This window comes from Pteropus medius, unplaced genomic scaffold, assembly GCF_902729225.1.
Source record: "Pteropus medius unplaced genomic scaffold, Ma_sr-lr_union100, whole genome shotgun sequence".
In the NCBI taxonomy this organism is placed as follows: domain Eukaryota; kingdom Metazoa; phylum Chordata; class Mammalia; order Chiroptera; family Pteropodidae; genus Pteropus; species Pteropus medius.
Window position 1 is genome coordinate 15353805 of NW_024349804.1, and position 67222 is coordinate 15421026.

The 67222-nt window shown below is 51.7% G+C and overlaps 2 protein-coding genes, 3 non-coding genes and 2 pseudogenes across 11 annotated transcripts; 5 read left to right on the plus strand and 2 right to left on the minus strand.

The window, feature by feature from the left end:
- Positions 1-172: 172 nt before the first annotated feature.
- TMEM271 (transmembrane protein 271) lies at positions 173-1734 on the plus strand. 2 transcript variants are annotated; one of them, XM_039838374.1, is made up of 2 exons: positions 173-1208; positions 1494-1734. In XM_039838374.1, exons 1-2 carry the CDS (start codon positions 196-198, stop codon positions 1642-1644), a joined length of 1164 nt encoding a protein of 387 aa, XP_039694308.1. In that variant the 5' UTR covers positions 173-195; the 3' UTR covers positions 1645-1734. The 2 variants fall into 2 exon arrangements, with proteins under 2 accessions (XP_039694308.1, XP_039694309.1); XM_039838375.1 differs by having other exon boundaries at positions 173-1613.
- A 10203-nt stretch (positions 1735-11937) lies between these two features.
- On the minus strand, positions 11938-37886 carry PIGG (phosphatidylinositol glycan anchor biosynthesis class G (EMM blood group)). Of its 6 annotated transcripts, none has more exons than XM_039838393.1 (13): positions 37507-37886; positions 36451-36656; positions 30811-31020; positions 29367-29555; positions 28343-28484; positions 24429-24641; positions 20614-20831; positions 20008-20289; positions 18821-19278; positions 17790-17981; positions 14623-14932; positions 13394-13557; positions 11938-12365 (listed from the first exon to the last, which is right to left on the minus strand). In XM_039838393.1, the coding sequence occupies exons 1-13, from the start codon at positions 37658-37660 to the stop codon at positions 12149-12151; spliced, it is 2955 nt and encodes a 984-aa protein (XP_039694327.1). In that variant the 5' UTR covers positions 37661-37886; the 3' UTR covers positions 11938-12148. The 6 variants fall into 6 exon arrangements, with proteins under 6 accessions (XP_039694327.1, XP_039694328.1, XP_039694330.1 ...); XM_039838394.1 differs by having other exon boundaries at positions 11938-12362; positions 37507-37660; XM_039838396.1 differs by lacking the exon at positions 37507-37886 and adding an exon at positions 37271-37405.
- A 4073-nt stretch (positions 37887-41959) lies between these two features.
- Positions 41960-42077, minus strand: LOC120583025 (uncharacterized; annotated as a pseudogene).
- Positions 42078-43492: 1415 nt separating this feature from the next.
- On the plus strand, positions 43493-43601 carry LOC120582970 (uncharacterized; annotated as a pseudogene).
- A 1668-nt stretch (positions 43602-45269) lies between these two features.
- Positions 45270-45388, plus strand: LOC120583026 (5S ribosomal RNA). Its single transcript, XR_005647704.1, has one exon. It is a non-coding gene; the product is annotated as a 5S ribosomal RNA (ribosomal RNA).
- Positions 45389-46090: 702 nt separating this feature from the next.
- LOC120583014 (5S ribosomal RNA) lies at positions 46091-46209 on the plus strand. The gene has a single exon (XR_005647703.1). It is a non-coding gene; the product is annotated as a 5S ribosomal RNA (ribosomal RNA).
- A 1595-nt stretch (positions 46210-47804) lies between these two features.
- LOC120582950 (5S ribosomal RNA) lies at positions 47805-47923 on the plus strand. Its single transcript, XR_005647691.1, has one exon. It is a non-coding gene; the product is annotated as a 5S ribosomal RNA (ribosomal RNA).
- Positions 47924-67222: the final 19299 nt, after the last annotated feature.

The following is a 67222-nucleotide window of genomic DNA, read 5'->3' on the forward strand; positions in this document are numbered from 1 at the left end:
GAGGGGCGCCGCGGGCTGGGGAGGGGGCGCGCGCCCTGCGGTCCTCCGCGCCGCATCGGTTCCCGGCGCGGGGCCGCGGCGGCGGGAGGTGGAGGATGCGGGCTCCGGCGGCGGCGCGGGCCCGGGAGGACGCGGGAGGATGAAGAGGAGGCGCAGGCGGCGGGGGCGGCGGGCGGGCCGGCTCGGGCGCGGACGATGAAGTGGAGCGTCCGCGGGGCCTGCGCCGCGCTCTCCTCCTGCCTCCTGCTCGCCTGCGCGCTCAGCGCCGCCGCCGTCGGCCTCAAGTGCTTCTCGCTGGGCTCGGAGCTGCGCGGGGAGCCGTTCCAGCTGGGGGCGGCCGCCGGCGCCTTCTACTCGGGGCTGCTGCTGGCCGCCGGCCTGTCGCTGCTCGGCGCCGCCCTCCTGTGCTGCGGGCCCCGGGACGTGCCCCTCGCGGGGCCGGGGCCGGGCCCGGGGCTCGGCGTCCCCGCTGCCCCGGCAGGTGCTCCAGAGGCCGCGCCGGGCGAGCCGGGGGCAGCGGCCGGGCCGCCGGGGCCGGCGACCAGCCAGAACCTGCTGCTGCTCGGCGTCCTCGTCTTCATGCTCGGAGTGCTGAGCGCCTTCGCGGGCGCCGTGATCGACGGCGACACCGTGTCCCTGGTGGAGCGCAAGTACTCCCACTACTGCCTGCCCCCGCGCGCGCCGGCCGCCGCCCCCGGCCCCGCCGCCCTCGGCCCGGCCCCCGGCGCGCCGCGCGCCCGCAGCGGCCTGGACAGCGCCACGTCCGCCAAGTGCCGCCAGCTGAAGGACTACCAGCGCGGCCTGGTGCTGTCCACCGTCTTCAACTCGCTCGAGTGCCTCCTGGGCCTGCTCAGCCTCCTGCTGGTCAAGAACTACCGGGCGTCGCAGGCCCGGCGCGGCCGGCGCGGCCGGCGGAGGGGCGGCCGGGCCCTGGCGCGGCCCCGCGGCGGCCCGGGGCTCCGCGCGCAGCCGCTCGCCTCCCGGGCGCGGCGGGGCCGGCGGGGCCGGCGGGGCCGGCGGCTGCAGCCGCGCCCGAGCGAGGCTTCCATCCTGTGCCCGGAGGACTCGGACTGCGCGGCCCCGGGGGACTGCGCGGGCTTCGCGGCGCAGCACGCCGTCTCCTTCATCAACGTGGGCGCCCTCCGCGCGCTGGACGAGGCGGGCGTGGAGGTGTGCTGCGGGGGGCACCCGTCCGTGGAGCTGCCGGGGTACGTGCCCTCGGACCCCGCCCTCAACGCCCCCTACCCCTACTGCTGCCGGCCGCCCTGCGAGGCGCCGCGGCCCTGGGAGCCCAGCCGGGCCTGCTGAGCGCGGGCCCCGCCGCGACGCCGGCCCTCCGGCATCACCACTTCTGTGTCTGGGGAGGTTTCTCTTCTTTTCTGTGTCTGTTCGTATCCGGATTCCATTTTAAAGTTTACAATAAATGTTTCGGGGTTCGCTCGCCCCGCCGCACTTCTCCTTGGCAAGTCCGTCCCCTGGGGCCATGCCCGCAGGTCCCGGCGAGCGGTCCCCCGGCGAGGGCGACTCTGCGGGAAGAACCCGAGGACTCAGCGGCTGGACCTGAGGATGACAGGAGCGAGAAGCACCCGCCAGAACACTTTGTACACGGATGTGCCTGCTTTTGTTGGTACTTTCTTACTGTAAAGCTCTCCATGAACAGTGAAATGTTTGGTACACTTATTGCAATTTAAAATTGGTGAGTTACTTTATTAAATTAATTGCTATGTTACCGGAGATATTCATCACGTTAAAGAGTGTCTGCACAGGAATCGGTGTGGGGGGAACTGGTCGAATTTGGTCAGACAGACGGTGAGTCCCAGCAGTCGCAAGCCCCCTGCCGGAGGCAAACCCGGCCTCTCTTTGGAGCAAACTTTGTGCGCCAGGCCGGAACGTTTCTGGTTTTGGAAACTGGTGACCGGCTTTCTACGTCAAAGCTGAGCTTATTTTTGGTTAACACATATGAACAATCCAATCCTACTTTGGAAAATCACAGTCATGGTTTTTCTGGCGAAGATTCTTTTCCTGTCGATTAATTCATTAATCTGCTGATTTTGAATATCAGAGCATTTTATTTAAAATATACCCCTTAATTGATGTGTAGATCATACTTTTGAGTCATTAGGATACATGTGTGTGCACATTTACACACACACTATCACATGCATTCCGAATGATGGCGAAAAGGATGGCAGAGTGTTTCCATTCAGTCAGGTGGGCTGGCTGGGAGCCAGGCGGGCTCAGGGGCTGGAGCAAGGTGTGCTCCCTTTCCCCGGTGCTGCGTCAGGCGGGTGTGCCACCGATTCTGAACTTGCTCAGAGGTGGGGACGCACCCAGTGCTCTGCCAGGAGCAAGCACGGCACAATCTTAGGTGAGAAGAGCTAAGAGATGTTGGTGGCGTTCGGGGTCCGCTTCTTACTGTATAAAGTGCCCAGGTTCAGGGGCGTAAGAAGAGTTTCCAGGCGCAGGCTCTGGGCGAGGCCTCCCTGTAGCTCCCAGGTGCCTGAAGCCAGAGTGCCCCTACGCACGGGTGACCAAGGCCCCTGTTCCCGCCGGAACCTGGCCGCGCTGCCCGGCTGCAGCAGAGGCCGCTAGAGAGAGGAGTGGAGACCTGTCACCATTCGGGGTTGGGCCGTGAAGGTGCGAACCCGCCTCCCCTGTGCTCAGATCTTATCAAAGGGCAACGAGCCAGTGTCCTCTCCACGTGCTGATGCTGCCTGAGGAAAGAGGGCCATTTGTGGCCAGTTGACCAGGTTCCCATCCACAGGCCGCTTCAGATGCTCGTCCATGTCAGGGAGGGCGTGGCCCAGCCAGTCCCGCTGCTGGTCCCTGCGGTCTGGCCCTCTCCTGCCTCACGCCGCCAAGCTGCTGGCCTCCAACCTAAAGCAGGAAACGGAAGCGGCAGGAGAAGAGATTTTAAAGTACTTTTCCTCTTCTACGTAAGTCAAATCAGCACAGCATCGCCAGGCACGTCCTGCTTCCTGAGCAGGGCTGCTCCCTGTTCTTGGAGCAGAGACGTCTTAGAGCTGCACCGTGGGGGTGGCTGAGGACACAGGTGGGCTCCTGGGTGGAGCAGTCATGGGGCTGCATGACAGACAGCAGACCCCCTCTGTGCCCCTCTGGTCACATGCCGTGTCTCGTGTCACACGATGTGTACAGCTCAAACGTTACATGCCTCGTGAACCGGTTTGCGATCAAGTCAGTGGCGTCTCAAGTTTTAGGTTTCCTCACGGCGGGGCAGAAGGCAGAAGCAGATAGGGCTTCTGGGGCACACAGACAGCTGTGTTCCCCTAGCCAGCTTCTATGTGACCCAACACTAGGTGACATTTTTTAAGGTGCGCGTGTTTCTAACTTTACAAATACTCTTAATCCCACTTTATAGAGGCTGATGTAATGATGCGGGATCCCAGGGTTTTCTTTTGGAAGGTTAACTACAGGAAAATGTCTCAAATACCCTTGAGCTGAAACTGTTCCAAAGATCAGCACCCAGGGAAACGAGGAATCACCACGCTACCAAGCTTGCTTCCAGTTGGGGCCAACGTCCTGGTGATCGCCCCCAATTCTTCGAAGGTTACCTTAGTCACGGCAGCACTTTTTATTCACATTCATTTCAATTTTTGGAAGTTTAAGCTCGTTCAGAATTCTTTATGCTCCTTGGAAAATAATGCCAGCTCTTGGACCTTTCTCAAAATGGGTCTTTTCTGCTTCTCCAGATAATAAACTTTTGGCCTGGCGGAGACCAGATCAAAAGTTCATTATTATGATGAAATACCAAAATTAAACACATTTTAGCGTTTTTACACGGCTTAGTGCTGAGTCTGTAGGTTATTATTTTAAACAGAAAGGTTGTTTACTTTTAAGGGACTAATTAATTAAGATGACACATGATATAGTTGTCAAACAAGCTGTGCTTCGTTAAGAGAGAGAAACAGATGTTCCCAGGGTCTCTTGTGTCTGGATTTACCTGCTATCCCTTAGACAGAGGCGATGCTCTGCCCTTGGCAACAACACTCTGAATAACACAACTGAATTTTTGAATGAAATTCAAGTAAACAAGCATTTAAGAAATCCGATGGCGTTTGTGGTGAAGATCAAGTTGCCGGTGATTAAAGTTTTTACTCCTGGCTGGTGTCATGACACAGTACAGGCAGAATCCTCAAATATGCACACATGAGTCCACCGGTGCACACATACAAGCGCACACATGCACACGGGAGTGCACATAAACAAAAGTACACGTGTGTGCACACATGCACGTTTGCATAGTACACACACACGTGTGCATACACGACCTCTCGGGTGTTGTCCGAGGGCCAAGCTAGCAGCCTTGCCCAGGGACTCCGGGACTCCAGGCGGAAGCTGTGGACAGGTGCAGCCCATCCCTGTGCCTGAGCCTTGTAGGGAGTCCCCGGGTGGGTCTGTGTGCTCAGACATTGTGCTTGCTTGGTGCCAACCCCTTCGGTCACCGTTGGGTCACCTTTGGGTCGAGCTCCCCATCTGAATGAAGGCGGCACACATGCCACACTGTCCTGCCATGCCCTCAAGGTTATTGCTCCAAAGCACTGTTTTTTCACCAAGACGTGAAAGAAAATAAATGATAGAGACCTTAAGAAAAATGAATTCTGGCATATAAATGAGAGTAAACTTTATATATCCGTGTACCTATTTTGTACATGACAAGGAGTCAGAAGCCTAATATCACTTGGTTTACTTTCCAGATGATTAATTTGCTACTTTTCAGCACAGTAATTGACAGGAACAAAATATCAACAAAATGGGAAAAAATTTCAACCTAGGAAAATAGTACACGTACATGGTTATGTCCCCCGTGTGAATTCTCCTACGGATCTCCCGGGGTGGCAGGAGAAAGACTGGCAGCTCCGGTCACGGAGCCGTGTTCGTAGCAGCCCCCTACCACCTCGTGTTTAAGGGGATCTACTTACACACCTGCACCCCATCCAGGGGCGCCCTGATCTTTATTTTGCCTTTTTATCTTCCACTGATCCTCAACAGGATGTCAGTAAAAATCCTGTCACTTTAGGATCAATAAAATCTGTGTTAAAGTACAATGCTCTCCACCAAAGGACCCCTGCACCCCGTCTCTGTGCGGCTGCTGTCCTCGTCCTGCAGACTGTGTGGCCCTGTGTGGCCGGATCTTCCGTGACATGCCGAGGGCAGGAGGGCCAAGCTTGCGAGTGGGAGGCCAGGGGTGCACTGCCACTGCCCGGTTCTGCGCACGGCACCCGGAGGGGCGCGCCAGCCAGCCTGCCTGCCTGTCACCCGGGCTCCAGGCTGGGCCTTGTGCACCTGCCATGCTCCTTACACCCGAACCGCCGGCCTGGCCCCTCTCTTCATCACCACTCCTGATTCGACATTTTCCTACTTAAACTTTTAAGAACTGCTTTTTTCCCGAAGGAGCGTAAAACCTCACGAACCTGGCCCAGCCTGAGCCTTTAGCCTTCTCTGTGGGTCCCCAGGGCCCGGGGAGAAATCGCTCAGGCGCTCCCATCTGCCGCGTCCGGTGAATAAACATGTGTTCGAGGCTGGTGTGCCCTGGACAAATATTGGGGACCCGTGTTTTCAGTGGGGAGCAAAACCCGGCTGCGGTATTAGTTAGAGGAGGGAGGAGGGACACCAGGATGTGTCTCTGAAGCGATGAGATGAGATGGGGCAGGAAGTGTGGGTGGGACTTCCCCAGGGGTCTGTGCCATCTCAGGAGCCTGGGCGACCTCAAGCCCCGGACACTTTAGGAGCTCGTATCAGTTTCCCGTGGCTGCTGTCTTAAAGAACCGACAATTGGGTTGCTTAAAGTTTAAAAGCAAATATTTTTTCTCTCTGTCTGGAGGTTAGAAGTCTGAGATGAAGGTTCGGCAGGTTGGTTCCTTCTGGGATCCGGGGGAGAATCCATTCCCCGCTGTGTCCTGGCTTCTGGCAGCTGCTGGCGATCCCTGGCGACCCTTGGCTTTCAGATCGGTCATTCCGATCTTTGCCCCCACCTCACACGGCCTTGTCCTATGACTCCGTGTGTCCTTCTCTGTCACTTGTGAGGATACTCTCCCTGAATGCAGGTCCACCTCTAATCCAGTATGATCTGCAAAGACCCTATTTCCAAATGAGGCCATGGTCTGGGTGGAAGGGATGTGGGGCGCGCTACTGAACCCAGTACAGAGCTTTGTCGAGGTTCGTGGCTCCCCCTTCCTTCCTGCGTCAGGCTGGCTGCAGAGGACCTCAGAGGACCGGCGCCGCTTACCTGGGCCACGGTCATGTGGGAACGAAGCCACTGGCGTCTTCATCAGACTACGGGTGCTCACGGCCCTGAGTGGGTCTGTCAGATGAATATTCTTTAAAAAAGCTCAAACATTAAAATTAACTGCCCGAGGAGAAAAGCTTATGAAAATAAGTTACGTCTTGCAAATATTTTCAAGTAACAGTCACAATAACTGAATTAGTTTACAAATTCATACTGGCACGTGCGGCTTCCCTCTCCATGGCAGGTTGGGGCAGAAGTGGCCTCAGTGCTCAGGGAAGGGGGGCTCCTAGTCCAGCTGGGAGAGGGCACGCGAAGGGCGGAAGGGCCACGAGTCACGGCCCCCAGGCTGCGACAAGGGCCCTGCGTCCGACCAGGGGTCCTGGCGGAGGCCCAGCACAGCCTGCAGGACCTGGAGTGGGCGGTGGTCCCGCTCGCTGTGTTTTCTCTTGCGCCTCCTGGCCGGGGGTCATGCAGTTCCCGCCCCCGTGTCCTGACCCAGCTGATACGTTGCCTTTTTGAGAGCCTCCCTCAAGTTCAGCTGCAGGACAGTGTCTGCCCTGCCGCCCCGGCTGCAGGGCTCTCCAGGCCCGTCCAGTGGGCCTGCCCGTGGGTGTCCCTCCTGCCCGCAAGCAGAAGTCAGTCTCTCTTTCCCTGAGATACGCGACTTGAGGTGGCCCGCGCTGCAGCTCTCCCGCTGCGCAGAGCCCCGTGCGCCCTGAGCTCTCCCCCTCACTGTCTGTCCCCAGCCACATGTGCACGAGCTGCTGCAGGCCGCGTCATCGCCTGCTCATGGTCGCCAGCCCCTGGGACACCCGGCAAGCACGCCAGACCTCTAGGCATCAGCTGGTCGCTGGCTGACTTGTCCTGAGGGCTGTGTCCCAGCAGGCCAGGGTCACCACCTGCCTCTATCCCCAAGACAGTCACTGTGCTCAGGACGGGCCTGCGTGAGAGCGGGGCCTGAGCGGTGTCCTGCTGGACCCTGTCTCTTCCAGCCACAAGGCAGGACCAGGCACGGGGGCGGGGCGCACAGTGTGACAATCTCCCTCTCCCTCGGGGACAGACGACTGCATGCTCACTGCCACCCTCCGGGTCCCTCAGGCCCCAGAACTCGGCCCTTCCCCCAGACTGGACATCGCCCCTTCCCGGCTGAGGGGCTCCACGGCCCGAACCCCCACGGCGGGTCTCGGATCCGCCTCTGTGCCCCTCCCTCTGTTCACTCACGGGCGGGGGGGCCCGAGGCCGGCGTCCGGGGGCGGGGGTGGGGGGGGCATGCACCTAAGGGACTGTGCGGCCTCGAGCTCGGCGCTGGCCGGACGCGGGGGTCCCGGGGCCGCCCCCCATCTCGCGCCCCGCTCAGGTGAGACTCACCGAAAATCCCGACAGCTCGCGACGTGCCCCGCGCTCGGCTGGCTGTTTGATCTCTCCGTCCGTCCAGCGCCCCCAGCTGCTAGCGGGGCGTCCCGAGGCGTCGCTGCTCCCGCCGAGAGGGCGCTGGCCGTGCTTCTGGCGGGGCCGCTTCGCGCGCTTCTAAGCCACGTTGAACCTTCAGCAACACCTTTCTTGCAGCCAACACTGTGTTTTGGGGTTCGTTCGTGGTGCGCCTGCGCCTCCGGGGTCCAGATTCTAAGTGAGGTGCTGCGCCCGCCGCGCTCCCTGCCAGGCACCCCGATTTCTAGGAGTCCAGGGCACATACACCTCATCCCAGAGTGTGGTTGTTTTTCACTTGTTTGCGGTCATTTGTCAAAAAGTAAATCACATTTATTAATCTTTTCCTTTATGGCGTGTCTTCCTGTTTCTTGCTTAAGAAAGCCTCCCTGCCCTAGTGATTTAGTTTCCCTTTTCTTGTAAAAGTCTTACAGTTTTGCTTTTATAGCTAGGTCTTTAATCCACCTGGAAATTTATCTTTGTTTACACCATGAGGTGAGATCTTGTTTTTATCCTTCATTGTTATATATATTTGTGTCTATTGTGTGTGCATCTCTATTATTTGTCTGTCTATGATCTATCTATCATCTATCTTCCATCTGTATCTATCATCTATCTATATTTACCTAACTACCTACCTATCTAACTGGCCGTTCATCCATGCGCCCATCATCCATCCACCCACCAATCATCTCCTTTATCCTTTTACCTTTTAGTGTACGGATTGCTCATTTTTCTAGCACCGTTTCTTTCTTTCTTTCTTTTTTATCATCTTAAGCCAATTATTTTAGTGCCTTTATTAAATCTATTATTTTTAAGCTGTTTGTAACATCTTCTCTGACATACTAATATTTCATATTAACACAATTTTTCTTCTATGCACATTTTTTTTCTATCCATCTACAAATCCCATGTCTTTCTTCTTCAAAATATTGTTCTTAGTACCGTTCAGGTGAGATTGTCATATGCCTTGCAGAACCTTGCTAGGATGCGGACTGAAATTGCATTGGGTTTGCACGTTAATTTGGGTGGAATGCCATTTGACATCCCTAAACCTTCCACCTTTGGGCAGGTCTATTTCTCCACTTTTTGAGGTCTTCTTTATACTTTTCAATAAAGTAGTATTTTTCTCTGTAAATGCTTTGCTTGACTTTTGTTAGACTTTCCCTGAGATGTGTTTGTTTTTGTGGCTATTGTGTCCTTTTTTAAAAAAAAACTACAGCTCCTGTGTGTTTGTTGCTGGTTTAAAGACCATTGCTGACCTGGCATACTGATTTTGCGCCCAGCAGCATTGCAAAAATGTCTTTTCAGTTCTAATAATTTGCCTATGTCCATTATCTTCTGTGAGTGACAGTGGTTTTGCTTCTTGCTTCCCGCCCCCTCTGCATGCTTTCTCGTCTAAGCATTCTTACTAAGATCTCCAACACAAACTTGAACAAGTCTTATTTCTGATTTAAGTCATTAAGTATGGGTTTTGCCAGGATCTTGGTAGATACCTTTTAATACATTGAGAATGTTTCCTTCTATTTTCAATTAAGAATTTTTTTTTTTGCCCTCTGCTTGCTAGGTGAGCAGCAGCCCTTTTCATGAATTGTCTAATAAGGCCAAACTGATCTCCAAATTTACTCAGTCGAATTTTGTTTTTAATGCTATCAATGTCTTTTTTCATCGATTATTATGATCATGTATTTTTTTCTGGATTGATCTGGGGTAAATTACTGGGGTAAATTACATGAATACATATTTTGATTTTAAATCAAGCTAATAATGCATCTAATTACATACTGCATGATTCCAGCTATGTGACCTGCTAGAGAGAGAAAAACTATTCAGACAGTAAATAACAAAAAACAAAGAGAAGAGCCACTCTCCCAGAAAACTTTTGAAATGGACTGAAAAAATCTAGAAAGAGAGAAAACAGAAGCAAGGAAAGAAAGAGAGGAGAAAAAAAGAATGAATCAGGGAAAGGAGCCACGTGTAAGGGGAGGGAGTGGGCGTGGTTTAGAGAATCTCAACCACAGAAGACAGCAGAGTGACATCTGCCAGTCCCGAGGGGACACTGCTGCACAAGAATTCCACATCAGACGACGTTCCACAGATGCAAATGTTCGGAAGTCCACATATAGGAATGCTTTTTGAAAAAAATTGATAATAAAATCATCCTGAGGGAAAGAACTGGGGGTGTCACTTATTAGCGAATCGAAAACGATCAGTTGTATAAATTGCAGAACAAAATATATATGTTATAAATCGTGATGATAAATCTTTAAGAAAATTTGGTAAGTGGGAGAAGAATGTGCTAATTTTATCCTGTTTTATAGCAGGGAGTGCATAGCTATGGACACATATAGGAAAGAGTAGTTGATTTTTAAAAATCAACATTCTAGTCTCAACATTTTTATAAGCTTTTTTCTTAATTTTATAGGAATATCTTATGAATACTTCTTGTAATAAAAAAAAAAAATTATCCAACCTTCAGCACTTTATTTGGTTTCACTCTGTTTCTGTTAGATTCAGAAAATTACTTTGGATTAAAATAGCAATATGTAGACCCTCCTTTGTGTGCTCCCCCTCCCTCCCTCCCTCCCTTCCTTAGAGATATCGTGAATTGTATTTACCAAGTATTAACAATTGTTGCTTCTGGAGGGTGATTAAGTAAAATATTTTCTTTTAAAAATGTTTTTCATTGTTTGAAGTATTCATAGTTTTAAAAATTACAAATGATATTATTTCTTTAAAAAGGGTAGAGCCTGGGGAAATAAGGAAGAGGGGAGGAAGGGAGAGTGAGAGTTAAGAAGGTTCTAGGTCAAGAAAACGGTGCAGGAAGTATGGCCGAGGAACCATCACATGCAGCTGGGCACTGCCCTGTGAGGTAGGGGAGCAGTTGCCTACCATGAGGTTGTGTCCAGGAAAAGCCCTGTCATGGGACGCCATTCTTACTTGAAAGAATGACAAACTGGCTGTTTGGGTTTGGATACGTGGCAGATATTTCCTTGAAAACAAAATGAGACTGTCAGTGCAAGGAAAAAACACTCAGTATTTGCTGTCGATCATAAAATCTGAGTTTCACATTAAGTTAAAAGACTTTGGGAAAACTCGAACCTGCCACTGTGCTTCCAACAGTTAGTTTTCTGATGAGACTACTGGCAATATAACTAGTGATTTTGGGTACTGAATAATGAACCGTGTCAACATTCTCTGTAACTCAGAGAATCATTCTTCTGCAAATGACAGTGTAGTGTCATAGGGTCATACCTGGGTAAAGGATCCGCTTAGGATGCAGGACAGATCAGTGAATTTTAATGAGCACAAAAGTTCACTGGTAACAGTTACAGATTACACAATGCAACTAATCCTTTTTTTTTTTAAATAACTTTTATTTTTAAATAGTTTAAATCTTACGAGAAGTTGCAAAAATAGTACAGAGGCCCACATCCCACCCCCTGGCTCACCCAGCGACATCTTACACGGCAGCTGTCAAGTGGGCGAATGATGGGTGCTGGTGCAGCCAACCCGGCAGACCTCGGCAGGGCCTCGCCCGGTTTACACGCACCCATTTCTTTTTCTCCAGCTAACCTTTCAGAAACTATCATTTGTTGAGTTTTAGTGCGGTATAAAAAAGAACATCCGCGATGATCAGAAAAAGAATATTAAAACTCTTCCCTTTCCCAACTCCATACAGATGTGCTTGCTTCACGTAAACATATATATCATAATAGATTGAATGGAGAATTCACTCTTTCTCAATGAAGCCAGGCATTAAAGAGATTTGCAAAAACATAAAATAATGCCACTGTTCTCCCTAAATATTTGTTTTGTAAAATATAGTTATTTTTCTTTAAAACGTTATATTAACATGCAACGGGGTTATATCTTTATTTTTAAGTGAATAATTTTTTTTGAAATGCCTTAAGTTTTATTTTCAAATGCCATTAATGTTGACAGATGTAACCCCTAGGAATCAGAGCTCCCTGGAAACCCCAGTGGTTTCTAGGACTGCAAAGGGGGCCGAGCTCTGCAAGATCAAGCCCAGCAGCAGATGAGCCCCTTCTCGGGGCTCTCGGGCTCTTTGAAGGTGCCGAAGGACAAACCCGCAGGCTTTTTATGCATCAATTCAAACACACACATTTGGGTCAAATCATAACTTATCCAGAGGAAATGAAAAGTTCAGAGGTTTCTGTAGTGATTGTCAAAAGGGGCATATGATTCATATTCAAATTAAGTATTTTAGTATATGTGCTGCCAAAGCGAGCACTCAAATTAAGTATTTTCAAGTGATCTTTTATTAAACTACTTACTATTTAATCTAAATTCAAGTACAATAATCAAAGGAATTGAAGCCACCCATCGACATTGTAGAATTCATGTCTTTTTAAAAAGTCATCTTGCATTTAAACATATTCTTATTAATCAAATCCATGAAGTAAATAGTAGACTTTAAAAATGTATTATTTCCCAGGGTCTTGAGAGGTTGGTCTAAGGCTTTGTGTTGGTCTGATCCATGGCTGTGAAGAATACACAGACCGCAGCTGTGATGAGCAGATGCATTCCCTCGTAGAGAAGTTTTGGAGAAAACACACTCCATATAAACAAGTGGTAACGCAGGGTTGTCACCAGGATGAGATACGCAGAAACCGGAAGAGAACAGATCAGTGCGTAGCAGAAGCAAGCGCGACGCAGTGCTGAACCGCTGCTGACAAAGAAGAAAATGTGTGAGTGACGACCCTTCTGCACGTGAGGCAGAAACACGCTGGTGATAAAAATTCTTATTTGAAAATGGCTAGGTGATCATTGCTTCCGGCCCCCCATCTGGATCTGGTCAGTCTAGTGGGGGGGTCCATGCTTCGGATGGGCACGCAGGTGCCCGAGGGGACAACAGCTGCAGGCAGGCGCCTCTGGTCACTCTCCAGTGCCTCTATAGTCTGCAAAGTATTTTTGAAAAATGCACCCCCAGATTTTGCAGTTATCCTTTTAAAAATTATGCGCATATTATATATTATACTATTATATCACATATATTATAAAATATCAACGATGAAAGGCAAAGCACACAAGAACGAGGTACAAGTCTTAGGTCTTCTCCGTGCTGTGAACGGAGCATCTGCTTGGTCTGATCTGGTCTGAGGACACTGTCCCGAGTGTTTGCTGAACTAAGAGGGAGGGAGTGGATTTCTGAAACAGGAGCCACCCCTCAAAGCACATGGACATCCTCCCTCCGTTTTCATACCATAGACACGATCATCACACACCTAAGCTATCTTTTAAGGCAGGGCTCCCCAGTACCTGGGCCATGGACCGGTACTGGTCCGTGGCTTGTTAGGAACAGGGCCACATAGCAGGTGGGTTCCACTAGGGCTCCAGGCTACCAGGTAGGAGACGCCCAGGGAGCTGGGTCCTGAGGCATGACCTCTTCACCTCCTGGGGCCACTGCGCCAACACCTGGCAAAGGGAAACTCGGGAGGTGCGCCCTCCCTGGCTACGATGAGGTGGGCAGTGCCCAGGTCACTGCCCCCTGCATCTCAGTTTCACAAAGCGGACAGGGACCCGCCGCTGCAACGCCCAGTGGGTCGCCACGACTGTAATCTCTGAGAAGGGCGACCTATGCTTGAGGGGAATGGACAGAAGACCTACTGTGTGGACCGCTGCTGCCGTCCACACTGCTGGGCTCCCAGCCTGGGGCCTCCCCGTGGCAGACTCTGGAGAAGGATGGAGAGGCTTTACCTGCTGCTCTCGGAGCTCAGGAAATTCACCAAGTGGCTGGCCCACAGCACGGGCCCTGTGTACGTCGCAAATGCCGTCAGGAACACAGCCGGGACCTCCACGTAGGTGCCCAGGCCCACGAAGCCTGCTGAGACGTCCACTGTGGCGACGTTGTTGGAGTTTCCCTGGAACACGGAGAACCGCGCTGACACAGCTGCTCGTGCCGTGAAAAGGTACAGACGGCTGTGCTCACGGTGACGTCGACGCATAGGAGCCGCGGCCTCCTGGCCTCTCCTGTCTTGTGCTGGCCCTGGACAAGCGATCCCTGATCTGCTCATCTCCCTCTAAGAAACAACAGCCCTAACTCTGCTGACGAACGGGGGCAAATGCCGAGTTCCCTCAGATTGATCTACTTAAGACACTGATCCCCAGGGGCCCCATCCGAGGGCCACAAGTGACCCCGGGAGGCAAAGTGGCCGAGGAGGCACCGCTGCAGGCTGAAGGCAGGCTGGCTGCTCTGTCGCTTGGCATGTGGGTGAGTGCCAGAAGCAAGGTCCTGGCTGGTCACTGGCCAGTCTTGGCTAGTGACCTGCTGCCAGGAGGCTAGTCCTGCACAAGAGGGCAGGGTTTGGGTCAAGAGAAGGGTCTCCTTGGGTTCAGCCCCTCTCCACTCTGTCTGTGCTGGTGCCTGCGACCTTCCCTCAGATAGTCAGGACATTCAGAAATCCGACAGCACAAACATGTCTCCGCCCAGTTGAGGCTCCTGCCCAGGGCAGTTTGTCCAACCACCCAGGACACGGTCCTGGCTGCTGTTTGTGGCTCTGCGAACCCCAGGAGGCCTCCTCCTCTGGCTACGGGGAGATGTGACACGCGCTGGGCCCCAGTGGGGACAGCCGACAGCGTCCAGTGCTGACAGCAGGGAAAGGGCATAGGACGCAGTCACCATCCTCCTCAGATGAGGCAGCAGGGACACGACGCGCTGCCCCAGCTGCCCGTGCCCCGCAGACCGAGCACAGCAGCCGAGCGCTGTCTTCGGCGGCCAGGTCCGCACGCAGACGTCTGTCTAACGTAGGCCATCGTGTGGTGTCTCACTGAACACAGCTAGATTCATGCACAAGCCACAGATGGTCCTTTCACAGAACAAACATAACTTCCCAACTCACAGTAAAATTTTCTCAAAGGAAAACTGAAAGACAAGTGACGTGTAAAAAGTCAGTCGCCTTCTACCCGTGACAACGATGAAAACGTACCTGGAAGTAGAAGAACGCCTGGCCGAACCAGTAGTGCATGATGGTGACCTCGGCCGCATCGTGCCTCAGCGGCTTCCAGATGAACTTGGCCATCACCGTCTGGATCAAGAGGCCGAGCGCCAGGACGGGCAGGTTATGCGGCCGCAGGAGCAGCGCCGCCAGGAGGACCAGCCCGCTGTGCAGTTCCCACAGGCCCGCGGCCCTCACTGCGGGGTCTGCCACGGTGACTTGGGATTTCAGCAAGTCTCTGGTGCCCGTGAACAGAATGCCAAGGACAAAGACGTAAACAAAACGCGCTTCCACAATGCCCCTGGAAAACGCAAAGCAAATGAGCTTCGTTAGCATCAGCTAGAGAAATTCACACACGTGCTTCCCCGTGAAGACCGTGTGTCTACTTAGCTGGGTAGACAAGCTACAGCGCTGCCCATCGGAAACTCCATGGAGACAGGGCGTCTGTCCCCCTAGAGCCCCTGCCCAGGGGCGACAGGCGGGGCCCCTCGGTGTGCACTTCTCGGATGGAGTTGGCGCAGGGGCCGTCTGGCTCATCTGGCCAGGGGATTACCTGGGTACAAGATCAGAGCCATCACTACACGAGCAGAGAGACTGTCCCCCTGCTTCGCACGGTGAACCTGAGCAAATGCTGTGGTAGGATCGGGGCCAGCTCCGCCAGGGCTGCCGTGGCTCATGGATGCTGGGATACGGCTGAGCGGGTTCGCCACCGCATGCACACACCGCAGGGTCTGGAGAAAGGCAGGCCAGCTCAGGCTGGGCTCTGCCGCCTACTGGCTCTGCTGTTGGGGCAGCTTAACTAAGCCTTCTGATGCCCAACTTCGTCATTCCTGAAGTATCGAGACCTGGCACCTACGCCTCACAAGGCTGTCCCAGGAATCAAACAAGAGAAAGCACAAAAGTGTTCGGCACGCAGTCCATGTTAAGACTATTATGAACGAAGCATTCAGCACTTCATTTACAGTTGTCTGTAAAGGACACAATTTATGACACTATGCCAAAGGATTTCAACTTACAAAACATATATGTTCCTAAAATATATTTTAAGTAAGTTTCATAAATCAAATATTCTATAGATACTAGAAAAAGTGGTCGTTTAAAGTAATGCCAAATAAATATTTTAATGAAATAACCACAACGTCACTATTTAAAAAAAAATGAATTTTCACATCTCAGATTTTCTTAGGAAGGCTTATGTGTTAAAAAAACATTTTACTTCTTTTAGTATAATCAGTTTAATTGGAACAGTCTGAGCACTGTCTATCATGTCCCTGGCAGCAATGGCGACACCACAGACCGGTGTAAGGCCCGTCACAGGGCTACAGCCTGGCCAAGTAGCTGAGGCCGGGTGCAACCCCACAGCCAAGTGGGGAGCTGAGCTCATGATAGCCCCTCGGGGTTAGAGCAGGAGAACTCAGCAGAAGCCCAAGTAACCAGAGAAGGTCCTGAGCGGGTGCTGGGCTCTGCCTCTGGAGGACGCAGGGCAGGCTGAAGGGCAAACCGGAGAAGGACAGCATCGGATGCCGACCCGGTCAGGGCTGCGCCAACACACCGAGGACGCCGGCCACTGGCCTCCACACCAGCCGAGCCTGGGCTTCAGGGTGGAAAGCCGAGCAGAACTCCCACAAGAAGGAGGGCTTAGGGTAGCGGTGCACTGCAGCATCTGGGATTAGGGTAGCAAGAAGCCGCTGTTAAGGGGAGCTAGAAGAAGGGCCGCTCTGGAACAGGGGTGGATCCAGGACCATGATGGATCTAGAGCCAGGCAGCTTGGGGCGGGGAACAGAAGCGAGAGAACCGAGCTGCGTAAGTTAATACCAGGCTGTCCTGGGCTCTGACGGGGGACACCAACAAGGGACATACCCCTGTACCCTGAAAGGTAAGGTGAGTGATCCAAACTCTGAAGTGAGTGATGCTGAAATCAGGTGCATCGATCTGAGAGGAAATGAGAAATTCATCCACATATCATGCTTTGAGATTTAAACAAACCTGCATTGAACACCTTGAAATGGGATATCCAGCCTTGACATCTGCCCAGTCTCAAACACTGAAGTGACAATCCTTTGAGATGTCTGCACCCCATGCTCACCCCATCTGACCTTCCTGTCCAGGTGAAGGCCCACCACCCTGCCGTCACCTCGGCTGGGCGCTTGGCATCACCTTGACGCCTCAGACCAAGTGGCAGGTTGTTCACGGGTGTGCCCTCGAGCCCCTTGGCCACCCACATGGCCTGGCACAGCCCTCAGCTTTCATCTTGACCTTATAAAAGAAGATATTTCTTTTTCTTTCTCTGATTGGGAAAGTGATACAAAAATGAGTGAAAAAGGAAGATCGAATCCACCCACGATCACGTCTTAAATATAATCACAACCGGTCACACATCTTAGCCTTTCACATAAACATGGAAAACTATGAGCGTTGTCAGCTCAGGTCATTCCACGGCTGCGCGGCCTACTGGCCCACACCTGTATGTGTTCTAAAAAAAAAACACTACTTCCTAAGTGCTCACTGGCCGCGAGACCCCAGCACACAGCTCTCGCGTAACTCAGAGGCTCGTCCCAGCACTGCTGGCTGATTCCCGTGTTTTTCAGAGAGCACGCCCGTCCCCAAGCTCAGGCCCCGTCTCCTGTTGCATTCTGGAGATCGGTTCTCTAACGGGACGCCTGAGCCAGAGGGTGGGACACACTCGAGGTTCCCCACGTGCTTTCTAATCTTCCGCAACGGCCTTGGCTCGCCTCACTCGACATCGCCATTAAAAACAGAAGCTGCCACCTGACAAGCAGAAGGCGTGTTCGTGATGGAGCGGCTCGCAGCTCCCGGCCCCACCGGAGCTCGGCGGAAACACGGGACCGGCCGGGTCTCGGCTTTGTTTCCCAGCTGCTGGGAAGCGCCCACTTGCTGTTGTCGCCCTCATCCCTTTTGGGGTCTGTGTTTTTAAAGAATCTCTTATTTTAAGAAATAAACCTCACACAACTACTCCCAAGTTATTTTTCTCTCTCCTACCAGAAAAAAAGAGAGTAACAGGATCAGTTCACTGAGACGCTCTGGTGGGTGTTGACGAAATCACAAACTCCAGTGTCCCAAGGACTGCATGGCATTTTTTAGGCCTTAAAACGTTAAACAGACCTAACAGGGTCTGTCAGGTCTGCCGGCACACTTACTTTGAAATGTCTTTGCTGCCTTGTCGCCATGGGAGCAGCACGTTTCCAAGGGCCGCCCGGTAGCAGTAGACGCCCAGCAGGCCGAGCGCCATCGCTATCTTCGAGGCCCGGGAACACCGCCGCTGAACCAGCGCAAAGAGCACGACGAGGGAAAGGGCGGCCAGGACGGAGAGCTCGGCTTTGTGATCGGAGCTGAAGCGAAATGGAAACGCCAAAAATCGCTCAGAAGCGCAGCCGGTGAGGTCACGGGTCCGCACCAAGTGGCTAAGGGCCGCGCTGAGTGTCCTTACGGGCTTTCCCGAAGCTCCCGAGTTACGAGGGGCGTGAGCATTTCCCTTTTATTTCCACTGGTCCCTCCTGTAAGACGGGAATGTGCCTCTTGCTGCCCTGAGCCGCCTTCCCGCTGGCCATTTCTACAGAAGCTCCTCGCAGCAGATGGTGACCCTGCCCGCCGCGCTCTCGGGAAACCGCCTCGCTCTGCTCTGCTCTGTTCCCTCAGCTGTCTAAGTTGTCGCCGACACACGATCAAATGCATCGCACACCCGCACGCTGACCTTCCCTCTTCCAGCCGCCGCCCGTTACTTCCCTCCTCCCGCCTGCGACACCATGAGGTCCTCCAGCCACCCTGAGAGGCTTGGCGGTGGCTGAAGAGCCACCTGCATGACCGGCACAGAGGCCCGTCAGCTGGGACGGAGCCAAGGGGCAGAGCCCCCCAGGGCTCCGACACACACTCGCCCAGCCCTGTGCCGTCTGGCAGGAGGTGGCAAGTGGCAGAATTACCTTCTTGCTGCGGTCATCACTGAAGACTCGCAGGTCTTCAAACAACAGCAATTTTTTTTAGCAATAAAAACCCAAACGTATTAGGGTAGACTCAAATAAATATACTTTTCAACATCAATTCATGGGTCGTGGTATATTTTTCCATTACTTCAGATCTCAAAACCATCTCTATCCCAAATATGAAAAATAGGCCTAAATTCTGAGAGGAGCGTCTGCGTGGCCAGTCGGCTGAGGAAGGACAGGCCGCTCACCTGGTGAGCCAGTGGCCCAGGTCGGGGCGGTGGGCCCACTGCACGCCCGTCTGGTTCAGGGGCCGCAGCAGACGGCAGCAGGCGAGGATCAGCCACGGGCTCGCCAGCACCACCCACTTCTCATTGCCTGGGTGCGTGGCCAGGGAAGCGGGGCTCTCGTGTATTCCTCCAAGTTCTGCCCCGTCCCAAGCAGGCTTCCTGCCCTGCAGAGCTGCTGCTGCACAGTCACATCCGTCTGCTATGTACGGGTGGCACTGGGGCCCCCCATCGGGTCCCGGAAAGTAGTTTTTGTAGACTTGGTGACACAGAGCCAGACACAGGGTGTTGACAAGGAAGTACCAGGTCTGGTGCTCCTCCTCGATGAAGCTGCTGGCACCCAGACTCACGACATGGCCCATGGTCCCCAACAAGATAAGAAGCTCTAACTCTGACCACCCTGAGCCGGAACAAGCTGGACTCTGTAATAAGGAAGATGTGTTTGTAAAGGAAAAATCTGAAATCGCACGTACCTTAGCCGCATGGATCAAAAGCTCTTGCTCACGGAACACAACGTGCTGTGACACACGCCTGTGGCTCCTCACACCCAGTCTTCCTAGGGCGCGGCCACGGATGTTCAGACCCAGGCCCGCTCGGCAGTGCCGGAGCTCCGGGACCCAGCCCTCCATGGCCCTCGTCCTTCGGTCTTGGAGTCCGGGCCTTCAGCGGCTACAGCTCCTTGGCACCAAAGAACGCCGAGGACATTTTCCACCAAATTGGACCTCTAATTTCTCCATTAAGTTTTTTGAAATGACAAAGTTGGCATCACAGTACTGCTCTTGAAACATACTAACTTAAAGCATCTAAAACTAAACACGAGAACTCAGTGACTGTCGTCTGACAACGACGCGATGTATATCCTACTGCTCATGCGCAGCTAGTGCGCAACAGACAGACACCAGGCACGAGTCAGGCCCTAGAACACTGAATGGCCTCGGGAAACCTCTGCTCTCGCGGGGAGAAAGATGTGTTACGAACGGCATGTGACTTCCTCAGATACGGGCAGACACAGCAGGTGTCGCACAACCCTTGTGCTGGGTCCCTCCAGCCCCGGGCACTGGCACCGACTGTGTGTGTCCCTCCCCATCGTCACCCTGCCACTGCAACCAGCCGATGAGCGAAGGTGTCGTGTCTGAGGGAACCAGCCTTACCTTCCTCAGAAGCTTTCCGTCCAGAAACATCTTGGTGAGAGCAGACGCGACCACGCAGAGCAGGGCAGAGATGAGCAGCATCACTGCGCCCGCCGTCAGCCACGAGAGGCTGCAGAAGTAACACGAACGCCCGGCCGAAGTGCACACCATGACGTGAAGGGCGAGGAGAACCAGGGACGTCAAGTAAAAGAGCAGGGAAAACACAGGCGACGACAAAGGAACGTCCAGCTCAGCCTTGTTGCTCAGCGCCTGTGGGATGCTGAGCAGGAGCAGGACAAGGACCTGGAACAGAGGACAGCAGCAGTGTCCACGACGGCCGGGCCCACCTCTTGACTTGCATCAACCGTTCGAGTGGCGGAAGCAGAAGAGAGCCCCATAAACACGATTTCTGATGAATCGCCGAGAATGGGCGCCCGCGGCCACGTGGGGCAGGGCCGCTTGAGGCCTGACAGGACGCTGTGCGTACGGACACAGTGGAAGAGTTTAACAAGCGAGAAAACTCACAGCTTTCCATTTTCTGAAAATCTGTACTTTAAAACTGAAAGTTCTGGCTGAGTTACCAAATCAGTTTGATAGCCGTGCTGTGACCCACCACGAGCACTGTACCTCCAACACCACGACGGTCCCCACCGCCATCGAGTAGGCATCGTAGTGGGCCACCTGTCTGCTCAGGGACAGGCTCAGGGTCCTCAGGGCGTCCAAATACTGCCGCCGAACCTTGGTTCCCAGGCTGACAAGGACTTCCGAGTTACTGTCCTCCAAATACAGTCTGATCCAGTTCGCATGCAACCTTTCTGACACTTTAAACTGCTGAAATCCAGGCTCTAACAAGAAGAGGAAGAGACGACACGTACACATCAGACACGCACACGTCTGGCCTCAGGGGATGCGGGTCTCACGGCGTGTGGTAAAACCTGACGCCTGGCGCAGACGAACCACACCTGGGCGGTGTGATCTGGGAGGTGGGGTCGGCACCCGCCCCCCACCTCCCGCCCCAGCTTTACCCTGCCGCCTCCTCGTCTTCCTCCATCTTCTTCAATGTGCTTCTCCCCGCAGCACAGAAACCACTCAAGAATGCGTTATGTTAACGGGTCCCGATTTTACAAGTTTTCCAGCGCTGGTGCGCTGACGCCTTCTCCACCGCATCCACTCCCGGTGCAGCTGGCCCTCTTGCCTTCCACCAACAGCTCCCACCTTTGACCGGCTCCCGTAATCACAAGGCCTCTCTGGAAAGGCATGGCAGGCTCCAAGCCCCTCCTGCCACGACACTGAGCGGTGCCTTCAATGTGCCACACGGCCTAGAGGTTCCACCTCCGATGCAAAGTCAGGACTAGGGACAGCTTCCGGGAGACGAGATGCCTCAGCTGCTGCTGGCTCCCCCTTTGGGAGGGCAGCAGTATGCTGCCCAAGGTCAAGGGGCTGCCTTCCCTCCTTTCAGAGCTGGACCAGACTTAACTTGTGCCTTGACTGGTCTGCGAAGTAAGAATTTCCTTTCTAGGGATCCCTGGTATTTAGCGCTCCTGACTCCCAGCAGAGCCCTTCCAAGGTGGCTGTGCCTTTCTGAGTGCCCAGTCCTGTCCGCCAGTGCTGTGCCCACCCCCCACAGCCTGCCCCGATCACAGCCAGGACAGAACCCTCACCACCTGTCCTGCACGGCCCAGCACACCTGCTGCACAAGCCCTGAGCATGGGCCCAAGGAGTACAGATCCCCCATCGCTGCTGGTGCCGGCTCACCTGTACCATGTGCTGGATGCTGGCATGACTCAGTCCCTCACTCCTGTCCTCTCCCCATGACCGATGAGACAGGGACAATTATCATACCCATTCCAGAGAGCAGGCAACTCGGATGTCAGTTCACGGGATCTAAACTCGGGTAGTCTGGATCAAGGCCGGCACCCTTACTTGCTACACGCTACCACCCTGAGTCACAGACACGGGAGCTGCTATATCTACCCCCACCTCCCAGGGTCACAGAGACATAGGGGGTACCTGTGTGAACATCCAAACAAATATTTACTAATAGTTGCTGACTCAGTGCTACGTGCTACATGCTACGCATAGTTCCGGCTTGCTCCGGCTTGAGCGCCAGCGGGAGACTCACAGATGTGCGTAATCACAAACTGTGGAAAATGCCATGGAGGAAAAGAAAGGGAATAACGAGAGACTCTTGTAATGGAGAGGGGACCGACCTGACTGGGGTTGAGGGTAGGGGACAAGGAAGGGGGGACATTTAAGCTGAAAGGTAAAGGGTGCCCAGGAATTCACCAGGTGAACACAGGGGAAGGACATCCAGTCAATGGGACTGGCAATAGTCCTGAGGGGGGAAAGGCCTGTCCCACTTGAACCAATAGAAAGTCAGATGAGTGACGGCGAGTTGCGTCACATTGGGCTGGACGTCACGAGGGCCTGGAAACGTACTGCAGTGTCAGACGCGTCTGCAGTTTGGTTTCGGGAAACGCGGTTACGGACGGTGCGGACTAAGGGTGTCTGGGAGGCGTAAGGCCCGTGAACGTGTTCTCAGTCCAGGGACCGGGCTGTGCTCTCATTTCACAGGCTCATTTCCGGCCACATCCTGCAGTTCTCAACACTCCCCACCTGGCTGCTCCTGAAATAAGCAAACCACCCCCGCTGTTCTGTGTTTTTGGTGTTTTTGCTAGAAAGACACACATTGCTAGTAACAACAAATTAGCAAAAGCTGCTGAGCTCCTAAGTTATTATTGAAAATAACTAAAATAAGTGTCATCTCTGGTCTGGCCTAAAATGTGCACTGTGACCGGGTCCCACCTTTGACAAAGTTGCTGCCCGGGGCCTCCCCACAGACTAAGAGCTGGTGCTCCCTAAGTCCACCTGCCACCTAGGATATCTGGGTCCCAACCGGTCCCTGCTGGCAGGGTTTGTCTTCCACCAGCAAATCATGGTCAGTTTACATCTCAATGCAAACTCAGGGGCTTCCCTCTACTAGGCAGTACTCCACTATTTCAGATAGGAAGCCTGTCAACATCCCATTAAGCGCTGCTTCAGACTGAGAGTTGACCTCCTCTAGATCCCCAGGCAAGTCCAGTCCCAGAGTCACATACCTCGCCCTTTATGTACCCAGATGGGTCAGAATACATAATTTCAAAGCACTGTTCTAGGGAGCTGCTCTCTCCTGTTCTGGATCATTCCCACCAGCAAAATAAACACACCCTAGTTTCTCCTAGATTAAAATCAAAATGCCCCACCTCAGACAACAGCCCACTCCCCGTTCCCACCAGAGCTGCCTTATCTGCTGCGTCCTGTCCCTCACCTGCACTCACCTCGGCGGCTCTGTCCTAGCGCTGCATGCGTGGTCTGTTCCCGACCAAGTCGCTGGAAACCGCGCTTGCCAGATGGGTGGTTGATTCTCAAACGCCCAGTTTGTTTTACTGTGGGCAGCACTCGACACAGCTCCTCGCTCTCTCCTTCTTGAAGTTCCTTCTCTGCGTGGCTTCCTCAACACCAAGGCCCTCGCCTCGTGAGCACCCGCCATGGGACCTGCTGCTCCTACAGCTCCCCCACCCCGGCCACGATCGCTCCACTCTTTCACCCTTCACCGGTCAGCTGGAAACCCCAAGTTGCTTCTACGCCTCTGACTCGCTCATGCCTTGTGCACAGCGTGTGCCACCTTCAAAACGTACCCAGGATGTGCCTCCACTGCCACTGCCTGGGCTCCCACCTACACCCTCACTGAGGCTCCGCAGCAGCCCCCACCTTTCCTGCAGCGCCAGGCAGGACCCTCTGCACAGCCCGAGAGCCTTGGAAGATGCAAGTGGAAGATGCAGGCTCTGCAGGGAAGCCCGCAGGAGTTTCCCACCCACCTCGGAATGGCTGGGACCCCTGGTCCAGCCCAGTGTCCCAGAGGCCCTTGTATCCCTCTGACCTCATGTCCTCTGCCTTCCTCAGAGTTCGCTATGCTCCAGCCCCTCTGGCTCCTGGCCACTCCTTGAATGTGTGGGCACGTCCCCCACACAGGACCCTGCACCTGCCACCATGCTCCCTCCCAAGCTCAAAGGCCAAGCCAGCCTGACGGCCCTCGCCCCCTGCGCTCTCCACCCCCTGCCCAGTTCACCTTTTCCTAAGGCACCTGTCACCATCTGACATTGACCGCCACTTCCCTCTCTCTCCCCACCTTTGAAGGTAATAAGCTCCCTGAGGCAGAGCCCTCATACTGCTCTGTTTCCAATGCTTTAAAAAGCCAAATAGGAACTTACGAAAAGAAGTCCACATCTGTGGAATGAATAAATTAAGGAAAGAGCTTGATCTGACTCTAGCACTTGTGGGTGTTGCCAGCGGGTGGTAGCCGGGGTCTCGGAAGACAGTGACACAATTCCACACACGCAGAGACAGACGACGACGGCCGGCAGACACAGTCTGATGACGTCGGCAACTACTGATGGACTCACCTTTCTTAAATGACGGTACGTTCTCCTGCAACAATTTGCTAAGCTGTACTGCGTTTAAATGTAAAAATCTCAGCTGCTCTCTCATCGCCTTTCCTTCTACGATGGGGAATAAAAGACTGCCCACGCTGTGCTTTGGGATCGGCAGACCGAGCCCCACCGCCAGAGTTGCAGCCAAGTCCGTCTGCTGAACATGCTTTGGATGTCTGATGTCACCTAGGAAAAAAAACAGTTTAAGTGACAGGCCCTAGACCGTCCATGATATTAGTCATTCTCAAATCTGACCTATAACTGGCCTTGAACACTACCTCTGCAAAAGGGCCCCAATATAATGAGAGCAGACTGTGGAGCACGCTTATTATAAATTGTCAAAACTAAGAGAGCCATCAGCTGGCAATGAGTGGAGCCTAACAGCTGGGTGTGACAGCAACGGAGGTAACAGCTTAGTAGAGACGTCAAAGAAAAGGACAGCACCACTCGGAATGCTGTCATCCCAATGTGGCTGTGCCCTCACAGGAGTGGCGGCCGAGACTGCTCACTGCAGTGGAAAGACGTCACGGAAATGGTACAGCCAAGTCACGCAACAAATAAACGAGCAAACGACAAAGACGACAGGCCCGGAGGTGAGGGAATCAGTATCCAGAGTTGCTGGATACAATTATTATTTAAGATGTTCAGCTTTTACCAAAAACTATGAGCAATTACGCAAAGAAACAAGAAAGTACAACCCAAACAGAAAAATAGCAGGTAGCAGAACCTTCCTGTGACAGGCCTGGCCATCAGAGCGATAGACCCAGTCTCTCGAGCAGCTGTCATGAACACATTCAAAGACCTACAGGGAACTATGCATGAACAGGTGAAGGGAAGCATGACGATGAGGTCTCATCAGAGAACATCAATAAAGAGACAGAAATTACAAAAAAAGAGCCAGGTAGAAACTGAAGTTGAACAAAAAAGGACTGAAATGAAAAACTCAATATAGTAGCTCAGGAGCAGATTTCAAAATAGCAGAATAATCCAATTTAAGGACAGGTTGATAAAAATTATGCAATATGAAAAAACAAAAGATTTCTCAGATTTGATGAAAAACTTGAATCTACACATCCAAGAAGCTAAATAAACTCCAAGCTGGATAAACACAAAACACATGGACGCGTCATAATAAAAACTCTGAGAGACAAAGACAGATGGGAGCCCCAGTTAGACGAGCAGCTGATGCCTCACGACAGGCCACGGAGGCCAGAAGGCGGGGGACAGCACAGCCGAGGTGCTGGGAGAAAAACGGACACTCGCCCAGGAGTCTTATATCCAGCAAAACTATCTTTCAAAAATGAAAGGGTTAAAAAAGATTAAAAAACGAAAAGACAATCTGTTGCTAGCAAGCCTGCCTCACAAAAAATGCTAAAGTAAGTTCTTCAGGTTGAAAGCAAGTGACTCCAGATGGTAATTTGGATCCATTAAAAAGAAGGCAAAGCGCATTATTTAAGGAAGTTATACGATGACAAAAGACAGCATAAGACATAGTTCTCTTAACTGTTATAAAAAGCAATTACAGTCGACCCATGAATGTGGGGGCTTAAGGAACCGACCACCTGAGCAAAGATTTGGGCTCAACGACAGTAGGTCCTCAGCTAACGTGAATCCCCAGCCGTGATCGGAACGCACTTGGCCCCAAACAAGGTGGGTCTGAACTGTGAGGGAGGCCCACTGAACTAAAGATGTTTAAAACCTGCTCACTCCGCACAAACCCTCGCTGCTCAGTGGGCCGACTGTATGCGAAACGACATATACGTAATTGTACTGTCAGCGTATACCATGAAGAAATGTTATGCGTTTGATGGGAACAGCACAGAGGAGGCGTGAGGCAAAGCTGTACCGAGGGAAAAAATGACACCCTATGAAAACATGTGTCTACACAGAAACTTCTTCACCAACGTTCACGGCAACATTATTCCTAATGGCGAAACCGTGGAAACAAATACCCATCAATCGACGAATGGGTAAATGTGCCTGGTGCGTCCACACAACTATCACTCAGCTGCAGAGAGGGACGAAGACCTGGTCCTCGCTACAGTGTGGGTGGACCTTGAAGTCAGTCGCTTAAGACCACGTATTGCAGGGTTCCACTTCTATGACATGTCCTGAAGATGTGAATCTCACAGAGACAGAAAGATGAGTCGCTGTGGACAGCTGCGTGGTGGGTGCGGGGTTACGGGGCGGGGGAATGTGGCCGGTGCCCACTGAAGAGCAATGCAATCTTCCTGATGATGGCGCCCCAGCTCTGAAGGGACTAGCAGTTCAGTCCTGGCTCATAAAGTGAGAAGAATGAGGTCACAGAATAGAACTATTCTTCAAACACTCAAATTGAAAAACAAACAAAAAACCCAGAGCACACCGCTGGCCCTGAGGGCAGTCTGCGAGCACAGCGCCCCGGCCCTTCCTGGCCTTGGAGATGCAGTCGGGCCTCCCGGGAAGAGAGGGCTGAGGACCCACCTCAGAGACGAAGCACCCACGCCTGAGTGAAATAACCTTAACCTTCTGACATGAAGAAAGCCAGCTTAGCCAAGTCTTTCCTTCCGCACGGGAAAAGCTCCCGGAGGGAGAAAGCTGTCACACCGCCCGGCTCGCGCCTGGTCCCGGCAGGTGCTCAGTGTGCCTCTGCTGGGCAGTGGACAGTGGAAGGGACGGCTGCTCCCGGTGGAGACTCTCGCTTGGCTTGGGGAGCCGCACAGACCTGCTCTGGGGTGCATGGGGCAACGGGTGGGGCCGGTGTTCTGGTGGGTGCTGTGCACACTCACTGGAAGGCAGGCACCGGCGGGTCAGCTCACAAGAGGCCAAACCCACATGTCAGGAGGCCGGAGGCTGAGAGGGAAGAGCTGGGGAGGGCTGAGGCCAGGGCACATTAGTAATGGGGAACGCGGCTCCAGAGCTTGGCAAGAAGCCTCACATAAGGCTCTTACTGTGCCCCAAGTCTGGCTCCTGAAAGGCCTTCCAGACGAGAGGGTGGGATGTGCTGGAAGGTGGGGGCCAGGGAGAAGGAAGATTATGGACTTGCTGAACCCCGTGGATGGTGCCATGTGTAGATAGAAACAACAAGGGCAGACTGGACGAGAAGTCGTGTCTGCTCCATCTGTGGAATCTCTGTGAGAGTCGCATCTGCTCCAGGTGGACAGGCAGCTAAGTGATAGTCTGGACGCTGAGAAAGAGGAGAGAGCTGAAGGGGTCAACTTGAGAGGTGTGAGCTTGTCCACAGCACTGAAAACCATGGACGTGAACAAGATGATGTCAGGAGTGAGTGCAGGAGACAGGCCAGCAACGTGAGAAGTAGGAAGAAACCGGAGAAATGGGAGGTCCCAGAACGAGAGCTAGCAGTGCCGGATGACACCGGGATCATGTGGAGGGAGCCACAGAGCGTCCCACTATGAAATGGCCGGCGAGGGTCCACAGTGAGGAGCCAAAGGCCAGGCTCAAGTGTGGGAAGAGGCAGGCCGCAAGGGTCAGAGGGGCCGTGTATGTCTTGCGGGGAGAGCTGGGGTGTGCCAACCAGGACAGACGAGTCCTCTGTTAATCCCGCTCTGACTAGTCCTATGACTGCTCATTGCTACTTAATATATAATTTCAAATAATGGATCTTTTTAAAAAAGTTTAAGTATTTACAATTCTTCCAGTTCATACCTGCAGTTCTAGGCAGTGACATTCATACAGCGACATTCTCACGAAGAATAGCTGTATTTTAAGAATCAGGGCCAGAAGCCTAAACTCGTCTCCCGACTGCTCCTGGCCCCATTACTTTTCGTTTGCACATTGCTCAGGATATTTCAAAAGTAGCTTTCAAAAACGGTTTTTAAAATTACAACCGGATGACAGAAAACAAATGAAATGTAGTTCCAACATGTTAAACAGCCCGACATTCTCACCAGGTTTCCTTTCAAATGCAGAACTGATGAAGACCAGAGGGGTGTTCACTTCCTCCGTGGAGGAGGCTCCATGACCTCCCGTTTCAGACATGCCGTGATCGGCGCAAAGAACCAGCAAATTGGGCAAAAGAGTCTCCCTTTCCTGGAAGGCAAAGGAGAAATATTTCAACCACACTGAAACTGAGAGCACACGACCTTGTTACGCTTTGCTTTAGCTTTATTTTGTAAACAGTAGTTCTTTCTAAATGAGTTAGTTTCTTTTTAAATCTATGAGCTTGTAGTCAGATCAAAGGGTCAAGGTCAAATAATGTCATATATAAAACAAACAGAATCTCATGGAGGTCGCACAGCACAGGAGGCTCATGCTTAAGGCTCTCAGGGCAGAAGATATGGTTCAGTTCCATCTATGACAGCATGGGTACATCGTTCGTCAGCCCCTCAACTATCAAATGCAGCCGCCTCTCTGCAACTGGGGCTCCGACCAATGGGCTTTGCTGGCCTCACATGTGCCTGGCAGGCTCTGCCTGGCCCTTGTTCTTCACCTGGCAACGGCACACCTGTCTCCCCCCGCCCCCAAGTGTCTGCTCACACCTCATGTGGCTACTCGAACCATGTTGGTTAAAGTTATAGCCACTCTCTCTGACGCTGCTCCCCACTCCTGGCCGACTTTTTCCTCTGGCACCAATCACTGTCAAGAATACTCTGTATTCATTTACTATGCTTGTTTGCCCTCCTGACTAGAGCATAAGCCCCACCGGTACCTGGACAGGAATGGCAAGAGAGAAGGCACTCAGGAACCATGAGCTGGAGGACGGGTGATGGTAGAGACACTCGCAGCCGCTATGCTACAGGGCTGCTGGGAGACCGAGGCAGCGCAGGACGTCGTAACGTGCCCAGCGTGCGCACGCGCTGTTTGAGTGCTGCCTGAGCAGCGGTGGGTGCACGTTCTCGCAGGGCAACCTGAGTTCCCGTCGGCGGCTTTGTTTCTAGGACGCGGTGGCACTGTGGCATGCTAGCACCTCACCTCTGCCAACAGCGCGGTGTGGATCTTCACCAGGACGCCGTCCATCTCGCTGAGCTTGCGCCCGATCAGGGGGCTGCGGGGCCCAGAAGTGTGGCCGATGTGGTCCAGCCCGAGGTAGTGGAGGATCAACACGTCCCAGTCCCCTCTTTTCAGTACTTTGTCCAAATGCCTCGTCACATTGTCATCCACCTTCAAAGGGGGAAAAGTCCACGTGAACAGCTCTAACTCCCCTTGATCTTCACCCCCCCAGGAAAAAATGATATGCTTGTTACAAATTACAGGGATTTATTTTAGGTAATAGGACTCGTGGGAGCTTGAAAAAAAAAAAAGAAAAGAAAAAACTGTCATGAAAAATTCAGCGAACATTAGCATTGGATCAAGCTGACATCGGTTTCTTTATGTCTCCAGCTTACAGACAGAACGTATCATACAGATAGATAATTTACATGAACAAGCTTTGTTCTGACAAAAAATCGTGCGGGCTCACTGCTGGGGCTCAACTGGGCAAATGACTGAGTTCGACAGGTGCTAAATTGTTACAAAGTACCTAAGGGCCAAAGGCAGTTAGCTAAGACAGAACAGGACCTAGAGTTCAGGGGACCTCACATCTACTTGTGCCCGGTGCGGCTGTTCTGGGAGGGAAGACACGCAGCGCTCGGCGGTCAGAAGTCGAGCAACCCCCAACATAGCCGCTGGCCTGCTCAGCCCTACCCGCTGAGCCCCGCTCCCTCCCACAGAAAATCTCTGACCATGACAAGTGTTCCTGAGTGACGGTATTCAGGATGGGGGCCCCAGCTGGACAGTAGCCACTGTGTCTGCACAGGCCAGCGCAGCAGAGGGCACCAACGTAAGTGGACTACAGGTGCTTCACCAGGCCCAGAAAACGGAGGGGTGCAAGGCCAACACCAAGCACGTGTGACACTGCTCCATGGGCCCCCCTATAACTATGGCTCTAATGACACTCTTCCCTCGTTGGGGCCGATGCTCCTCAGGACCAAGCTCCACCCAGCTCACCGGCTGCCCTCAAACCTCCCCAGTGCAGATGCTGTCCCACTCAGAGAAGAACCAGCGGCCTCGAGGATCCAGGCAGCACACGGAGCCCTGGGCTCTGCCTCCTCATCCTGTCCACATGGGAAGTCCCCGCTCCCCTGTCAAAACTTGGTTCACATGGCTCTGTGCTGGGAAGCCCTTCCTGACCCTTCGGGCCCCACCTATAGTGCTCGGCTGCTCCAGGCCTGGGGCTCCAGAGAATTTCCTCACACCTGTGTCAGGACTCACGCCCCAGGTTGTAAGTGATTATGTGAATGGACAAGGTCTACGGTGTCTCCACATTACTCCCGGCACATAAACAAACGCCCCACGCGAAACGCCGCAGCCTCCCACTAACTGAATGCGCCAGGTCCTGCACTCGCTCCCGTGCTCTGCGTTTATTGGGAAAACTGACCTCTGTATAATCTGACACAAAAAATGAAGTTGTTCCGTCATATTCCACAAAATGCTTCGGGAACAGTTTCACCCACGTGTCATCTCCGTAAAAGATCATTCTTTTCCCAGCCGCTTTTGCCTGTGTGATCACGTTGTCTTCCAGCAGTGCGGGAGAATTGAGGTTCCTGATGACATCGACGAAGCCAGGGAGGCTCCCTGTCACCAACGCCTGTGGGAGTAAACATTCACAGATTAGACTACAGGGTCCAAAGGGTAGCATGGGAAGGGTGCTGGAAATCATGTCACAGATGCAAGACACAAGCCTTAAGTGAGAGAATGGAGGCTGGGTCAGGGTCAGGACGAAGAGGGAAAACTTCACCCCAATTCTGGGCAAAGCCAGAAAACTTAGTAGTGAAGACCTGACCCTATTCCCCCCAAGGAAAGGTAAGGAGGCGGCCGTGGTGTCTCTGGGTAACTGCGGATTATGAGGCTTGAAGCGAATGGCCAAGTGTGCCGCGTGCGGAAAACCCACGGTCTGGGTCTCACCTGAGCTTCCAAATGCTCCAAGTGACCAGCAAACTCCACCTGCTCCTCTTACAACCCAGAGACTCCAACGCCCACACCCGAGTGGAAGGGCAGCTTCTTGCCCACCTGGGGAGGAAGGCGGACTCTTAGCGCCTTCGCATGAATTCACACAGTGCCATGGCCCGGGACACCGGGGGGACCCCAAGGCGACACTGTACCTGCTGGGAGGAGGGTGTGGGGGTGACATTCCTCACACCTTTCTGACCTAGGATTGAGTCAAAAACCTCCCGCATTTCAGCAGACTCTAAGAGGCCACACAATGGCTCATGTTTCTGTGACCTGGGTTTTCCAACAGCCCACACACTAGTGTCCATGAACCTGCGCAATGGAAATGGGCAGGAATCTGCACCACACCAAAGGTGTGACGATTCTGTCAAGACTTCTTTAACAGCAAATAACTGCAAATGTGAATTAAGGGGACCTCTGGAATGTGAGTGAGGAGCTCAACAAATCCTCCCCACAAGATCAACAATAAAACCGGATAAAACTGTCAGAAACAACCTTTTCAGGATTCTGAAAAGTCACCAAAGACGTACAACAAATCTAGAGGTTCTTATTCCAGACAAACTGCTAAACCCTGGCTGTGAGCGCCGGCGCCACTGTGACTGGGCTGTCTGCCACTTTCCTGCTCTGGGAAGCAAAGGCCATGAGGACCAGGAGGGCCACCTGATTGGGAACTCCACGGAAAAGTGCCATGCCAAGGATGTGAGACCAACAGGAAGGCAGACACCACAGGTGCCTGAGGCTTCAATGCTCGTTGTGGTAAGAGACCACCCCCAATTTAAAAGGGGGATCTGGAGAATGGGGCAGGTGCAGCCGACCTCTCTAAGCCCCACTTGTTCGTGAGGTCTTGAGGGCTGCGTGCACACATGGGGCTGAATGCACACTCAGGAGAGACCAGACAGCACCTAGGTAACTGTCCCTCCAGGATGAGCAGGATGCTCTGCTCAAACAGAAAGCGAGAGTCAGGGCAGACTAATAAACTCCCAGACAGGGAGTGTGTGGCCCAACTCACATGTGCACCTGCAGAGAGTGAAATCTGGCCCCGCCAAGCTAGGCTGACCCTTAGGGAAACCAGCTAAAAAAATAAAAATAAAAAATAAGAATTAAGCAAACAACTTAGCAGAGACATCAGTTACTGCACACACAGCGGGAGCCAAACTCCCAGAATAAGTCTGGCAAGTCACTACACAAACACACTAATAGCGACAACAGTCACCACCCCGGGGTGGGGATCAGACTCTCCGGGGGAAGGTGGGGCGGCATGGATATACACCTTTGCTACACCTCATCGAACTGTGCACGTAAAAATGTGCCGTACTGCATAAAAATTCTATCTCAATAAAGTTATTTTTAAAATGTGAGCCTCTCTCTTTCCTCCAAATTCTACCCTAGAGAAAACTAGCTGCTTTTCATGAGTACCTTTTCTACTTTTGCACATATGTGTACAACCACAAATAGACAAAGATCCACTTTTTACCAAAAGAGTAACAAACTATATCAACAGCTCTACAACTTGCTTTTCTTTTCCAATTAATAACAGATCATGGACCTCTTTCTCCAGAAAACACCTACTTCATTTTTTTAAACAGCTATCAAGTGCTCTGGTGTTTGGAGCGCTTGATATATTTAACCAAGACTGTCTTAATGGGTGTCAATTTTAAAGGTTTCAATGGAAGTGCCATTTGAGCTGAGACCTGAAGATTGAAGTGCTGTCCAGGTGAGATGAGGTGGGGCTTTCTAGGTGGAAATGTAGTAAACTGCCAAGGCTCCAAGGCGGGAGGAGGGCAGTGCACCCAGGGGCCCGAGCCACGTGTGACCGTGTGAACAAGGCGCAGTGAGACGGAAAGCAGCTCGGATGAGGGTGGGAGCGTAAACGGGGCCAGGAGTACACAGCCCTGGAGCCTGGGTTACCAGGAAGAGCGCAGGCCACGGCGGGTATTAAGAGCAGAGAGCTCACTGGTGCTAGGACACGATCTGGGCAAGAGAGGTGCTGGGGGCCACAGCAGACCGGACTATGGGGGTGGCCGTGGAGGTGCTAGCTCAATCCGGTCACAGTCATACCTACGGTATTAAGACACCTGCTCACCTCATTTCATGTGAAGGAGCAGGTTACCATCGACCTTCAAATTTTCACAACGTGCTAGACAAAAACTGGCCTTACACATCGTTCACCTTGCTATGACTGCTAGTGAAGAATCTTCTCATCTTTACTGGCCGTTCAATTTCTTCCTTGGTGGGTTTCTTCATATCCTTGTCCAGTTGCCACTGGCCTTCTGTCCTCGACTGGATCCTCTTTGCATATCATGGGCTTAACATCTTGTTTTTTATGTCAACTGTAAATAATTTTTCCAGTTCACCGTCTGTCAGCTGACTATGTTTATAATGTCTTCTGCCACATAAAGGTTTTCTGTTGTCATGTAGCTGAATCTGTCCATCCATTCTCCTGGGGCTTTTCCAAGGCACTCCCCTCCTTCTCACACTGGCTTGCGTTCCTACTGACATTTTGAAGTAGGGCAGAAACAACATGGCATCCCCTTCACCCGAGGGAGCATGCAGGCAGCAAGTGGGTTTTAGCTGGGAGCCCTAGGAAGTCTAAGTGGGAGCTCAAGTCTATCAGCTCGTTGGAGGCTCCTCACAGTTGCTATGGCCTGGGGAACGGGGTTTCTTTTGCATTTGGAGACTAAGGAAGGCTCTGCGAAGACTCCTGAGAAGGCTGCGACTTGCTGGCCCTGTCCTGTGGTGCTGCTCTACAACACGGTGTGACCAACAGAGACTTTGGAACCAAACACACCCTAATGCTCCAGTTTCTGATTCCAGTTTGATGTTACCATTTGAAGCCTGCTTCCTCTTCGGGAAAATGGATAAGACAGTGGCGCCTATCTCACGGAGCGCAGCTCGCATGGCCACCGTGGCAGTGCATGCAGTAACGCCTGCAGTATGCGCTCACGGCAGCAGGGGTCAGTACCTGCTGCTTACTGTGACTACAAATTTCCTAAAGAGGAGAAAGGCACTCAAAAGCTAGTTACATAACTTTATAAAGAAGCTAATGCAGGCCCCTAACGTGTAAGTGCTACTAGGGACAATAGTCTTCAGACATTAGGATCAGCGTTTCATGGAAACTGTATCGACACCTCAAGGGGACCAAGCCCGTGCCCTCACTATAAGAGTGGCGGGGGACACGTTCCTTAGCCGACACCACTGGACCCTGCCTAACCCTCACTACAGCACGTTTCTCCTGATGGGGAATGAGGAGCAAGAGCCTGCAAAAGACTGAAAATGAAACTAAATGGAAAAAAACACTGGTTTGTGACTTGAAACAAACGGGCTGGAGATGGGGATCCCTGAGAAGCACACTGGCCGATGTGCAGGGCTGAGCAGAAGCTGGGCGCGTGCGCACGTTTCCTTACAAATCTGCCCAGACTCCTGATCGCACTTGTCTCACCAGAACGAAGAAGAAATGGGCCCCGTCCACACTTCTGAAGGAGCAGATGGAGCAGACAGACACTGTGCCTCCTAGAGTTCAGGAGCTGATGCCTTCGTTCTGGCTTTCACGGGAGTGGGCTCAGCAGAGTGACCAGTCCCGAGAGGCTGTCTCTGAGCACTCTGACTAGAGGCACCCCGCTCCACTCCCATCACTCCCTGTCACGTTTTCCTCCATTATTTCTTCTACTGCATGTATCACTCTCTGAAACTATCTTGATTACTTATTTGTAAACTTACATATTTTCTGTCCCCTCGATAAGAAAGTGATCTCCGGGAGGACAGGACAGTTGCTCTCTGGTTCTTCACTGAATCCCTCTTAACTAGTATGGTGTGTGGTACATAGCAGATGCTAAATAAACACTGCTGAATGAAGGACACGCCACGTCCAGAAGTGGCAGAGTGGGAAACTCAAAAACAAAAAACAAAAAAAAAACAGTCGATGAAAAGTGTGGCATCGATCCCTTCAATCCCCATTTTGTTCATCCAGTAAACATTTACTGAGCACCTACTAAATGCTGCCTCCTAGCTTTAAATCAAGAAGTGGCTCCTTTTCATTAAATAGTGAGGTGTCACATGGTCAGCCGTAGACTAAGGCTCGGACAGAGACTTTTACATGATGTGAGCGTGTAATCTATTCACACATTTTTAAGCTCCTCTGTCCCTTTCTGCACTCACCCCTACACTCGTCTTTCCGGTCTCAACTTGACTTTAACTCCCTTGGACAGGCTTTTTGACCCTCCTACCCAACTCCGCCCACCCCACCCCACCCCCGGAATCCAAATTGAGCCCTCCAACCGGCACTGAGCATCACACCCTGTTCTTTCTCATTACGTATTAATCGCACTTTATAACTGCACATTTATTCGCATGTTCATTTGTTTAATGGCTATTCCTCTCCTTAGAGACTAAGAGCTCCACGAAGGCAGAGACACTACTTTCCCTCGACTGTACATCCATTACAACATTAGCACAGAGTAGTGTCTCAATAAATAGTTTGAGCCGGTCAATACAGCTTTACTCTGTTCTTCATCTGTAGTTCCTGGGTAAAGCACTATGCACTTCAAAGCCACTCTCGCTAGGCTGAACACCTACCTGAAGGGGGTTTCCGTAGTAGAAACAGTGAGAATTGTTGAGGCCAGATCTTGCTGGTTTGGTTACTGTGTATGCTACAGGGCTGGACAAGTCTGAGTTTCCTTCCTCATCTATAAAGTCAAGAGATTGAACTAGATAACCCTTCGGGCTCCTTCCAGGACTGAAACAGACTACTGACAATTAAAGACAAGAACAAGTTAGCAAGGAGGATGGTCTCTCTGAGACGAGGCTGGCCTGCATGATCTGGCTCTAAAGCCTTTACGCGCTCCTAGGAAGCATGAGCTTTGGCTACTTAAAAGGGGGCACGAATCAGGGTGTTAGCTCCACCGTACTTGTGAAGCATCTTCAGCATTCTATTGCCCCAGCCAGGCTGACAGCACCAAACTAATTACCACTTAGTTAAAATTTAGACTCCAAGTAAAAGACTACAGAGAGCCCTTCTAAACCCCCGAAAAGCCAAACCATGATTTGTAAACTTTTACATCAAACTCTTTACCTTGATTCGAGGCATAGTAACTGTAGGTGGCTTTGCTTCAGCCACAAAACTGTGAGATGCTCCTTTTTCCACGAGGTAAGTTGTATAGGGCATAAATTTCACACCCTTTGACCCAAACACGAAATCATCTCTCAAGGCATCTATCAGCACAATAACAACTTTACTGAAGAGAGGTGGTGGGAGTTTGGTCCAGTTGGAACTGGCTCCTAAAAGTGTTTGAAAGAAGAAAGGACATTGAATTTTAAACTTTATTTAGCATTCAGGCACCTTATAATCTACTTTCTACATCCTTCTCCAGCACGTAGACTGTTATATCTACATATATAGACCTGAAGAGAAAGGCGGGTCCTTGCTAGATGCTGCTGCTGGTGGGGGGAGGGCATTGAGCAAGCTCAGCGAGCCCCAGTATTAATTGCCCTTAGCATGGTGAGAAGTACTGGGACAGGGGAGTCCCTTCACGAGGGTCCTTGAAGTAAACACATTACTTTGCTTAATGGAGGAGTGAGCAATTTACAGCGTGTTTACATGGTCGGTGACGTATTGTATGGACCTTGTCCAAAACTGGAGTACCCTTACGTAGTACAGGTAGATGAGAACTAGGAAGGGGTCTATGGAGTGTTAACTACTGGTAAAAAAGGGGTCTTGGAGGAATGTCATAGGGAAAAAAATGATAAAGGTCGGCAGGAACCTTTGCTGTGACTCATTGAATAAAAAGGATGTCAGGAGCAGGGAATGGCTCAAAGTCTACTCAGGGAAGGAATTGGGGGTGTCATTGGATAAGCTGAGTTGGAGAAGCGAGGTCCAGGTGTGGAGAGCTTACTTTTCGGTGACCAGGGAGGAGGGTCGAAGTAGGGCTTACAGGGGTGGTTGCCACAGACTTGTAAGATACTGAAGAGGAGGCTGGAGCGGTCAGAGGGGGGGACCTGGGGGTGGGGACCAGAATGGAAGAGAGCAACCGGGAGCCCCGGGAAGAAGTCCAAGAGGCGGGGCTCAAAAGGAGGTTCCTCCGGGCAAAACTGGGCCCGCAGAGCGGAGACGCCGGGAAGGTGTTCGTACCCGCCGAGGGTTCAGGCGCTGGGGGCTCTGCTTGGTGCTCGGTCCCGGAAGAGGAACGAACGGGAACCGGAAAGAATCCTCGAAGGAATAGTGCGACCCCGAGCACTTCGATTACTACGCAGCACGCAGCGAAGGTCCCGGAGCCCAGCCGCATCGTGCCCACCCGCCGGGCGGGAATCCCGGCTCCCTGGCTCCAGTCGGACACTCGCCCAGCAGCAGCTGCTTCCGGCTCTAGGGAAGAGCCTAGAGCAAGCGCTAACTGGCGGATCTGACAGGTGCCAATCCCATGAGTCTCACGTCAGGCGGCGCACCAGAAATACGCCAAACGAGCGAGCGTTTCCGGGGGCCCAGCGGCCCTGACTGCTGACGCTTGTTAACGTGCGTACGGCGCGCCGTCCCGCGAATCCCCGCCCACCGAGCGCCTCCGCGAACGCACGCCCGCTCCTCTCCCATGAGGCCCCGCCCACTGCGCGCCGCCGCGAACTCACGCCCCGCTCCTCTCCCCCGTGAGGCCCCGCCCACTGCGCGCCGCCGAGAACGCGCTCCGTCCCCGGCCCGTGAGGCCCCGCCCTGCGCGCCTCCGCAAACGCACGCCCCGCTCCTCCGCCGTGAGGCCCCGCCCACTGCGCGCCTCCGCGAACGCACGCTCCGTCCCCCGGCCCGTGAGGTCCCGCCCACGGCGAAGCGTGAAGTGTTGCCTGCGTTCCGCAGGGTTGGGCTACGACGTCTCCCCGTCAGGGTGAGCCGTGTGAGGTAAAGGTTGGAAAAGTGAGGCGTAAACGTGAGGAGAGACGCAGAGGGTGCCGGGAAGCTCGCGTGGGCGCCCGGGGAGGGCCGGGTGTGGACAGCGGAACGTGAACGGCGCGGGACCGGTCACCGCACACCGGAACCTCGCGGTCTTCGCCAGGCCTCTGAGGCCAAGCAGATCCCGGTCGGGCAAGGGCCTCCTTCCTGCGCCCCCCGCAGTCCGCGTGGGAGTGGACCTGGCTGTTCCTAGAAGCACTTGGCTTTCTAGTCATTTCGAACACACAGGAAACCTGCAGAAGCAGCACAATGAAAGGTGCTTGCTATTCCGTCAGCGGGTGCCCAGCTGCCTGCGCTGGCCGCGTGTGCCACCTCACACGAGTGCTGTAGGACGTTGCGCCCCGGACCGGGACACTTTCACAGACCAGAGGCAAAGCCCCAAATGACATAGACGCGGGCTCTGCATCGTGAGCCAGTCCTCAGGTCCATCTCTCCTGTCGCACCTGCCGCAGCTGTGCGAAGTAGCCTCCTCCCCTCAGGCTCAGGGTTCCCGGGGCTGTCCCTAACCCTGCCTTCACACATCGATGGCTATAAAGGGCACAGATGACACCCGCCCAGGTCTGCCTAATGCCTCCTGTTCACACTCAGGTCCTTCACTTCCAGCAGGAACACCCTGGGCTGGTGCTGTGATTTCCCCTGTGGCTCCCTCCCCCACACGGCTCCCACGGGACCCCACCACAAACTCTTCATGTGACACCCATGTGACTCCACGTGACCTTCAAGCAACCCTGTGTGATTCTTATGTGACTACCATGATCCCACATAACTCCCAGGTGACCCCCACATGTCCCCTGTATGACCCCCGGTGACATCTAGGTGACCTTCCACACGAACCCACATGACTGCCTGATATGGGAGCAACTGTCTCCCAAGGGGTGGTTTTGCACCGAGGTCTCGTGGACTCGGAGAGCCACGTGCATCCATGGTTCAGCTCCCGTGGCCTTCGGAAAGCTGGCCAGCTGTGGATTCCAGGTGACGGAATACTTTCTGAGCCTCCATTACGGGAGAACAGTGAGAGCCTGGGATGTGGTGCTGCAGCCCTGACCCTATGAACCCCTTTCTCCCGTGGGCTTCAGACCCTGCAGCTGTGTGGGGGGCCGTCAGCGTCTTACAGTCTGCTGCTCCCCCCAACCCAGCACCCGTTCTCATGCCCAAGGCCAGCACCTTGGCTTCCCTTTGGGAACTCCTACTCCCTGCTTCCAGCCCAGACAGTTTCAGAGGGCCGCCCCCCATCTGGTCAATCCCACATTCCACCTCCTGGATGCTCCGATGGGTTCAAGGATGAGCATGTTACCCAAGCCAGGCCAAAGACACTTAAAACTGTCACTTTTTATGGCCATTCTAACACCTCATTGTTTTAATTTGCATATCCTTAATGACAGATGATATAGAGTATCACTTCATGTGCTTTCTTGACAGCTGTGTATCTTCTTTAGTGAGGTGTCTGTTAGGTCTTTTGCCCATTTTTAAATTGGGTTGTGTGTTTCCTTACTGTTGAATTTTAAGCTTTCTTCGTATATTTTGAATGATGGTCCTTTATCACATGTTTCTGTCGCAGATATTTTCTCCCAGTCTGTGGCTTGTCTTCTCATTCTCTTACATTGTCTTTTGTAGAGCAAATTATTTTGTAGTTTTAATAAAATTAGCTTATCAATTATTTCATGAATCATGCATTTTGTGTTCTATCTAAAAAGTCAATGTCATATATATGGTTATTATTTTTTTTCCCGAGTTATGTTATAGTTGTTTTATAAGTTTGCATTTCCTGCGAAAGGGGCTCCCCTCGGGTCTACCCTCCGAGTCTACTTTAGGTTTTGTGTTGGGTGAAGAAAACTACTACGCTAAAGTCCATGGCAGGCCCGACACGCTCCCACCCTAGAGAAGGTCTCCTTTCATAGAGAGGGGCTCCCTCTCTTTCTCAGAAGGAAGCTCCTCTTTCTTGTGGTAAAGCCACACCCTTAGGGAAGAGCTCTGATATTAGGGGGTGGATCCTTACTCTAGAGGTTGAGTCCCACTCTAGAAGGGGGGACACACCCTAAGTGGGGCACCTTGCTCTTATGGGGGTGAGTCTTGCTATATAAGGTGGAGTTCCACTCAAAGAGGGGTATCCCTTTTCAGGTGGGGAGCCCTGCTCTTTGAGGGACACCATTGTTAACGTAACCTACTCTTGTGGGGGAGAGCACCTTTTATGGGGGATCCCACTCCGAGCAGAGCCTCACAATGGAGGAGCCCTGTTCTAAGTGGGGGCTCTCTTTTGGGGGGAGACCTGCTTCTAGGGGGGAGCTCCACTCTGGGAGCCGGGAGCTCCAATCTAGAAGGGAGAGCCATGCTCTTGTGAGGGAGCTCCTCTCTGGATAGGAAGCAGGATCCTGTGTGAGTGCAGTTTCCTGGACTCAGAACTGTTAGAATCAGTCTTCAGTTTAAGTTCCTGTAAAATGGAGATAGTAAAATGGAGATTTCCTTCCTCATTTGGCAAATGGAAACAATACGTTAGATAAGGCATGTGAAAGGCCTAAAACAGGATTAATTTCAAAGTGAGCTTAGTACCAAGAATCTGGATTCTTATTTTAATGAGTGGGCAGAACCCTTAAGGCAGGGAAACGCTCTTCTCCGCTGCCATCTTGTGTGCATTTTTATAATAACACCCAAATGAATGTCATGACAAAAAGCTATTCTTGGTTGCCATCTGGTGTGCATTTTTGGAATAACACCTGAGTATATGTCATCAAGTACAGGTCATTATGAATATTCATTCTCTGCTGTCATCTGGTGGTCAATATTAGAATAACACCACAGTGCTGGTCATGAAGTTATTCTCTGCTGCCATCTCGTGGGTATTTTGGAAATAACATTGGAGCGTCGGGAATCATGAAAATTCATTTTCTGCCACCATGTAGTGTGCGTCTTGGGTATAACATTAGAGTACAATTAAGAAAAAGGCATTTTCTGCTGCCATCTGGTGGACGTTTTTGGAATAACATCCAGGCGTATGTCCTCAGAAAAAGTTATTCTGTGCTGTCATCCTGGACATCCTTGAGTAACACATGAATGTATGTTATCACGAAAAGTTATTATTTGTTGCCAATCAGTGTGTATCCTGGGAATAACTGATGAGTGCATGTCATCATGAAGTTATTTTTTTACTGGCCAGTCCTGGGATGCGAGAACGCCCACCCAGACCTTCGGCACAGCCGCACACCTGCCAAGACCCATGGTGCCCTGGTGCCGCTGGCGCCAGGATGGGAGGCCCAGTGAGAGCCTCGAAGGAGGGGACAGGGCCGCGGCAGCTGGCTGGGGCCAGACAGAGAGATAATGAGGAGGAAAGAGACAGAGACGGAGGGAGAGAGACGAGAGAGGAGAGAGGATGCGAGCGCACTCCCAGCATGTGTCAGAGACGGTGGCCCTTGGGGCTCAGCCTCGCAGAGCCCAGGAAGGGAACGGCCTGGAGCGGAGAGAGAATACAGCCCAGGACTGACTGTAGGAGAGCAGGTGAGGAGGGGCGAGAACGCGGGGCGCCAGGCCGTGCAGGCAGCTCTTGGGCTCGGGCAGCTTCCCAGGAACCCCGAGACAGCGAGCGGGCAAGCGAGCAGGGCCTGGAGGCGTCCAGGGGCACCCTGGCTGGAGGGCGGCAAAAGGAGGGGACTGCAAAAGCCTACAGCACCCGGTATCCCAGGCGGTCTCCCATCCAAGTACTAACCAGGCCCGACCCTGCTTAGCTTCCGAGATCAGACTAGATCGAGCGCGTTCAGGGTTGTATGGCCGTAGAAGAGAAAGTTTGTCGCCTGCCGCCCCAAGACCTCAAGCCCGGTCTCCAGGGCTCCGGAGCCGCCAGAGCCTACATCGCTGCTACTGCGGGAGGAGGGGCACTGCGGGAGTTCCTTCGGCGAGGGACCGGCCACTGTCACAGCCCCATCCTGCCTGAGGCCTCAAGTCTTTGCCGGCACGCTTCTCACCGCCCTTCAAACCCGACAGCCAGGTGCCCTCGGACCAGGCGCGAGGCCCCCCGCACAGGCGGGATGGGAAGCGGGACCCACCAGCCGCGTCAGAGAGGCTGAGACACACGAGATCGCGCGCGCGTGCGTGGCGAGAGATAGGCCGCAGTGAAGGGCCACAGACACACACACACACTTCAGGGAGCCCGTGCATCTTTCCTTTCTGTGGCAGGAACCCCGGCAGGACTCTGAAGACAACGAGCCTCCCTGAGCCCGCAGCCTGTGCCGGGGCACCGGGCACTGAGCACGGAGCACAAACCGCCTCCCTGCCCGAGCCCAGCTCCGGCACGACAAGCCTCTGCTGTGGAAGCGGCCTCTTCAGGGCGGCCGCAGGGTCTCGGAGTCACAGTTGGGGTTGGGCTCTGTGCATCGGTGCACTCGTCTGTGGGTCCCGTCCGGCTCTCTGTGTGGGCAGGCATGGGCTCGCGCTCTCTCGCGCACGGGATCTCCTCTCTCGTCTCCCTCCCTCCGTCTCTGTCTCTTTCCTCCTCACTATCTCTCTGTCTGACCCCAGCCAGCTCCCGCGGCCCTCCCCTTCCCCTGCGACTCCGTCCCCGTCCCCTCCTTCGAGGCTCTCACTGGGCCTCCCATCCTGGCGACCGGTGTCCTCCTTTCTCCTTCCCTCCCTGTCACTAGCTCTGTCTCTGGGTTTCTGTGTCCCTCTGTCTCTCAGCTCTCCCTGTCTGTGTCTGTCTCTCTTGGTGCAGAGTGGATGAGTAGGCAAGGGGCAGCGGACTGGGCCGGTCCTTGGTCCCGGTGGAGGGCAAGGGCTGCGTCCGTCTGAAACGATGCCTCGGGGTGCGACCAGGGTCTCTGTGTGTGTTTGGGCATGTCGGGCACGGCTCGGTGGGGAGGGCATGGGAGGAGTGCGTGTGGGTCAGGGCCGGAGCCGGGCCGCAGGTGCCTAGATGCGCAGGTGGCTGAGAGCATGGCAGGCCGCCCCTGGGCCGGGCTCCAGCCTAGCGGCCAAGACTGGAGAGGCCTGAGTTGCAAGAGCGCCCACCCATACCTCCGGCACCGCCAGGAACCGGCCAAGGACCACCGTGCTTTAGCGCGGCTGGCGCTCGCTTGCCGCCACCTCAGGGGCAGAATTCCCCCTCTCCCGCAGGAGATGCGGTGCAGGCATGGGCGTCTCTGGCGCCCGGGAGGCCAGGCTCAAGCTCTTGGGGCAGCAGGCGACAGCCTCCCCCCTCTACGGCCATACCACCCTGAACACGCCCGATCTTGGAAGCTAAGCTGAGTCGGGCCTGGTTAGTACTTGGATGGGAGACTGCCTGGGAATACCGGGTGCTGTAGGCTTTTGCCGCCATCCAGCCAGGGTGCCCCTGGACACCCCCGGGCCCTGCTCACTCGCTCGCTGTCTCAGGGGTCCCGGGCAGGCGCCTGAGCCCAAGGGCTGCATGAATGTCCGTGCGCCCCGTGCCACCGCCAGCCCCCACCTGCTCTCCTGCAGCCAGCCCTGGGATGTTTTCTCTCTTCGCTCTGGGCCCTTCCCTTCCTGGGCTCCACCGGGCCGAGCCCCAAGGGCCGAGAGCTCGGCCACGGCGAGGAGCGCAGGGGAGGGGTGGGTCTGGGTCAGGGCCGGGCCGGGACGTGGCAAGGCCGCATCTGCCTAGGTGCCCAGGCCGAGAGGGTGGCGGGCCATGGTCGGGCTGGGCTCCTGCCGAGCGGCTAAGACTGGGGAGGTGGGTGGCCCGGGGCCTGGGCAGTCCCGGGATGGGAGATCGCCCACCCAGACCTTCGGCACAGCCGGGAACCGGCCAAGGCCTAGGATGAAGGGGCGAAGCGGGCGTGCCTTCCCCCGCCCCCGCGAAGCCCTGCGTGCAGCGCAGAGGGCTCAGAGCGCGGGTAGCCTCTGCCCCGCTAGGGGTCTGTGCGGCGTCACCTCTGGGGCCGCTCTCTGGCCAGCGCGGGTGCACGGTGGGGGTGATGACGCCCGAGCAGGGCGCGGGCAGGAGAGGCGAGCGCTCGTCCACGCCGGCCGCGGCCATGGCTGCTGCTCCAGCCCCTCCCTGCGGTTCTGGTCGGTGTAGCGGAGGCCGGCTGCCAGTCAGGGTGGGGCGGGACGGGGAGGGACAGAGGCGGGGCGAGAGGGACAGAAGGAGAGGACAGGGGTCGGGGATAGGGGGAGGGGACACGGCCGAAGCAGGGAGGGACAGGGGAGGTGCGAGGGGCCGTAGCCCGGGGTGAGAAGAGATATGTAAAGGACAGGAGTTATTTCAAAGTGAGCTAAGTACCAAGGGTCTGGACTCTTATTTGAATGGTGGGCAGAGTCCTTAAGGCAGGCAAACGCTCTTCTCTGCTGCCATCTCGTGTGCTTTTTGGGAATAACAGCTGAGTTTAGGTATTGAAACGTTATTCGTTATCCTCTGCTGCCATATCGTGTGCATTTTGGGAAGAATACCTGAGTATAGGTCATCAAGTGTAGGTCATTATGAATATTCATTCTCTGCTGCCATCAGGTGGGAAATTTGGGAATAACATGACAGTGCTGCTCATAAAGTTCTTTCTGCTGCTTTTTCATGTTAATTTTGAAAATAACACCCAGGGCATGTCATTATGAAGAGTTTTTCTGTGCTGCCATCTCGGGGTGGAGGGCAGGGGAGGAGTGCGTCTGGGTCAGGGCCGGAGCTCGGACTTAGCCGGGCCGCAGGTGCCTAGGTGCGCAGGTGGCCGAGAGGATGGTGGGCCACGCCCGGGCCGGCGTCCTGCCAAGCGGCCAAGACTGGGGAGAAGGGCTGCCTGGGGCCTGGGCAGTCGCAGGATGCGAGAGCGCCCACCCAGACCTCCGCAAGGCTGGGAACCGGCCAAGGCCCGCGGTGTCTTAGCGAGGCTGGCGCTCGCACGCCTCCGCCTCACCCGCGGAACCCCTGCAAATCCCCGAGGAGGTGCGGTGCAGGCGCGGACGTCTCTGGCAACCGGCAGGTCAGGCTCGAGTTCTTGGGGCGCCAGGCGACAGCTTCTCCCGTCTACGGCCATACCACCCTAAACGCGCCCGATCTCGTCTGATCTCGGAAGCTAAGCAGGGTCGGGCCTGGTCAGTACTTGGATGGGAGACCGCCTGGGAATACCGGGTGCTGTAGGCTTTTGCCGCTCCCTCCTTTTTCCGCCCTCAAGCCACGGTGCCCCTGGACGCCCGCGGGACCTGCTCGTTCACTGGCTCGCACGCTGTCTCGGGGGTCCTGGGCAAACGTCCGAGCCAAGGGCTGCCCGCATAGCCGCGCGACCCGCGCCCTTGACCGCCCTCATCTGCTCTCATGCGGAGAGCCGTGGCTGTTTCCTCTGAATGTTCTGGGCTCTGCCTTCCTGGGCACCGCGGGGCCGAGCCCCAAGGGCAGAGGGCTCCGGGCAGAGGGCGAGGTCTCGGGCCGAAGCGTTGCCTGGTGGTGTCGCCGGTGGCTCCCGTCGGGAAGCACAGGGGTAGGGTGGGTCAGGGTCAGGGCTGGGCCGGCACTGGGCAGGGCCCCACCTGCCTAGGTGCCCAGTTGGCCGAGAGGATGGCGCGCCATGCCCGGGTCGGGGTCCTGCCCAGCGGCCAAGACTGGGAAGGCGAGCGGCCCGGGGCCTGGGCAGTCCCAGGATGCGAGAGCGCCCACCCAGACCTTCGGCACTGCTTCGAACCGGCCAAGGCCCGCGGTGCCTTAGCGCAGCTGGCGCTCGCTCGCCGCAGCCTCGCTGGCAGAACTCCCCAACCACCCCCCTCCAGTAGGTGCGCTGCAGGCGCGGGCGTCTCCCGCGCCCCGGAGGCCAGGCTCCAGCTCTTGGGGCGGCAAGCGACACCTTCTCCCGTCTACGGCCACACCACCCTGAACGCGCCCGATCTCGTCTGATCTCGGAAGCTAAGCAGGGTCGGGCCTGGTCAGTACTTGGATGGGAGACCGCCTGGGAATACCGGGTGCTGTAGGCTTTTGCCGCCCCCTCCTTTTGCCGCCCTCAAGCCAGGGTGACCCCTGACGCCCCTGGGCCCTGCTCGCTCGCTGTCTCGGGGGTCCCGGGCAGCCGCCCTAGCCCAAGCGCTCCTGCAGCCAGCCGTGGGCTGTTTCCTCTCTCCGCTCCGGGCCCTTCCCTTCCTGGGCTTCGCGAGGTTGAGCCCCAAGCACCGCCGTCTCTGACACACGCTGAGAGTGCGCTCGCACCCCCGGGACGCGGGACCCGCCAGCACCACTCGCCCGTCCGTGCCCTGACCAGCCCCGCTCCGCCCGAAGCCTCAAGTCTCGGCCCGCAGGCTGCTCCCCCCTTCTCACGGGACAGCCAGTGCCCTCGGACCAGGCGCCAGGCCGTCCCGGCACAGCCGGACGGGAAGCGGGACCGACCAGCCGCGTCAGAGAGGCTGAGACGCACGAGAGCGCGCGCTGCGCGGCGAGAGCCCTTCTTGCCCGCGACAGGCCGCAGCGAACGGCCACACAGGCACACACGCACACAGACACGCACACACGCACACAGACTCGCACACGCACGCACAACACACATACTCCAGGGAGCCGGAACGTCTTCCCTTTCTGCGGCGCGACCCCCGGCAGGACTTGAGCACAACGAGTCTCCCTGAGTCCCGGCCTGTCCCGGGGCACGGGGCACAGGGCACGAACCGCCTCCCCGCCCGAGCCCAGCCCCGGCACGATCACCCTCTGCTGTGAAAGCGGCCTCTTCAGGGCGGCCGCAGGCTCTCGGGGTCACAGTCGGGGTCCGGCTCTGTGCGTCGGTGCGCTCGTCTGCGTGTCCCGTCCCGCTCTCTGTGGGCAGGCACGGCCTCTCCTCTCTCGTCTCTCTCTCCGTCTCGGTCCCTTTCCTCCTCACTGTCTCTCTGTGTCTGACCGCAGCCAGCTCCCGCGGCCCTCCCCTTCCCCGGCGACCCCGTCCCGGTCCCCTCCTTCGTGGCTCTCATTGGGACTCCTGCCCTGGGAACCTGTGTCCTCCTTTCTCCTTCCCTCCCTGTCACTCGCTCTGTCTCTGGTTTCTTTGTCCCTCTGTCTCTCTTGATGGAGAGTCGATGTGAAGGCGAGGGGGCAGCGGACTGGGCGGGTCCCTGGTCCCGGTGCAGGGCGAGGGCTGCGTCCGTCCGAAGCGATGTCTCGGGGTGTGGCCGGGGGCTCTGTGTGCGTTTGGGCAGGTCGGGCACGGCTGGGGGGCGGGAGCGCAGGTGAGGAGTGCGTCTGGGTCAGCGCCGGAGCCCAGACTTAGCCGGCCGCAGGTGCCTAGGAGCGCAGGTGGCCGAGAGGATGGCGGGCCACGCCCGGGCCGGCGTCCTGCCAAGCGGCCAAGACTGGGGAGAAGGGCTGCCTGGGGCCTGGGCAGTCGCAGGATGCGAGAGCGCCCACCCAGACCTCTGCAAGGCTGGGAACCGGCCAAGGCCCGCGGTGTCTTAGCGAGGCTGGCGCTCGCTCGCCTCCGCCTCACCCGCGGAACCCCTGCAAATCCCCGAGGAGGTGCGGTGCAGGCGCGGACGTCTCTGGCAACCGGGAGGTCAGGCTCGAGCTCTTGGGGCGCCAGGCGACAGCTTCTCCCGTCTACGGCCATACCACCCTGAACGCGCCCGATCTCGTCTGATCTCGGAAGCTAAGCAGGGTCGGGCCTGGTCAGTACTTGGATGGGAGACCGCCTGGGAATACCGGGTGCTGTAGGCTTTTGTCGCCCCCTCTTTTTTCCGCCCTCAAGCCAGGGTGCCCCTGGACGCCCCCGGGCCCTGCTCGTTTGCTGGCAGGCTGTCTCGGGGGTCCTGGGCAGCCGCCCGAGCCCCAGGGCTGCATGAACAGCCATGCGCCCCTCGCCACCTCCCGCCTCCACCTGCGCTCCTGCAGCTTCTGGGCTCTTTTCTCTCTCTACTTGGGGCCTTTCCCGTCCCTGGCTCCGCGGGGCCGAGCCCCAAGGGCCGAGGGCTCTGGGCGGAGGGCGAGGTCTCGGGCCGAAGCGTTGCCTGGTGGTGTCGCCGGCATCTCCGCGTGGTTTTGGGCAGGTCGGGCTCGGCCACGGCGGGGAGCGCAGGGGAGGGGTGGGTCTGGGTCAGGGCCGGGCCGGGACGTGGCAAAGCCGTTCCTGCCTAGGTGCCCAGGTGGCCGAGAGGATGGTGGGCTACGCCCGGGTCGGAGTCCTGCCGAGCACCAAGGCTGGGGAGGCGGGTGGCCCGGGGCCTGGGCAGTCCTAGGATGCGAGAGCGCCCACCCAGACCTTCGGCACGGCCGGCGACCGGCCAAGGCCCGGGATGAAGGGGCGAGGCGGGCGCGCGCTCTCCCGGCCCCCCGAAGCCCTGCGCGCCGCGGGTAGCTCCTGCCGGGCGAGGGGTCTGCACGGCCTCATCTCTCTCGCCAGCGCGGCGGCGCGTGGGGGCGACGCCTCCCGACTGGGGCGCGGGCAGCTGAGGCGAGCGCTTGTCCACGCCGGCTGCGGCCATGGCTGCCGCTCCCCCACCCCACCCCGCTGCGGCTCTGGCGGGTGTCGCCGAGGCCGACTGCCAGTCAAGATGGGGCGGGGACAGGGGAGAGGACAGGAGCGGGGCGGGGAGGGATAGAGGAGGGCACAGGGGGAGGGGACAGGGGAGGGTGGAAGCGAGGGGCGCAGTGGCTGGGGTGGGGTCGGCAGGACGCAGGGCGTCACCTTCTCTTCGTGTTTCCCGGACGCGTCGCAGGAGAAGGTCCCGACTCGCCTGTCGTCCGGGGAGGGATCTGCGCGGCCCCGGACTCGGCGACCCCGGGACGCGGCCCCTCGCTGACCACTTCGCAGCGATTGCCAGACGGCGTTCTCCTGGGGCCAGCATTCTTTCTTGAAGGCTGCTTGTTTAGTGAGGAAATTTTCCAACATCTGTCGTCAGAGAAAGTAAATTTTTGTTAATTTTCCTTTCATTTTTTAAATGCCTGTTTGGCACCGTAGCGACGGCGTCCTACTGAAACGATGCGTTCTGGTTTACTTTTCATTTCACAAAACAGGTTACCGTTTTAGTTTTGTTTTTGGATGATACTGTTCCTGACACATAAACAATAATGAAGTTTATAAATAACGTAAGACAATTAGAAACTGTTTTCTTGAGGTCTCTCACATGTAAAAGAGTAAAAAAAAAAAACCAGGCTCAGGTCTAGTCCTACTTTCTGTGTTAATTTAATTTTTTTCTCTTATTTGTTTTTCTTTATTAGCAGTTTTCTAAAGGGATTTAAAAATCAAAGTTTTAAACATGCCCAGATAAAAACACAATAGGAAAATAGTCATGGTATCAAATGTGAATTTTCCTTCAGTGTTTCTCTGAGTCATTCAACATTTATTACGTGTTTACAGTGTCTACACAGATAAATAAGGCAGGTCTTGGTCTTCAGACGCCTGTGAGGCAGCAGAGTCAAAAACAACCAAAAGTGAGGCTGGGAGTCCCTGCCGTACATCTAAAGGGGCACGAGGAAAAGCAGGCTTTAGACATTTGAATCTCCCCATATGACAGTTAGAAGAGTCTTCCTTTTGCTCCCCGAAAATACTCTTCCAAAAGTGCATTTAGGCCACAGATGGAAATCCTAAGGAAAAATCAAAGAATCATGTCTTGTGACGTGCATCATCTTTTGTGGGTCGGTACTATCAGGAAACAATATAATGTAAGGGCCCCCTAAGATATGACTCAAGGGCATTCACAGGTCTACTGGACCCTGGGAAGTAAAGGGTCAAGATGTAGTACTCCCTGCAAAAGTGAACAATTTACAGAATGAGCAGCGGAGTTTTTATAGTTGTAGTCTGGAAGGTACTGAGCTAAAAAAAAAAAAAGACTAAGAAGAATCAACAAAATCCTATTACTATCGTGTCCTATCCTGTCACGACAATCACACAGTGTATTAACATTTCCATTAGCCGTCAGACCTTAACCCCCAGCTGACTTTGTGCGACCTGAAACCATACCTGCCTCACTCACTAGGACACCTCCAGCATCTAACACAGTGTCTGGCTCATTGATAACTACTTACCACATGAATAAAGGAGACATGAACAAGTTTGACACAGTCCCACGACCTCACTAAAACAAAGTGTTATCCAGAAAAAGAGCATTTCTTGACTTTTTGATGAAGACGACAGTTTTGCCATCTGACTGACCAGTGTTTCTATTGTTCCATTGTATCTCTACATCTGGGGTTTCTTTATTGTCCAGGTAATAATGATCTCTATGAAATTTTTTCCTTTCTTCTTTATGTGGCTTCTCTATCCACTTTGGAACTCATTTGAGGGTATCGCAGCGAATGGCAATTACTCTTCCTATGCTATAAAAGTAGCAGGTATACTGAGATTGTATTTGTATCAATGTCAAGATGTATACAAAGTAAAAAATGTTTATTAGACGATTGCTTCGTTTTAGTGTAAAGATAATACTGTAGTTAATGGTTACTCAATAAATGTTAAATAATACTCATCAATTCGAGGCATTTATGATTATTATAATTTGCCATCTCTCTTCAGGCGAATAATAGCACAACATAAACAGATAATGTGTGCGCTAGTAAGAGGTACACCTTACTCTTAACTTAACTACTACAGCTACAGTTCCAGTTATCTACTAAGTCACAAACCACACCAAAACCTAGGGCCTAAGATCAGAAAATTTGTCATGTTTTCATGACTCTGCAGATGGATCGAGTGGTTATTCTGTCATCTTTCCTTGGGCTTACTCGGCTGGCAGGTGGGCTGAGGCTGGTCTCGGCTGGGACAGCTGGGATGGCCAGGCACCTCTCTAGTCTTTCACTCCAGGCTCCCTCATGCACCTGGTACTCACAGGGTGACTGTGGAAGCTATGGCACCTATGCAGATCTGAGCTCTGGATCTCAAGTAATGTCACTCCCACCACATTCTCCCACCTCCTTCGCCTGCCTCCTGCCCAAAGAAAGTTAGTCAAAGGAAGTCACAAGGCCACTTAGAGGAACGGACCCCATCTCTTCAGAGGAGAGTGGCAAGGTCGCGCTGCAAGGGGTGTGAACACAGAAAGGCACGGCCCTTCGGAGGCTGTTTTGCAGCGTCCACCATAGTCCGTCCTCTGGCCACGATAGTTCACATCCCCTCACAGGCAAACTATCCTTACCCATTCCCAAGACTCCAAAGTCCATTTAATCACCAAAGTCATCTCTGTGTATCTTGTTGCCTAAAGTCCAGGTGCAGGCAAAACTCCTCGGGCATGATTCCACAGGTTCAGCTCCTGGGGCACAGCACCTGTGGATTCAGAGCGCTGTGAACTAGGAAGACAAGCAGTGCCCTCCTCATTCTCAGCTACCCAGCCTGTGAGACAGCGACAAGCACTCCCACTTCATAAGGTGAGGGGAAGGAGGTATTGCTTTCAGAATGGAAGGTTTACTGCATGCACTGAACCACAGGGTCCTGAAATCCACCTGGGCATGTCACCAGCTCCCTTGACCCTAGGGCCAGGCAGAGCTCCTTTATTACAGCAAGCTCCGCCCCCATGTTTCCTGGTCTATTGCTCTCCTTGGTTCTTGGAGTTCTTTCTTTTCCAGAAGCTATGGCTCCTGTCTGCAGCTAAGTAGCTTTCCCACCCCACAGAAGGCTGAAAGCCCAGAGGCGGTTTTTGTTTTTTTTTTTGAACTGTCTCTATTCCTTTTAATCCAAGTCGACACTACATTCGAGGCCCTTCAGTTTCTTAGAAGCCTTTACCACTTTGTCTGTCAGAGGAAGTCTCTAAGTCACTGCCTGGAATCCTTCCGGTATCTTAACCAGGGGTTTTACAGTCATCCTCTTGATTTGAATTGTATCCTGAGACTATTTCTTACATGAAATACTGTCCTGAGTCCTCTATATTTCCTCTAAATTCTGTTGTAACCTGTAAATTCCTTCTTTAATTCATTTCTGCTGTGGGCAATGTAACGCTCCATGAAGATGTCCACATGATCACCCCTGAAACCAGTGAGCATTCCACCCTGCACGGCAGAAGGGACTCACCAGATGTGATGAGGGTGTGGTTTCTCCAGGTGGGCCAAACCCGCCCACGCGCCTCTTCAGAAGCTGAGAACCTCCCTGGCTGTGGCTAGAGACAGTCAAAGTGCGAGAAGGACTCACGTGACCACTGCCATCTTTGAAGACTGAGGGAGGGGAGCGAGGGGTGAGGGTGGCTTCTGGAGCTGGGGACACCTCTCAGCTCACAGCATCGAGGAAGAGGGGGTTCAGCCCTACAACCGCAAAGAGCTTGATTTTACAAACACCCAGAATGAGCAGGGACATAGTTCTGCCCCTGGGGCCTGTGGGTAGGGACACGGCCCTGCTGATGCCCTGGCTCTGGACTGAGAGCTGTGTAAGACTTCGAACCTACAGAACTGCTCGAATAAAATGAAGTGGAGATCGGGCCTGAAAATCCCCCAAGCAGACAAAAGCACAAGCTGCATAAAGCAAAATAAATCCAGCTTATTTCATGAACATAAGCAAAACTTAATTATTTCCTGTAAATGTTCCTGATAATCATAAAAAAATTTCAGTCATCTTCCTAAATGGTGCAAGGTAATCATCTTTAACCAATCCTCCATTTCAATAACTAATCACTGTAAAGGTGACACAGCAGCCTTGTAAGCCGTGCCGTGGCATCGTGTTCTCTGGGCGGATACTGGATCTGAATTCTCCCAGCTCGTGAGCTCTTCTCCTGTGCACAGTTAACCCTTACTAAACACTATTTGACTGATTTGGTTTCAATTTTTACTGTCTCTGGATTTTGGGCAGAAATATAAAAATAATAACTTTGTGTTATTTAAGCTGCTAGAGTTTGTGATCATTTTTTATCTCTCTCCTATGTATCTTACCAAGCAGTTAGAAGAAGGTAATTGTTACTTTCTAGTTCTACGTGGGAATTACTTTAGTGAGGTCAGCAAGTTCATTAGGTGCACATTCTACCTTCCAGGTCGCCGCAGGCAAAAGTCACTCAGTCCACCTCTGTTTTCTAGTCTCCAGGAGCAACATCCTCCTCACGTTTCCCGCTCGCGCTGTCTGCTCTCTACCCCTTCCCGCATTCACCTGCTGCCTGGCCCTAAAGACAACGCCATTCATTTGGGATTTGGTTAGAGCGATGCTAATTTCTGTCACATTTTTCTATTGCTTTGCACTTTTAGTAGCACTTCCTGTTGGAATTATCTATTGTTTTGTGCTTCCATTACTACTTTCTCGTTCATTTGCCTATCTTCTTGCAGCAATCCACCACCCTAAAATTTAGGGGATTAGAATAACAATGTATTAGTTTTCAGAAAGATGCACTCAGCTGGCGGATCAGCTGGATTGTCTGACCCTCTCTCCAGACGCACTTCTGTCTCAGGCTTCTTCACGGCATGGAGTCTCGGCGTGGCGCTCCCACAGGGCAACAGCAGACGCCGTCAGGCCTCATGAATCCAAGATTTTTAAACATGTTTGAGGTCACTTCTATCACATGCTATTGGTCAGAGCAAGCACAAGCTCAGCCCACATTCAAGCAGGCAGAGGGATAAATTCAGTCCTCGATGGAAGGTGTGGCAATGTCACATGAGGAGAGGCACGGACACAGGGAGGCATGATTCAGGAGATCACTATATAATGATCAATCACAGCTACAAACAGTATTTCATGTAAGAAAGGCACAGAAGAAACCACGACCGATAGCTAGGGTCCAGAGCTGAGGGCCAAGAAGCAGTGAGTACTCCCACACACTAAATCAGCAGAAAGGCCTCTCAGTAACTGTAATCACCCCATCCATGGAAGCAGGAGGAGCAGGAGGACAAAAGTGGGAATCACTGGAGCCAGGAGCTGTGGGCTTAGGAGGGGCTGCTGCGGCTTCCCTCAGCCCCTTTCCGAAAGCCAGTTGAGAATCTCTGGCTCTAAGAGATTCGCCTGCAGAGTCTGGGGGTGTCTGCATAAAAGGAGCACTGGAAACTCATATTCTAGTGTACATCGAATTAGGACACAGGCTAGTCGACCTTCCCAAAGTGCACGCGAACTGTATAATGATGGCAGGGCAAGCAGAAAGGCCCGTGAGTCTAGTCAGCTATCATGTCTGCTTCGATGAGAACATTCGTTTCCCATAGGCCAAGTGAGCAAAGAGAGAAATAGCTGGGCTCGTGCCGTCACGTTAACGCCAGCACAGAAAGCTAATTTCTGAGTGAAAAAAACCCCAGCAACACTCACCCACAGGGCACACCGCTATACACGAGAGCTGAGGGGGTTGGGACAGGCTAAGCAGGGCACTGGATTCGGAGGGCCCCTAAAGAACTCACACTTGTGCCTTGTCTAGAAATCCAGTATTTGAGTACCTATCAATGGTCAATCAGTGTCGGTGCAAGAATTAGTGTCAAACAGCACGAGGAGGACGACAATGATGGCCCGTGAAGGCCTCAGACTCCTGGAGAAGCTAGAACCTGGAAGACGGAGGAGGAAGCTGCAGCCCACAGGTAAAGGACACTCCCCACCAGGTGGAAACCGAAAACAGGCAACAAGCAGGCCATCCACTCTTCCCATTTCGGACCCTCTAAGGAACAGAGCTAATAGCCAGCAGAAAAGAGGAAGTCAGGAAGCAAGGGTTTCCTTAGCTCCCCAACTCTCATGGGCTCAGAGTGGCCCCCCAGCACACCACCCCTCCCCTCCCCTCTGCTCTGTGGTTGAGCAGGGTCTGGAAATCTTGGGCGAATGGCTGCTGGATGTAGTGGTAGCAGCTTGGGCTTGGTCTCCCTGGTAATGCACAATGTGTTATTTGTGGTAGAATGTTTCAGTTATGTGAGATGAATAAATTCTGGGTCTACTTTACATCGTGGTGCCTACAGCTAACAATACTGCACTGTACACTTGACATTTGCCAAGAGGATGAATTTTATGGTTCTCACCACGCACACAAATAATTATGATAATAATAATGATAAATAAAGAGGGTGCCAGGATACTTTTATAGGTAGATGGATATGTTTATGGCATACTATATGGGTGGGAATGGCTCACAAGTGAGATGTCCAAACTCATCAAGTTGCATACATTCATCCGGCGCAGCTTTTTGTATGTCAAGCATACCTTCGTAAAAGTGGTTTAAAAAAATAAAACAAAATAGGAGAGAATATAGTCACCCAAAGCACTAAGCACAGTGCCTGACATAGTGAATATACAATCAACGAGACGATGGTTTATCCTCAGCTCAGGACTGGGAGCTGGCGCCACAGACACCTGGCCGATGGTGCCATGGCCACTGCTCCAGCCCCCAGGCCAGTACGGCTTCTGCTGATCCCCATCCCAAACAGAGAGACCGACTGCAGCTGGTGCTTGTTTCTGACAGTTGGAGAAGGCAAGCTGCTCCAGACACACAATACTTTCTTCTAGCTACTTGCTATCCCCGCTTTTTTCATCCAAGTCCCTAAATTTTGGCTCCTGTAAAAACCTGGATTTGCAGTGTGGACGTTTTGAAGTGTGAGATTTGTGTTGTCTTCGTTCCCCATCCTTGAGTCTGGAGATAAAGGTGGGAAAACTGAGCACACCATGAAAGCAACAATGTAATCAGGTGTGCTCTGCCCTTCGCTCCCCAGACTTCAAAGAAGCAGCAGACTGCTCACCTCATTTTACACACAGCACTCTTCAAGGACACATCTTTGTGCACAGAATTAAATCTAACTGAAAGAAATCTTATTACTGAATTTTTATTTTGCAGAAAACATTTTGGTATAAAAGTCCCTAAGAAAATGTGTTTTATAAAGGAACGAAAATGGGGTGAGAGTGTAAATGCAAAATATATTTTATGGGTAGAGTCTGCTTTTTCTGTTACTCAGGGGGAATGAACAGACTGTACAAGTCAGATTCCAGTTTCATCTCATCACTGCCACCAGGGGTGTGTTTGGAGGACCCAGAGGGCTTGCCAGCTAGGAGGAGCTTACAGCCTTGGTGCCCACATTGGGAACACAGTGGGTGTCCCTGGTGCTCTGGGTCCTGCAAGGCCTGAGGTGATCGAGAACAGAGGAGGGACAGGTTGAGACCTCAGAGGAAGGGAACATGGGCAAGAGTAGGCCAGTGCTCTGGCTTGAAAAAGAACAGACTTAAAAGGCCAGAGGATGGCAGCGTGTAGAAGCGGGGAAGTCGCCGTTATAAGAATCTGGTGCTGGTTGTACTCCTGTGATGGGCTGAGCCACCTTCATCCTCCCCACCCATCCCTATCCCCAGCTGCCTGTCCAAGTCTCACAACAAAAAGCAGCTTGAGTGAGTATATGGCAAGCTGGACCATTAGGTTATGTGCAGATTTTCTTCAAATAGAATGACCAAGATTCAACTCAAAGCTGCAAAGACTATTTGGATTACTCTGTCCGGGATCCTGTGTGAGTGTGGTGTCCTGGACGCAGAATTGTGTTAGAATCAATCTTCAGTTTAAATACCTGTAAAATGGATATAATAATTTTCCTTCCTCATCTGACAAACAGAAGCAGTAGGTGAGAAGAGATATGTAAAGGACAGGAGTTATTTCAAAGTGAGCTAAGTACCAAGGGTCTGGACTCTTATTTTAATGGTGAGCAGAGCCCTTAAGGCAGGGAAACGCTGTTCTCTGCTGCCATCTCGTGTGCATTTTGGGAATAGCACCAGAGTTTAGGTCCTGAAACATGATTTGTTATCCTATGCTGCCATCTAGTGTTCATTTTGGGAATAACACCTGACTATAGGTCATCAAGTGTAGGTCATTATGAATATACATTCTCTGTTGCCATCTGGTGGGCAATTTGGGAATAACATGACAGGGCTGTCCATAAAGTTGTTTCTGCCGCTTTTTCATGTTCGTTTTGAAAATAACACCCAGGGCATGTCATTATGAAAAGTTTTTCTCTGCTGCCATCTCGTGGGTATTTTGAAAATGACACCCAAGTATAATTGTCGAGATGCACACAAGATGGGTGCAGAAGACGAATTTGTATCTGAACTACACTCAGATTTTATTCCCCAAATTCACACCAGATAGCAGCAGAAAATAAATTTTTATGATGAAATATACTTGGTTGTATTTTCAATGTGCCCACAAGATGGCAGCAGAAGCAATGTTTCAAGACACGCAATCTTTGTTTGAAACAAGAGGCTCACGAATTGACAACAGACAAAACATTTTATGATGACATGCTCCTGAGTGTTATTTATGAAATGCGCATGGGATAACACTTAAATATTTTTTCATAACCTGCACTGTGGCGTCACTCCCCAAATTCCCACTGGATGGCAGCAGAAAATGAATATTCATGATGACAACCACTCAAGTGTTATTCCTTAAAAACCCACCAGATGGCAGTAGAAAATAGATATTTAGGATGAATACACCTAGGTGTTATTTTCAAAATGCCCACGAGATGGCAGCAGAAAATAAGTATTCATGGTGATGTACACACGGGTATCTTCCCAAAATGCACACAAGACGGAAGCAGAGAATAACTTTTTCTGACATACACTCTGCTGTTTTCCCCGAAATCCCAATAAGATTTCAACAGAGAATAACTTTTCATGACATACATGCATTTTTACTCCTAAGATGACATGAGATGGCAGTAGAGAATAAACTCAAGTGTTATTCTCGAGAAGCCAACAAAATGATACTAGCGAATAACTTTTTATGACATACATGTGGATTTTTTTTTTCGGATGTTATGTTTGAGCTGCATACAAGATAACAGCAAAAGAATGCCTTTTCATGATGACATACACTTGGGTGTTATTCTAGATATGCCCGTGAGATGGCAGCAGAAATAACTTTTCATGATGACATATACTTGGATATTATTCCCAGAATGCACAACAGATGACAGAAGAGAATAATTTCTTGTTACATGCATTCTGGTGTTATTCCCAAGATGCACGTGAGATGGAGGCAAACAATAAATATTCATGATTACCTACATTCAGGTGCTATTCCCGAGATGCCTGAAAAGGCAGCAAAGAATAACTTTTCATGACATAACTGAGGTGTTATTCAAGAGATGCCCACAAGATGGCAGCAGAGAATAACTTAATGAGGACATACACTAGGCTGATATTACCAAAATGACCACTAGATGGCAGCAGAGAATAACTTTTCATGATGGCTCTACTCTCTGGCAGTGGTCCACCGTGACATCTCTTCAGGCACTGCCTATGGTCCGCCACTAATGATTTTTGAAGTAGGTGTTGCTAAGTCAAGGGAACCCTATAATTAAGCATAAGAGAAAACAAAATGCCATGATAAATAAATTCACATTTCTCTCAGTTGCTCATATTTTGAAATGCAGCAAGCTTAATTAGAAGAGTATGATTTGACACAGGAGCAACTATAGACATTCTGAAAATGACTCATAAGCATCTTTAACATTCTTATACTTTTATATCAATTATGTTTAAAAGCCTGATTTAGTTATTAAAAATTATTAAGTAACTTGGGTTAACCTATGTACACAATTCTGCTAAGTGTTCTACAATAAAAGCTTACGCTTGAAAAACGCTATTTACCAAAGCCCGGTCAGGAAGGATGTCTCTAACACCTGCGGCTGAACAAACTCCTTGGCTGGGGGAGGACTGGGAACAGACTAGTTGTCCTTGTGCGGGAGCATTCCTCTCAGGCACGCATTCTGCACAACGTGGGTCTAATCCGTGCCTTCTCACCATTAGCTATGGTCCGCTTGGCCTGGAAAAGGTGCAAGGTAAGAGTATTGGAGGGTGGGGCCAGTGTGAGGTTGAGGGTAGTGTTGAGAGCCGGTGATGAGGCGCTAAGGGGTTGGTCCTGGGGCGATACACCAATCACACTCATGAGATCTAGTGTGAGCCCAAATTGTGTATGCACTGCGTTTTCAGAAAGCCGGAAGAAGGTTCTTGAGGCTTCCAGTGGCGCCATTGTGTGAGGCAGTCCTTGTATCTCAACAGCCCCTGGGAGCTGCACCACGGACCTGTTGAAAAGAGAAAGTGAGGAGAAGCGTCCCAAATCCAAATGTCCCAAATCTGGACAGGAGTGCCAAGTGTGGGGAGAGGTGCTGTCTGTCTTCAAATGACACAGCAGAGGACATGGCTCGGTGAGGAAAATTATTTATTTTTAAGTCTGTGGTGTAGCATAGTGAGGGCGAGGAGTACTGAACATGCATGTATCTGTTTTTTTGCTTCATGTTATAGAGGAACTAAAGCTCTTTGGTCTATTACTCTACATATAGCAGAGGGAATTACTTCTACATGAATTCCAGCCCGCATCTTCCCCAGGCCAACAGCTCCTTCCACAGATATGCTAATTGTCTGGATAGTTCTGCGTGCAGGAAGGGGTTTGAAGATTTTTGTAGTCTTCCTTAGGTTCCAGGTTCTGCCTCTTTCTGCGCACTAAGGTGGATTTCAGAAAACTACAAAACTTCCATTTTGTTATGGTGGCAAGAAAATTAATGGCTGGGTTACCGCTAGCTCCTGGAAACTTCTGTAGCTGAGATATCATGGTCTTCCACTGGCAGAAATAAACATTATTTTCGTTTACCCTGTCAGCCTTCTTGATCTATTTCTGTGGTCTTTGGTAGAATTTAGAAGTGCCGCGAGTCCTTTTCCTCTCATCTAAGACTGTCATGAAAAAATGCTTGTGAAGCTATAACCTGTGTCGCCGGAAAGGTTTTCATCTTATTCTGCAAGAAAGAATTCCAGGGTAAGATGAACAGCTGGAGGTCCTGTGGGTCCTGTGACCAGATTCTCGCTTAATTCCACAAGAAAGAATCCAAAGGCAAGATGAACTGCAAGCAGGAAAGCATGAGTTTTATTAATGTTAAAGTGCTCACTTGAGGAGGTGGAGTGCAGGCTTAACTTGAGAGAGGAAGAGGGAGGAAGGGGTAGGGAGAGAGAGAGAGGGAGAGGGGGAAAGTCCCGTCAAGATGGCTGGTTATGAACTTTTTGTTCTCCCTGGAGGGAGACCTTGGAAAATTGTGGTGCTGACTTGGCCTTATTGTCTCCTCCCAATAGGTGGGGAACTTGGTTTCCTGCCTTTTCTTTCTCATATGATGTTTCCAGAACTGTGTTAGTGTCAGGTGCACAATGGGAGCTGCAGTACTTGCAATGCGGTTGAGATGATAATGATATTATAATTAGCCAAAAGTTTTGCTTTGGCCAAAGATGGCATCTAGGCTGGAAACGGCCGTTTTTGGCTTATTACCTCAGGTAGGGCTAAAACGGGGATGTCTGAAGAAAGGAAAAATTTCCAGAGCCACATCCTGGAGGGGGAGGCAATGTCCCTGCACTACCTGTTCAGCTCGTCACTTGGACTTAGCAATTCCTCGTTTTGTTTATTGAAACTTTTCTTCTAGAGATGGTCATTTTTTTCAGTGTCTTTTTTTGTCATTCGACATACAAAGGAAATACCATAAAAATAGAAAGCCTTTGGCTTCTTTAGTTAAGCTGTAAAAAGGTTTATTGCTTTGAGTCGCTATTAAATTCCTGCCATTAATGGTCAGACTGTGGATTCTTTGAATTGGAGAAACTCTCAATCGGAAAACGTTTTATAGAACTCTCATGACAAGTGGCCATTTCACAGGTAAGACATCAGGGTGTTCTCTACAATTATTAGTAATTCTGTCTACGTTTTGATCTCTATTTGTGAAACTTTTGTGTTTGTCTGTATCACGTGTGGTAGGATGTTTTTGTCTCTGACTTCTATTACTAGTTTGTACTATTTGATTGGCTTAAAGGAATTAAATGCTGATATAAATTAAGAAAGAAAATAGAAACAAACTCAAATGCATTTCAGGATCATATGATCAGAAACAATATTTGATGTTAAAGCTTGGTTAAGTTTGGTTCGATTACATAGAATGTTTTTGAAAGTTATTAACATAAACTATATATGTTTTAGCTGGGTCTACAAAAATCAGTTTAATTTAGCTGTGTTACAAAGTATATAAAGAAAATAGCTTGATATACAAAGTAGCAAGAAAAATCAAGATAACAATTGGGTTTGCAATCTCATAGTTTTATAATAAAATAGACACTAATAAAGATTTTTAGGTAAACTATTTAGCAATAGTTATTTGTACATGTACGTTTACAAGTTTTTCTAGGTGTCTTTGGTGAGCTGAAAATTTTAAAGTTTTGTTATTTAAATTAAGTGATGGTCATTCATAGTTTTACACCTGCACGAGCAACATCTAAGGGTTCCAATTTTTCTATATCATTGCCAATGTTTGTTATTTTTGGTGTTCTCAATTACAACCATTCTAGTGTGAGTGAAGCTGTATCACATTGTAGTTTTAATTGGCATTTCCATCACGACTGATAATGTTTAACATCTTTTCGTATGTCTGTTGGTCAAATCGTATGTCTTCTCTGGAGAAGGGTGTAATCAAGTCACTTGTGCATTTTAAAATTCTCCTGTTTGTCTTTTTGTCAATGACTTTTAAAAGTTCTTTATTCTGGATAACAGACTCTTATGTGAGATATAATGTGCAACTATTTTCTTCCATTCTGTAGCCTGTCTTTTCACTTTCTGGGTAGCTTCTTTTGATGCACATAAGGTTTTCATTTTGAGGAAATCCAATTTATCTATTTCTTCTTTAGTTGTTTGTGTTTGGTGTCTGTTCTAAGAAAGCATTGGTAAATTTGTGGTCATGAAAATTTATCTCCGTTTTCTTTGAGAGTTTATAATTTTACCTCGTCTATTTAAGCCGTTTATTTATTTTGAATTAATTTTTGCATGTAACGTGAGGTTAGGATCCCATTTCATTTCTCTTCATGTGGATGGCCACTCGCCTGGCTCCATCTTTGAAAAGACCCTTTTTTAGCCATTGTAATGTCTGCCCTTATCAAAAATCAATTGACTGTTGATGGATGGGTTTATTTCTGGGCTTTCCATTCAGTTTCATTGATCTATCTGTATCTCTTTATGCCAGTGTCACAATGTTTTAATCACTGTTGCTTTCTATTAAGAATTAAAATTAGGAAATATGAGCCTCTAACTTTGATTTTCTTTTTGAAGACTGTTGCAGCTCTTTGGGGTCCCTTGAAATTTTACATAAGTGGATCAGCCCGTACATTTTCCCCAAAGACCTCTGAATTTTCATAGGAATCATATCGAATCTGTGCATCAGCTATGTACTATTGCCATCTAAACGGTGTTAATTCTTTCCATTACCATGAGAAGGCTTCAATTTTCAGTGTACGAATCCTGCAGTTTGATTAAATCCATTTCAAAACATTTCAAAACAGTGACATTATTTAAAATGTGATTATTTACTTAAATTCTTCTCAAGATTATTCCTTGCTCACATATGAGTAAAACAGATTGTGGTTTATTGATATTTAGTCCTGTAACTCTGCTAAAATTGTTTACTTGCTCTAATACCTTTTTTTTTAAATTTTGTAGGAAGTTCTATATCTAAAATGTTAATGGTTTAGAGGGCTAAGATAAGGGTTGGGGCTGGGATGAAGTTTGGGGCTGAGTTAGGGGTTCAGGTTATGCGTTATAGTTTGGTTATGGTTTACGGTTACCGTTTATGGTTATGTGTAGTTTACTGTTTTTCGTGATAGATTACGGATTACATTTAGGGTTTCTAGATATGTCATGTTGGTTATGGTTTATGGATATCACTTATGGGTAATGCATTATGGTTATAGTTTGAGGCAGGACAGGGCAAATTTCCCCGAGTGGGCGGAGACAACCCCTCCCCTCTGAGAGAAGAGTAGGTTCTTTGGTGGAAAGTGTAGAAAGAATTCAACATGGGTACCATAGTTAGAGTCAACAGGAAAGTTTATTGTAAAAAGGGGAAAAGCAAAGACTAGAAATAGCAAAGACAAAAAGCCAAGACAAGGAAAAAGCTCCATGTATTATGAGGAATTCCAGTTTATATATCATTCTTTATTTCCTGTGAGTTACAGTTTAAAGACTTTATTTATCCGTTTCCTTTGCTCTGGACAAACAGTGAGAAAGGATAAGAGTATGTAGTGTGAAAAGCCTGCTGGCAGTTCCCAGCCATTCATCCACAGGTTATCTATGTTTTAGACACAGGGAATGAATGATTTTATTTTGTGTAGGGCAGACACTTAAAGGCTCTGTTTTTCCTGTTTCCCCTTTACAGGTGTGGGAAATGGATTGTTAGCAATTCCAGCAGAAGTCTTCATTTGTTCTGCAGGTACCCTCATGGCCTGACCACAGAGCTGATGAGCATATTGTAGTCTCTGAATGTAGCTCGATTTAACATTTTAATTCTCTTGCCACTTCCCTACATTAGTTTAGCATTATGGTTAAGGTTTTTGTTATTTACAGTGATGGCTACAGAGGAGAAAAAATGGGGTTGAGCTCCAGGGGTGTGTGGGTGGAAGCAGAAGTCAATGAGGAGAAAGGATGGGGTGGACCTGCAAGGAAATGCAGAGCACGGCCTTCAAATATCCTATCAAAAGGGCTTAGGCTAAACCTGGCAGTGGTTTGGATCAGTCCGCCAGTGGGAGGTGAGGACCTGGGAGTGCATGGAGGTGCTGAGATTCAATGGGGAGGAGCCAAGGGATGGGTCCTGGGTCGATCCGCCAATCAGTGCGGACTTATTTAGCGCAGGGCCAGCCTGCACTAGTGTCTGGTCTTCAGGCTGTGTGCATTTAAGGTTGGGTTACTCAGGTCACAGACCCCCATGGAACCCTCGCATTTCTGCTTGACCCAGTGGAAACCCACGTAGAGCAGGTGGCTTCTAGTGCACGCAGACAGGGCTTCACCTTTTCAGGAATCCCACGAAGCTTCTCGAGGTGGCTCCACTGTGCTGAGGCAGTTGCTGTACTTCTGCAGCCCTCGGAGCTGCTCCTTGGACAGACATGGGGAGAAAAGGTGAGGAGAAGCTTTGTGTCCCAGGATTGCTGAGGGGTGACAGTAGGGGGTGTCAGTCTTTAGAGGACCCAGGAGAGGGACCAGCTTGGTGTGGAAAATTCTTCTTTTTTTATTTTAATTTCGTGGTGTCAGGTAGTGAGGGTGAAGAGTACTGAATGTAAGTGTGTCTATTTTTTGCTTCATAGTACAGAGGAATTAAAGATATTAGAGCGTATTGGTCTAAATGTAATGGGAATTGCTTCTACCTTAATTCTAGCCTGCCTTTCCCCCAGGCTAACAGCTCCTTCCATTGATATGCTAATCGTGTTGAGTCCTGTGTGAACAAAGAGATTTGGAGGTTTCGCGCTCTTCCTTAAACCTTTAGAGGGAAAGGAGATTAACTTTGTCCTAATGTAAGGCTGGTTCTTGTAGAATGGGAACGAGGAAAACCCGAAAAAAAATCTGTGAAAAGGAGTGTTGTAGGGGGTTTGTGGGGTGACATCTTGGGAGAGGAAATTTTATAGACAGTTAAGTTGAATGAGATTGGAATAAATTTCACCAAGGAAAAATTTAAATATCAAGAGAAAACTTTTGTAGAAGCAGAGTTGAGTTATTCTTTCTTTAGAAGGACAAAGTTTTCATGCATCCTTCTGCTCCAGATAAGATATTATGAAAAGTTTTCTGCCTAGAAATTAAAGACTGCTTTCTTAAAATAGTTTTCCGTCTTAATCAAGTGCTCGATGACTTCAGAGATAATTTCCTCCATCCTAAGAACCAAAGTTTTGCTTTGTCACTTCGGTTAAGTGAATAATTTAATACCGTTTTAGAATAATATGCTAAAGAAGAAAATGAAGGTCTAGAGTGTTTTTGAAAGCATAAACTGCTTCTGTGGCTCCAAGGCTCCCTCGCCAAGGACAAATACAAATCGTAAATGCCTTTTCACAAAAATTAAGAGGAAACATTAGCTATGTTCACAGGTAAACTTAATTTATTTCACCTGCCAGAAGTAGTTTAGCTTCAACTCTTCTTTTGGATAATCTTATCCTTCTTGTGGCAGTCATTTTAAAATGAAGGTGTGGGAGTTCAGAACAGGTCCCCCAGAGATGTTTACATGAAGTACCCCTTGATAGAAATGGCTGCTAGGCTCTTTTTTAAAATTTGAGCCCAGGTAAGCACCAGGAACCCTTCTTATTAGGCAATTTTTTTTCTCAATGTTTACGTGGACAATTCGCCTTCAGGTCGCTCCTCCCATATTTGCCAGTTCCCCTTATGCCCTCACATACTGGCCTTGTACTGGAATGGAGAAGCCGCCTCCAAGTCTCCACTCCCCCATCCCCCAGGCACCCCGTCTTCCCCTAACACACATGCTAGAACTGGGTTAGAGAAATCGCCTGCAGGTCTCCACTGGCCCCTACGCAAGTGGGAGGGAAAAAAGGTTCTATGGAAATTAACCTCACAAGGTGATCGGATCACAGATTACTACGTGGACAGGCCCTAGTCGATAGTCACAACGCCACACCAACCCTTTCTTTAGTAAAACGTTTAAGAAAGTCCCAACCGTTGGTGTCCTGCAACTACGTAAACAGAGCTTTCAAATAACAGTAAAACCCCTTGAAGGGGTTATTCACCCTCGAAGAACACACAATCTGTGAGCTATTCTGTATCCATCCTGCCACATTTTCCCCGTCCACCTCAGGGTATTTAATGGAAAATCTGGGCATTATTCAGGGGCTGCGTGGGAGTTCTGAGGCCTGTCATGCTTCATGGAGCCATCCCTCTTGCAACGTGGTCCTCCAGTGCCATCAGCAACCCCAGAATAAAGGTGGGAGTAGTCTGGAAAGCACGCTACATCCGAAGGATTGTGATTAGTAAGGACAAAGTTATTAATCGTTCGTTCCAGGGAAACTTTGTATGGCAGGGTACTTTTCAAGCTATGTGTGAAGCCAGGGGGACAATCTATTGTTAAGCTACAGTGTACGGAAAAGCGGAGCCTGGGATGCTGTGTGTCCTCTACTGCAGGGTCCCAACCGGGCCCTTCTTCACTAGGACTGAATAGGGGTTTGGGGACAAGGGTCGGCTTTCAAAGGACCCAGCAGAGATACGGCTCAATATGGAGAGTTCTTTCTTCTCTTATTTTCGTATTTGGTGTAAGATAGGTAAGGAGTAAACATAGGTTTATCAATTTCTTGTTTCGTATTCTAGAAGAACTAAGGTGTTCTGAGTCTCGCACATATTATGGGGGAGTTGCTTCTATCCTAATTTCCCCTTGCCGTTCCCCCTTGCTGACAGCCGTCATAGGCATGCTAATTGCTGTAAAATTGGTGCCTATTTCTGGGTGGAGCAAACACTGAGATTTGAATATTTCCTGCTCTTACCTGGATTCCACCTCTTTTCCTACCCCTGATCAAAGATGTTTAGACTCGAACGCCAGGTGAAGTTGAATTTGAGGAAACTAGCGAGCACGTTTCTTCTGTCACCAGGTGGGTTAACGGTCGGGATCCCACTAGCTCCTGTGAACTGCTGCAGCCAAGAGATCACGAGCGTCTGTTGGCAGAGATCAGCAGTATTTTTATTTTCCCTGTCAGTCTTTGATCTATTTCTGCAGGGTCTGGGAGAATTTAGAAGTGCTGCCAGTCTGTTCGTACATTCAGATTGGTGTGAAAAAATATTGGTGAAGCTAAGTTCTTGGACTTAAAGTCTCAAGGTCTCTCTCTCTCTCTCTCTCTCCCTCTCTCTCTTTTTAACTGATTTCCCAGAGATGGTATTTTTTTTCTCTCTTTTGTGTTATTATTACTGGAGAATGGGGTCCTCTCCTGGCACGTTGTCCAGGTTCTTGATGTCTCGAACAAAGAATTGAGTAAGACACCGAAATACATCGGAAAAGTTTTCTTAGGAAGGAAAGTCCACATCCAGACGTGGTAGCGGCCTGAGCAAGAGAAGCGTGGCTCAAAAGGCCTGGTAGCCAAGCCTTCAGGGTTTTTATCCCTTTTTGCTGTGTTTGGTTACTTAGACTGGGGGGCTTCCTTGATTGACAAGGAAGATTGACAGCACCCAGTGAGTCATCATTTTGCGTTCTGAACATGTTTGTTCCCAGAATTCAGTCTGTTATAATATGAATGAACTTCCAGGCATATGCAGCATATTATGATGGTATAATGAGACCTAGGTGAGTGAAGGGCATTGGGGTCTTCATTGCCCATGTGCTAGTCACTGGCTTAAACTGGTACCTAAT

What these genes read in the sequence shown, in the direction of transcription:
- TMEM271 (XM_039838374.1), top strand. Translation starts at nt 196, where the DNA reads ATGAAGTGGAGCGTCCGCGGGGCCTGCGCCGCGCTCTCCTCCTGCCTC. An exon ending in CCGTCCGTGGAGCTGCCGGG is followed by an intron (nt 1,209 to 1,493) that starts GTACGTGCCCTC and finishes CCATGCCCGCAG; the next exon opens with GTCCCGGCGAGCGGTCCCCC.
- PIGG (XM_039838393.1), bottom strand. Translation starts at nt 37,660, where the DNA reads ATGCGGCTGGGCTCCGGGACCTTCGCTGCGTGCTGCGTAGTAATCGAA. An exon ending in AGCGCCTGAACCCTCGGCGG is followed by an intron (nt 36,657 to 37,506) that starts GTACGAACACCT and finishes AAACACTTTTAG; the next exon opens with GAGCCAGTTCCAACTGGACC. An exon ending in TTGTGTCAGATTATACAGAG is followed by an intron (nt 29,556 to 30,810) that starts GTCAGTTTTCCC and finishes CCCCCTTTGAAG; the next exon opens with GTGGATGACAATGTGACGAG.